A 72,089-nucleotide genomic window follows, 5' to 3' on the forward strand; every position below is an offset into this window, starting at 1 on the left:
ACTGCCTTAAGAGGCCAGCGTCTGTGCATTGCTTTCTCTCCAGAGGTTATGAGTAATATAATGGCCCACAATTATAATTTACCCTCACAGCCAAATAAGCAAGCACATTTATACTTAAGTTGAATGCATTACAGAGAACACATATTAAAAACAATAAAAAAAACCTACAGGCATGCTGAAAAGCTTATCAAAGGTCACTCTCAGGCTCTGATCTAAACCCACAACTGTTTTTCCCCATGGTTACAAGTTCATAACTATCTCAGATTCAGAACCAGAACAATCATGAATAGTTCAGTCTTTCCTTTATACAGCTTGGGCCTGTGATCTTGGCCTCATGTAATAGGTAATCAGCAGACAATGGCTCAGTCCTCAGGGGGTAGCTACTAAAGGCGGGGTTTTTGCATAACTGGAGGTGGGGAATTTGCATTCACTTCCCTCTAGATATATCCAAGGAAATCCTCCTCATACGCATTGTCCCAAAAGTCCATTCTTGTGTAGCACATTGTTGTTCAATATAGTGCTTTGATCATCCAGGCTTTACACCACATCTCTCCCTAGTGCGGTTGCATACAGTCCTGGTCCACAATAATACATAAAATTTGCATTTACTACAATAAACCCCAAAGATACTAACACTCAATTCAATAAGGATTTCCAGGCAAATGGCAGGAAATTACTATATCTGTGACAATGACCCTATATGGTTTTGATGGGTGGAGTACCTAGTACTGTGTAGCAGCAATGCTCACTTGAAAAGAAGCCAGTCAGTGGCAAAATAGCTTAAAATCTCCATATATGGAGAATGATTTTATTCTACCATTTGCTGTGTATGCCTGATACAAAGTATCTTATGGGTTGTGGTGGTTATACTCTAAAACTGTCTATCAGTTTTCATAGTTCCTTCCTTTAAAATCTACGGGTGAAATCCTAGGCGGGTACTTCTAACTTTATTAAAACTTTGCCCATTGCTGACCTCTAGCTATTGAGAGTGTCACCCAATATTCTACATACTGCTCTCCTCATATTGCATATTACTATCTTTCCTTTTAAGCCTTCATTCTCCCTAATTACATTTCTTTGACTCAGTCTTTAGCCTGTCCTCACTAGGGCTCAAACAGCTAACCTTCCACAAGTCATGTTTTCTTCAAAGGGAGCCAAATAGATATTTTCATTTGTTAATTTTCTATAGGAAGAATAAAAACTGTATTACTTTAAAGTCTTACATAGAATGAGTTCAAATTAAAATGGACCTCAAGTTCCCATTCACATTTGGCAGGTTGATCTCATCTAGGATCTTGATACATATCTTTACTTGCTGATCTATCTTTGTTCAGATCTCCTAGAATCAAGATCTTCAAACTTCACTTTGTTCAGACACCTTGGCAGCACACATAGACAGTACATCCCTCTTGTACTACCTCCACTGCACCAGCCTCTAGTTCTGAATTACAACTTCTAGCACATGTTGGCTCTGGTTTACTAGGCTTTAAAAGGTAGCTCTTGCTTATTGTACTTTATTAACTGTTTTCCCTTCTGTCATTGGGACTAGTTTTGAAGTTTACTGGTACCGACTTATAAAAATTCTTTCTTGGCACGTGAAACCCCTCTGTGAAACTGGCTACTGTGCAACTGAGACACAAGTGTATTGCACGGGTCAAGTTGCAGGTTGAACGTGCTCTCACCTGCTAATTCAGCTTGTGGAAACTTGTGCATCACACACTTTTATAAGTAGACACAACATGCATCCTTTGGTTAAGGCCTATTTTTAATTAATAATTTGGCACAGATTGGTGTATTGTTCATAGAAAAGACTGTGGACACCTGATATTTTTACTTTTTTAAAAGCTAAAGGATGTTCCATTCCTCTTCTCTATTTTACTAATAAAACTCAGATTTTTGAAACTGGATTTCACTTTATTTTGAACTTTTATTTTATAATAAAAAACTGTTTTTTCTTGTTGGTAACAATTGGTTTCAAAGTCACATTTGCATTCTCTTGTAGTATGCTCATGAAAACACCAAGATTCAATTCCACAGTGTCTGGATCTTGATTTAGTTATACGTTATCACAAACATCTGTAGCAGTGAAAATAGATGCCCTATTAAATTTATATCAAAAGAGATTACCTTTGATTTAAAGAATAGATAATTCTGTTCATTTTAAAGGAATGACAGTACAATAATTTTCACATATGGGCTTGCAACTTGCCCTTTAAATGGCAGCAAGTGGGCAGAACTAAGTTTCACACCTAAAAGAAAGTGGTGCAGTCACTGACCCTTATAAATAGACCTTACCTTCCCCTCCTATTTGATATTTAGACAGATACTAGGAAAGACAAGGACACTTGGAATATAGCAAATTGTTTTAATGTTCTTAACAGGGAATAGCTAAATACAGCATGTTAGATGCATATTAACATATCATGTGCTATAATCAGAAGAGACCTTATGTCTGTGTATATTCAATTATTGAGCCAAACGCCTTTTGCAAAATGCAACTCCTGTGTATCTTGGAGCCAGACAAAGTCCAGTAAATTATTTCCAAAACTGGAGTATCACCGCCAGCAATGGTCAGAAAGGAAAGCTCCTTTAGATTTTCCAGTAGAATATCCTAAAAGCAGATACCTCAGCAGAATTAGTAAGAGGAGACCTGTATCTTACTTTAGGTTCTGACTCAAAACCCAGGTCTTCTGAATGAGACTTTCTTTAAAAGGGAAGAGGAAGAAAACATAACTTTGGGCAATCAAGAGAAGAATTTTACTGCCATTGTCCTGTGTCAGAAGCAAATGGAGAGGGGTGCCGGGAAAGAAGTCTGCAGAAGTACAGGAGGTCTCAACCTCATTGAGGTCTTTTATAACTGGCCCTTTTCCTGAAGAGGTAGCTAGATGGGAAAGCCAAATACAAAGTGATATGTCCTGTGCAGAGAAAATCCACAAAGTACGTGGAACTGCAGGCTGCTTCTCTATCAGGCCAGTCTCAAGGTAGGATTCTTGTGAAAGCCAGTGAAGAAGGCAAGATATGCCCTATTTCGAGGGGTCTATGACTTCTTTTGGTTGCCAAAAATTAGCTCCGCTAAGCTGATGGGATGTAAAGGATTAATGTTTTATAATAGTATATTGATCGCCCGTTTGTAAACAAAACTGCAACTTCATTTCACAGTTTAGAACTATCAAAACATCTGCAATGAAAGGGTTACATTCAATCTTTTAGGGCTTAAGGGTAAGAGAGATGGTTGAAGGTAGTCAAGGTCATATGCATCAGACTAAAGTTTGCATACACTGACTCTAGAGGAACAGAACTGAGATCCCTTGTTACTGGGAAAATATGCTGCATTTTTATTTAGAAAAGATTCAGTGTGACTGCACTGGTGAAGCTGGAAGCTTTTCTGTGAGTTTTGCTTTCCCATGCAGCTCTCTGTAATAAGCGTGAGGGGGAGGGGATTGATATATTACCCCACTGTATCACAGTGTATATTATTACGTATTTGCTATAAATGGCAAAGTTGGAGAACAGAGATATCCCTGTAAAGTGCCATGCAAACTGTGAATAATATTAGGATAATTTGGAGACTTGTAAAGAATCAAAGGCTTTGAGTGGTTCACAAATATAATGGTACTTTCAGAATATTCACATGCTGACTCCAATCTTAATGATTCAGCAGTGCTGGGAAGGAAACAAAGTGAAGGGGAGCAGATAAAAGTGAACACCCTTTCCTCTCATTTTCTCTTCACTCTTATTATTTGTGTATTTTGCACTAATGCCTAGAGGTCCCAATAAGGGATCAAGTCCCCACTTGGCTAAAAATGGCCTCTGCCCCATAGATTGAGACACAACTGGTAGCTACAAAGTGGGAATCAGGAGTAGGGTGACCAGATGTCCCCATGTTACAAGGACAGTCCCAATATTTGGGGCTTTGTCTTACGTAGACTCCTATTACCCCTCACCCCCGTCCCAATTTTTCACACTTGCTGTGTGGTCACCCTAATCAGGAGGAGGGTATAAAGCAGGGATTGGCAACCTTTGGCATGCGGCCCGCCAGGGTACGCCTCCTGGCGGGCCGGGCTGGTTTGTTTACCTGCCACATCTGCAATTTTGGCAGATCGCAGCTCCCACTGGCCATGGTTCACCGCTCCAGGCTAATGGGGGCTGTGGGAAGAGGCGGCCAGCACATTCCTCGGCCCATGCTGCTTCCCGCAGCCCCCATTGGCCTGGAGCGGTGAACCACGGCCAGTGGGAGCTGCGATTGGCCAAACCTGGGCTTACTCTGGTGGGCCACAGGCCAACAGTTGCTGATCTCTGATATAAAGTATCAATGAGATGATTATGTAAGCACCCAGAGCACATCAATTACCTTGCCATTAGCCACCCTTCTTTTTAGAATACAGTACTTTTGATGGCCTTTCTGGAAATAGCCAGCTATATCTTCAGCTGTTACAAACTTGTGGGGTATCCAGAAACAACAATCTCCTCTAGAACTGGTTGGTTTTTGTTGGTTTGTTTTTTTTCTGCAGGAAAACAAAAGACTCACATTAATAAATTCATAGATTTTTATGGCCGGAAGGGACCAACAGGTCATCTAGTCCAAACTCCTGCATATCACAGGCCATTAAATTTCACTTAGTTACCCGTGTATTGAGACCATACCTCGTTTTTCACTAAAGCATGTCTTCAAGAAAGGTATATAGTCTTGACCTGAAGACACCAAGAGATGGAGAATCCACCACTCCCCGTTGTAGTTTGTTCCGATGATTCCTCACTCTCACTGTTAAAAGTCTGTGTCTTATTTCTAATTTTAATTTGTCTGGCTTCTGCTTCTGACCATCAGTTCTTGTTATTCCCTTCTCCATTAGCAAAAGACCTTTCGTACCTGGTATTTTTTTCCAGTGAAGATACTTACACACTGTAATCAAGTCACCTCTCAATCTCCTTTTTGATAAACTAAACAGATTGAGCTCTTTCAGTCTCTCACTGTGAGGCATTTCCGTCAGCTCTTGAATCATTTTTGTGGCTCTTTTCTGGACCACAGTTTTTCAACATCCTTTTAAAAATGTTGACACCAGAACTGAATACAGTATTCTAGCATCAGTCTCACCAGTTCTTCACACAGAGGCAAAATCATGTCCCTGCTCCTACTCACTACTCCCCTGTTTATACATCCAAGGATCACACTAGCCCTTTTCTGCCGCAGCTTCACACTGGCAGCTCATGTTCACTATATTCCCCAAAATCTCTTTCAGATTCACTGCTTTCCAGGATACTATCCCCCATTACACAGATATGGCCTGCATTTCCTAGATGTATAACCTTGCAATTGGCGGTATTAAAAAGCATCGTTTGAATGGGCCTAGTTTACCAAGCAATCCAGATCGCTCTGTATGACTGCCCTGTCCTCATCATTATTAATCCCTCGAGCAATCTTCTGATCATCAGCAAGTTTTATCACCAGTGATTTTATATTTACTTCAAGATCATTGATAAAAATGTTGAATTGCACGTTCTTAATCCATTTAACATGTTCTTTATTTTATAGTATAAAATAAATAGCATTGTACAGTGCTAATAATATAATCTATCATAATAAATAATAGCACTGCCTAGTGCTAATTTTTTAATCAGAGTGTTGTGTGGTACGAAGTCAAACAACTTACAAAATCTTAAGTATATTACATATATGAAGGTACCTTTATCAACCAAACCTGCAATCTCATCAAAATATAAAATCAGGTTTGTTTGACACTAACCATGGCTACTTTCACTCAACGTGACTCAATGAAGATTAAGAAAACATCAAAACAAAAAAAGAACAGAAGTAAGATATCCATGACTGTTCCCAGTGTGTGTCTCCTCTGACAACCTGAATTAAAGTGAACACAAAATGGCAGCCTGTCTTGCGGACAGCACAGCCCTTACATGTTTAAAGGTGCAATACCCAGAAAACAAAGGGATATTGGTTACACTGTTACATACACCACAGCTGGATGGAGAAATTCCACGAACCACCTGATGAAAGAAGAAACTAATGCCCCCAGCACTGGGTAATATTTTCGCTTCTTCAGAAAAATATGAGTGTTCTTTACTTTGTACAAACATGTCAGAGGGGTTGCTATAGGCCTCTATCTGATGTATGCATTTATTTATCTGCACATGTTGGGAAAGTAGAAAGGCCAAAGATAAGAGCTTCTACTAGATCACTAAGGATTGCCTGCTCCAAACTAGGGCCCCATTTCTGCCACTGCATGCACACAAATGAACTTTCATCAGGGATCCGTCATTATAGTATTGGGGCATAAGTTAAGACCTCCTGCAACCTAGACTATAGCTTGCTTCACAGTGAAGTAAGTTCTGCTCCACACTTCCGGTTGCAGATCAACAACAACAACAACAAAACCCACCAAACCAACCAACCAAAGTTTTTCTGGGAAATAAATGAACTTTTTCAGCCCCTTTTATGAATGAGTCTCTGGCATGTGCTGCATACTTTCCCTATTTTCCTCAGAACCAGGAGGAAAAGTCTTCTATTGAAATGCTAATGGAGGAGTAAACTGTATAATAAGACTGCATCCCCTCTGGGCCTACATATAATTTACACATAAAATGAAATTGCACATGGCCTTGTTTCATAGCATATTTATTTAATTATCATTCTTAAAAAGCTTTTTTCAATTAATTTTCAATATTTAAAAAAGGAATAAAAATGTCAATTTATCTGTGTACCTGATAATTAAATATAGTTTGGGGAATAATTACATTATCTAATAGCAGAAATTTGTCCGGCTCTAATAACTAACGGTTCACAATGATTTTGCTAATTTCTTTCTTCTCTGAGGACTCTAATTCACTAGAAGTTCAGACTCTGCAGGTGTCAGTCACTCTACTCTCATGGTACCATATCTCAAGTCAGAAATGGCTGTCTCTTCCCTGAAAAGGAAAGCTCTCCTTGTTATACCCATCTCCATCTTTGAAAGCAGATCCATGCCATCCTGCCTTCCTCTCAGCAGGTCACCTATGCAAGATGGGCAGTTCTGGCTCTCATGGTACACAGGGCACACAGATCTATTGCATGGGTAAAAAGGTGATACCTTATTGAGATTGCTGGATATAGCTCTCCCTGACATAGCTCGCAGACTAACTTGGCATAACCTGTGATACCTATTGTCACCACAAGGGGGCCCAAATGAAACTGTGTTGTCTCATCTCTTGCCCAGTGTCTCCATTTAAGTCGCAGCTTGGACCAAACCGTAGTGGAATGGACTTCTGACCTCAGTAGACTTCTCTAGCATCTCGAGTTTGGAGCAGAAGGAGTGGTCTGATGCTAACAGACCACTGCTAGAAACAGTAATACGTATTTCAAAAGTGCTATTATATCCTCCTAATGTGACACAGCTGCCCAGCTGTTTAGGCATTCAATCAAGCGTATGTGTGGTTAAATGGATTGTGGGCTCAACCCCATTTTGTAACGAAGGAAACATTCTGGGTAGATAAAACTAAACATGTTCCTGTTTGACTATCTAATGAGAGGCAGTTTGTGTTTATCACAACTAGCCTAGAGCACCCAATTTTTATGGATGAGGCTGTATGTAGTAAAGCAAACAGGGAAGAAGTAGTATAATGCATTTTCCCCTTCATGGAAAGACTGAGTACAGTATGCTTTGGGGCAATCAGAGAGCATAAGGGAAAAGGGATATTGACAGATCAATGGCAATGCTTCTCAGTAGGTTTTTCTTGAATCATAGTTATTGGTTTCAAGTTACAGGCCAGTCTCTTGCTGCCTCTTGCTAGGCACAAAATTGGGATAATAGGGTTTCAGGTCATGCACTTAAGTAAATGTGTTCCCTCAAGTATCTAGCAAGGTAAAGCTCAGACTTTCCTCAGCCCACCAAATTTCTCAAAGCAAAAGCTTAATTCCCAGCCAATGCTTCCCAACAGGAATGTGAGGTTTGTCTAAGACAAAGTTCTTAAAAAGAAATGCTAGTCTTTCCCTCAGCCACTTAGGGAGGAAGCCTACACTCGGCAAATCTTTTTCCCCTTGCTCCTTCCCTGCTTCTGGTTTATATCACTTCACCCTCTACTTAATTAGACCTGTGCTGACAATTAAGCTTGTTAATATTCTCCTCATAGAAGGCCTGCTGTCCAATTAGACTAGTTGTCCCATTACACACAGCCAGAAGATAAAGTGGCTGTTCCCCTCTTCAGTCTCAACAACCTCTACAGGGATGCCTAGTAGTAAAGGGTTTAGGGTTTTTAACTCCTAGGCTGCTAGGGATTACAGAACAAATCACTTCCAACACTCATACTGTCAGGCAAGATTGCAGGCCAACCAGGAAGACGAAGAAAGAGAGTCACTTACCTGGCCAGATAGACTGGTATCCAGAGGAGAGTGGAAATTTTACAACTCTGTTGCTACTGTGAAAGTTGGAAGGTGGTGACCAACAACCTCCACATCAGAGATGTCACAGGAAGAAGAAGAAGAGGCTGCCAGTGGTGGTGTGTGTGTCATGCACCCTGTCATAAAACCATAGATCAGCCCAATCAGGAGTTAGGGCCCAGCTCCTCAAAAGTATTTAGGCTCAGAAATTCCATTGAAATTACTGGAAGTTAGGAGTTTAAATACCTTTGAGAATCTAGGCCTAGGCTTCTAATCAGTTAAGGGACTCTTGAAAATCCCAGCAGGAACCTATCTATAACTTTAGGTGCCCAAATACCTTTGAAAATCTGGCCCTAACTACTTTGTGTGACAGTGAGCCATGTTAAGTCTTTGTTGCTCATGTGAGCAGTATTTAGCATGGGTGTGGAAGCCATAGGCACCCAGTGTGGAACAAATGACAGGCAATATAGCTAGGTACTTAATTTACCAGGAACACTGTCCAATGGTAAGTAAAAGCTGCAATAATGTCTCAGAAATAAATGTAGCTCCGGCATTTGTAAGACAAACTGCATTTAATTGTTAAGAGATTAGATGTGCAGTGCAGTATAAAGTACCATCTTAATTATGGGTGAACCTCAAAAGTTTCTAATGCACCAAAATGCAGAGGGGTTTTGTTTCTCTGTTCACCTCACACCTCCAAAGAATGGTGCCCAATGGTTAACCCTTTATATTGTTTTAAAATGAGTTATATTTTAGATTTAGGGAAGCAACAAGGTAAGACAGAGCAAAAATAAAGCCTCCATGGGACAGCACAGTTTGTCTCTATAACATGATGCATCCACTTTGCATCATAAAATGGTAGCTTCCCTCTGTATACTGCAGATCTCTGGACGTTTAAAGGTCCATTACAAACATAAGGTAATAGTTACATACTGAAGCTACATACATCACCTGCCCTAATCCCAGTTCAGCTCATCTAATTGCCTCAGCTATAGCAGAGTTATATACCCAAGGTCTTAATTCCAGCAGCAAAGCCAATTCCATCTCAAAGCCAATTGCTGCATCCAACCATCCACTGGGTGAGCCTGCATACGTCAATTCATTTCTCTGTATCCGTTTCACTTCATTCCCCTTGTCTGAGACTCTGCTTATATTTGGGTCACTAATTGTTGTTATTTTCAATACTGCTAAACTGGATGATCTGCTTATGGAATTCTATATGATAGTATTGATGGTATTTCATTTCTTAACAGCACAGACCTGAATCTAGAGGAAAAAGTCATGGTTGAATAAACCATGGAGAAGGAAGGCGGCCTGGGCTGGTTTGTCTCACTATGTGAGTGTCCCATAATTAGTTTAGGAATAAAATAGACACCAATGCGTGGGAAATGTATTAGGATGTGTTACTAGAGGCAAAAACTTGTCTGCTCTGTGTCTCAGTTTCCCCATCTGTAACATAGTTCTAAATGTTGAGCTGATTAAAAAATGTTGCGAATAAAAAAAATCAAATACTTTCAGCTAGCTCTTGTTATAGTGATTCTTACTCATCTGAGTACAGTGTTGTGAGCAGTACAGTTGAAAAGTACTGAACTGATGCTCAATATTACCATCTGTCATCAGTTACCCAAAGCAGGTTCTGCCAGATATTACTGAAAAGAACTCACATTGATTTTCAGACAGTATTTGGGGTATTTATTAATTTTATGCATTATTAATTGTGATTTAGGGCCTGAGTCTGCTCTCAGAGAAGTCAATGCCAAAATTCCCATTTACTTCAGTGGCATAAGATCAAATCCTTAGATTAAATGGGGCATGGAGAATGTCTCTGTCTGGATTTGTACAGTGCCAAGCACACTGTCAGTGCTTAGCAATTTAAAACATAAACCATCTCCTATTCTCATTGTGATTAGCACAGCACAACAATAGGTCCCAATCCTGTAAACATTTACATACATGCTTAACTTTACTCTCACATTAAAGCCAATGGCACTCTTCTGCTTAAAGTTAAACACATGCCTAAGTCTTTGCAGGATTGGGATCTTATTAAAAACATAATAAATTGTTATGGAGTCATCGATTCCAAGGCCAAAAGGAACCATGTGATCATATAGTCTGACCTCCTGTATGACACAGGCCATAGAACTTCCCCAAAATAATTCCTAGAGCAGATCTTTTAGAAAAAACACCCAGGCTTGATTTAAAAATGGTCAGTGATAGAGAATCCACCACGACCCCAGGTAAATTGTTCTAATGGTTAATTACTTTCACAGTTAAAAATGTATGCCTTATTTCCTGAATTTGCCTACCTTCAACTTCCAGCCATTGGATCGTGTTATACCTTTCTCCAATAGATTAAAGAGCCCATTATTAAATATTTGTTCCCCATCTAGATACTTATAGACTGTAACCAAGTCACCCCTTAACCTTCTCTTTGTTAAGCTAAATAGACTGAGCTCCTTCAATCTATCACTATCAGGCATGTTTTCGAATCCTTTAGTCATTCTTGTAGTTCTTCTCTGAACCCTCTCCAATTTATTAACATCCTTCTTGGACTGTGGATACCAGAACTGAACACAGTATTCCAGCAGCAGTCACACCAGTGCCAAATAGAGAGATAAAATAGCCTCTCCACTTGTACATGAGATTTGATTGTTTATGCATCCAAGGGTCACACTAGCACTTTCGGCCAGACCGATATACTGGGAGCTCATGTTCAGCTGATTATCCACTATGATCCCCCAAATCTTTTTCAGAGTCACTGTTTCCAAGATAGTTCCCCATTGTGTATGTCTGACCGCCGTTCTTTGTTTCTAGATGTATACATCTACATTTCTTATATTGTTTGCTTGCATCCAGTTTGATCATACCGTATTCTGTATTTTAATAAGAAAATGACCATAAATACCCTCCTTAAAATTCAAAGAGAATATAACTAACGTAGGTGTATATGTTTATTTCTGTGAACTACTGAAAATATCTAAGCATGTCTATTATATAATGTTCTTCACACATTGAGGGTATGTCTACACTGCAATTGGAAGTGTGATGCAGCATGTGTAGATGTACCTGAATTAGCTTTGATCTGGCTAGCATGAGTACTAATAGCAGGGAAGCTGGTATTCCCTCAGGTGGCTAGCCCATGATGAAATCCATGCTGTGGTATCTTCATTGATGTTGGTACTCGCACTAGCTAGATTAAAGCTAGCTTGGATATGTCTACATACACTGAAATCACACCTCTGACTGCAGTGTAGACATATGCAGATAAACTGGTGTAATTTATCAGGGATCTGTTCACAGAAATGATTGATTATTGAATTATACACAAACATAAGGACATGAATTATCTTCCATGCTGTCTGAGACTGATTGTGTGTCACTTTCACAGAAAGGCATTGGAAGAGTGTTCATAAAGAAGCCAAAGTAGACACTCTTTAGCTTTGTTTGACTAACTTGAACCTCAGCAATTCTCTGTCCTTTGTGGAGTAGTAGCAATAGTTACAATACTGCCTTGAACGAATTAAAATGTAAGGACAGCTATTCTACTACGTCTTCCCAGAGGGCTAGCTCCTAATAATGTTTCATCGAAACTATGTTTTAATCTTGACTCTTGTTAAAAATAAAATATTGAGTACTGTTTTGGCTCTTAAAACTATGCTACATTAAAAGTCCATCTAAATGCAATCAGTTTGATTAGCTCCTATAAAAATTAAATTTACTCCAACTAGCATAACACAATTCTGTAGTCTAGCTTTATCTTTAGGAACTACAACACCACTGACCGGTGTCAATTGACATTATTGATGGAAGACTTGAGGTTGATTCTGCATGGTTAATACAGAAGAGATAAAAATAAACAATCACCTAGCATCAGGCAAGAATAGATGACCCTTCCTTTCCCCTTGTCCCCATCCCTACCCCGACTCCACTGCAGATTGGCAGAAGATAGAAAAATGACGCACGTGGGAGAGTTGAGATGCGGAAGGAGGAGGATATGCCGAAAAGCAGAGAATGATGGTGTTGAGGAGGTTTAGGGTTAGGAAATGGCCTAAGGTGGGAAAAACCGGAAAGGGTGTCTAGGACAGCAGATCAGAAATGTGTTGATGAAACCTTTTTTTTCATGTAAAATGGCTTTTGATAGAACAGCAATTTTTGTGACAAAATTCCTATTTTTTGAAGATTTGAGACTTTTCACTGACAAAAAGAAAAAACAAAACTCTTTGGTGCTGAAAACTTGAAAAAAAAAATTGCAGTTGCAGAATGTTCAATTTTTTTTTTTTTGAAAAAATAAATAATTTGTCAAAATTTTTCATGCATGGAAAAATAAAACAATTTCCTGACCATCTCTAGTATTGAGATGTGAGAAGAAAGGGGAAGGGTGATGAGGGAGGGAAGGAGAGAAAAAAGAATTGGGGGCACAAAAGGAAGGAGAGAAAGAGAAGCTAAAAGGAAGGGATACAAGAGAACTGTGAAAGAGAAGAAAGCAAGGGATAAGAAGTAAAGGACTGAGAGAAGAAACAGGATGAATAAACAATATGGGGAAGCAAAAATAGAAAATGGAAGAAGGGAGAGGATGGGACAAAGGAACATTTTAGGGGAAAAGAAGGCTTCTTTGGCCTGGCCTAATGGCAAAAGTCACAGGAATTTCCATGTTTATTGGCTCGTCAAGAAATTTTAGATCCTCTGCTCCTCTGGCTTTGGGAGTCAATTCACTTGAGTTATGCTCATCCTCCTGGTGGTGTAATTGCATAGCTTTGGGGTTTTCTTTGGAGCCAATAAAAAGCATTAACAATGATATGTAAAGTGGGGAGAGGGAAAAGAAGGCCATTGTGCCCCTTCAGCTTGCTGCACCAGTTGGGTTCAATATACGTCCATAAATAGAGGGCCATGTCCTTCACAATGGCCCTGGGAGTTCAAGTCAGAAATTCATCATGCCTCCCCACCCGCACAGAATGGTGAGGAGAGGGGAGATGCAAGAGGGGTCTTTTATTTGGACTCCAAAGTAATGGACAACAAAGAGGAGGCTCCAGCTATGAGCTGCTTTCTGTCCCCTCAGCCCCTTGTGCTTGTCTCCCCACAGCTCCTCTGCTCTGCCCCATCCCCAGCAAAGCTCCCCTGTGTTCCCCCAGCTCTGTCCTCCCTGTGCTATCCTCTATCCTCTTCCCCCCAGCTCTCCTGTGCTCTCCCAGCTCTGCCCCGCCCCCAGCTCCCCTGTGCTCTCTCAGCTCTGCCCCCACTTGTGCTCCCCTGTGCTCTCCCAGGGCTTTCCCCGCCACTACCAAGGGCTCTCCCAGTTCCAGCCTTCCCACAGCTTCTCTGTGCACACCCAACTCTTCCCCCCCGCCACTCCCATGTACTCTCCCAGCTTTGGCTTTCCCTGCTCCCAGGGGTGCCATTTCAGATTTTGGTTGGGGTGGGGGCAACTTTAACCATGACTCCTGGGGCTATTAGGCACTTGAAAACTCTAGTTTTTCGGCAGAGAACTTAGCAATTAGCTGACAGGAGCCCTGTGTCTAATTCTTTTATAAATGAAAGAAAATTAAATAAATATTAGACCCACTCAGCTCTAATAACAACATGTTCTGACATCATTTGGCAAGTCACTTAATGGACACTGGCTAGGTTTAAAATTTCAATGTATATTCTTACCTTATTACTAACTCTGTGGAAAGAGAGACCCCGTTAGGACTCCTGGGTTCTATCCCAGCTCTGGGAGGAAAGCGGGGTCTAGGGGGTTACAGCGGGGAGCAGATACAGCTGGGTTCTAAATAAGAACATCAGAATGGCCCTACTGGGTCAGACCAATGGTCCATCTAGTCCTGTATCCTGTCTTCCAACAGTGGCCAATGCCAGGTGCCCCAGGGGAAATGAACAGAACAGCTAATCATCAAGTTGTCCTGTTGCCCACTCCCAGCTTCTGGCAAACAGAGGCGAGGGACAGGCAGAACATTGTGTTGGATCCCTGCCTACCCTGGCTAATAGCTATTGCTGGACCTATCCTACATGAACTTATCTAGTTCCTATTGGAACCCTGTTATAGTTTTGAGCTTCACCCTGGCAAAGAGTTTCACATATTGACTGTGAAGAAATACTTTTTTTGGTTTGTTTTAAATCTGGTGCCTATTAATTTCATTTGGTGACCCCTAGTTCTTGTGTTATGTGAAGGAATAAATAAATACTTCCTGATTCAATTTTTCCACACCATTCATGATTTTATAGATCTCTATCATATCCCCCCTTAGTCATCTCTTTGCCAAGCTGAAAAGTGCCAGTCTTTTTAATCTCTCCTCATACAGAAGCTGTTCCATACCCCTAATCATTTCTCTTGCCCTTCTCTGTACCTTTTCCAAATCCAATATATCTTTTAGAGATGGAGTGACCAAATCTACACGCACTATTCAATATGTTGGCGTACCATGGATTTATATTGAGGAAATACGATATTTTCCTCTTATTATTATCCCTTTCCTAATGATTTACAATATTCTGTTAGCTTTGTAAATTGCCATTGCACATTGAGCAGATGTTTTCGGAGAACTATCCACAATGACTCCAAGATCTCTTTATGGATGGTTTCAGAGTAGCAGCCATGTTAGTCTGTAGTCGCAAAAAGAAAAGGAGGACTTGTGGCACCTTAGAGACTAACCAATTCATGTGAGCATAAGCTTTCGTGAGCTACAACTCACTTCATTGGATGGTTTCAGCTAATTTTGACTCCATCATTTTGTATGTATAGTTGGGATTATATTTTGCCAAGTGCATTACTTTGCTTTTATCAACATTGAATTTCTTCTGCTATCACCTGGTTTTGTGAGATCCCTTTGTAACTCTTCACAGTCTGCTTTGGACTGAACTATCTTGAGTAATTTTGTATCATCTGCAAATTTTACCACCTCACTGTGTACCCCTTTCTCCAGATCATTTATGAATATGGTGAATAGGATTGGGCCCAGTACAGGCCCCTGAGGCCAGGACACCACTATTTACCTCTCTCCATTCTCACCTTTTTTTCCTACCCTTTGTTTCCTATCTTTTAACTGAAGTTCCTGTCAGTTCCTGTCAGTGCTTTCAGGATCATCTAATGATACTTAATTTACTTTAATGACAAACCTTTTGTTATCTTAATCACCCTGCCTCTGTTTACAAACAAACTCCCTGCCACAAAGGCTGTGCTTCTCCCAGCTTAGGAACTCACCACACATCACCCTCAAGCTCAGGGGTGGGCAAACGTTTTGGCCAGAGGGACACATCTGAGTATGCAAACTGTATGGCGGGCCATGAATGTTCATGAAATCGGGGTTGGGGTGCAGGAGGGGGCTCTGGGATCGGGCAGGAAGTTAGGGTGAGGGGGGTGGGATGTGGGAGGGGGAGGGCTCCAGATGGAGCTGCGGGCTCTGGTGTGGGGCTGGGGATGAGGGGTTGGGGGTGCAGGAGGGTGCTCCGGGCTGGGATTGAGGGGTTCAGATGGGGCAGGGGGTTGCGGTACAGGAGCTGCTCAGGGGTGCAGGCTCTGGTTGGCGCTTACCTCAAGCAGCTACCGGAAGCAACAGCCTATCCCCCCTCCGGCTCCTATGCAGAGCTGTGGCCTGGCGGGTCTGCAGGCACTGCCACGTCTGCAGGCGCTGCCCCTGCAGCTCCCATTGGCCACAGTTCCTGGCCAATGGGAGCTACGGGGGTGGCTCTTGGGGTGGGGGGCAGCGTGCAGAGCCCCCTGGTTGCCCCTACATGTAGGAGCCAGAGGGAGTACATGCTGCTGCTTCCGGGAGCCACGCAGAACAGTGGCACACGTGCACAGAGCTGCAGAAGACCCCGCTCCCCAGCTGGAGCGCGGGAGCAGGGCAAGCCGCAGACCCCGCTCCTCAGTGGGAGCTTGAGGGACAGATTAAATCAGCTGGTGGGCTGGATGTGGTCTGCGGGCTGTAGTTTGCCCACCTCTTGTCAAGCTGTTGCAGCTAAGAGCTCCGTCTGGGGCTAGGATGAGTAGATCTCCACTACGAAACTTGAGGCGGGGGCAGGGTAGAGCCCGCCCCGTCCTCCCTAAATGGCACCCCTGTCTGCTTCCTGGTACTCTCCCAGCTCTGTCGCTCCGGCACCGCCCCACAGCTCCCCTGTGCGCTCTCAGCTCTACCTTATCCATTCTGCTGGCCCTCTACCACTTGGAGAGCCCCTCTGAGCTGAAGGAAGCAATGTAACAGGGTTGGAATGCTGTCCAGAATTGGGACTACTCCTGGAAGAAAGGCATTCATCCAGTAGTAAGAGTTTGCAGGATCAGGTCCTGGCCAGTACTGATTTCACTATCAGCCTGTTACAACACAGACCTGTTTTGTGTCTCCTGCATAAAGCGGACTGGCCTATTTTTAAAAACACAAGCCTTTGTACTGTATTTATTTGCACAGTATGCTTTTAGTTGCCTACACTCTGAAAAAGAGGAAATAATGTTTGTAGCAAATATAACTTAGCAACTAAAATGAGACATATGAGGCTAAGCATTTCTCTTAGCTGGAAACTTTAGATGTACACGACAGCAAAATACAGGCTACTAACACAAGGGAGGAGCCACTGTAATTGCCTTTTGCTGTGATCTCTAGGTTTTCAATTGAAGGGATCATGTCTAGGGTTCTATGGTAGTTCTTTTCTCATAAACTCTCAGTACTTAGAAGTCTTTTCTTCCATTCTTAATTTGCCTGGAGCAAGGCTTTTATCTAGACTTTTAGCCAAGAGGCACCTGCTGAAATATTCATTGTCAGAAATCGTGCCATGGGTGTTTTTCCCCATTTGTCCAGTTCTATGTCATTAAAATAAGGTTGAGTGGGATGAAAATAGGATTTGACACAGAAGACTGGCATTCTTTCAAAACTTTATGTAATAGGCAATTAACCCTTTTCAGTGCAAGAATTTCAATACTGAAGACTGTTGAATAGTAGCCCTTTGTCAATGGTCAGATCCCTTCTACATCACTTCAAAAATGGATTTTAGTATTATAACTCCACTTTGTGGGGGACTCAAATATCCATTTTGATGGGTTTAAAAAGAAGAGACTAATTGATCTTTGCCTAAAGGTGAGAGGCATCAGAGACCAGAAAATGGAGTCTTTAGAATTTCATCATGTACACCCCAAGTGTGTGTGGTTTTTTAAATAGAGAAGATATAATGTTCCGATGATGGTTTAGATGATTCAAATGAAATTTATGGTTTGGATTTTGGCCTAGAAGTAAATACTGAAGCTTTTTAAAATCTCAGGAGATTACAATAAGATTGAATCAAACAGAACCACAGAAAAATAAAATTTAATCTGTGTTTTTGTGTTATACCATCATAATAATATACCTAGATACCCAATTTGCAACAGAGGGAACAGTATTTCTTTGCAGCAGGGAGGCGGGGGGAATAGTAAATCTCTAATTCAAATCAGTTTTGCATGGTAGCAGGTGAAATCCTGATCTTATTGAAGTCAATGGAAGTTTTGGGGTCAGGATTTCATCCAATATATTTAGAGGACTAATTTTAGGCCTAATCTTGTAGCGTTTACATACATGTAAATCCAAATGAGTAATGGAGTTTTCCTTGCAGGATTCTATTATCTGGGAAAGAGTAAAATAGTAACAATTATACTTAGTAATTTTTTGAAAACTTCCCTCCAAGGATCTGAAAGTAGCGTGGCCAGGTGCCTGGTTTTCACCTGGAAAGTCTGGTTGAAAAGGGAACCTGACAGTGTCCAGTCAGATCTACTGACCGGACACCTAAAGTCCAGTTACCGTGCGCGGGGGGGAGAAGGGGGCGCTGGGTCATCACCCACCCCAGCCTCCTACATGTGTCAGGCAGCTGCAGCTCCCAGCCCCGGCAAAGCGGGCGAGTCCTTCCTGACCCAGGAGGAGAGAGTGAGAGGGGAAAAGCAGTGAGTGAGGGGGGGAAGAGGGAAGAGGAGTGTATGGGGTGGAGCCTTGGGGGAAGTGGCAGGGCAGGGATGGGTTCTTGGGGGGAAGAGGTGGAGCAGGGGAGGTCCTGGCACTCCTGCTGGAGTGTCCGGTCTTTAGATATTACCAAGTTGGCAACTCTATTTCAAAGTGCTTTACAAACATTAATGAATGAAGCTTTATAACACTCTCATAATAAAGTACCACTGTCCCTAATTCACAGATGGGGAAACTGAAGTACAAAGAGATGAAGGAATTTGACCAAGGTTATTAGTCTGTGAAAAGCTTAAGAGTAAAAGCTCGGAGTGATATTCTGTGCTGTAACTCTAAAAGGCACACAATAAAACCTGCAGTCCACAATTAGCAGGGGTTACAGTGGCTTTAAATTGCCTTTGCACCCTCCCGATTCTGTGGTGCTTGGGGAGCTAGATTGGCAGCTGGCATAATTTAGATAGCCTTAGGCGCCTCTCTAAGGGTATGTCTACACAGCAATCAGGTTTCAGAGTAGCAGCCGTGTTAGTCTGTATCCGCAAAAAGAAAAGGAGGACTTGTGGCACCTTAGAGACTAACAAATTTATTTGAGCATAAGCTTTCGTGAGCACACTTGCAGCACATGTAAACATCCTTGAGCTAGCACACTAAAAATAGTAGTGCATGGCTACATTATTTTTAGTGGACCAGCTTGACCAAAGCTAGCTTGGGTATGCCTACAAAGCTTCATTGTAGACATTGCAATCGCAGTATTGACATATCCTTAAGTTATGGCAGCGGGCTGCACTGTGGGTCACAGGACTGCCTGGACTCTTCACAGAGCTGCATACAGCAGACCCACCTCTGATACACCTCTCCTCTCCCCAACCCTGCCCCTGGTCTGCCCCCTATGCAGATCATGCAAGGAGGTGCTTGGAGGACAACTTTACGGCTGTCTTCCGCTATGCCTGAAATGGAAGAATCTTCCCTCAGCCAAATATGTGACTTTGTTTGCTCATGTTCACCAATCCAGTCTTTTACTTGGTGTAAAGGGTCTGGAGAAGGGGAGAGGAACTCACCCCAGACTTTCCAATTCCCAGTCCTGTGTTTTAGACATCATTCTCCTTAATAATACCATTGTATCTGGTGAACTTTTTAATAATCCTTAGATTATGAGGGAAAGTAAAAACAAAAAAAACCCACCCAAACTATATCACTTTTGAGAAGCTAAGGTTGGAAAATAAGGCAATCCAATATCCGAGGCAATGATAATGTAAAGTGCTATAGGAGCAAATGAGGGAGGTTTCTGCCAGAGGAAATACTGGTCAAGATTCTGTTTTCAGTTACATCAGTGTAAATACCAAAAGTAACTCCATAGATTTAAATGGAGTTATGCTGGATATACATTGGTGTAAACTGAGAATAGAATCTGGCCTTAAAAAAATCACTCATTATAATACAGTGAGACACTATGGCCTGGCATGTTATTTTGCATAACATTTCCCGCTGACCCTAGGTTAATTGGAAGCCACTTTTTCCTGCATAGCTAAAACAAGATATTTTTTAAAAAATCCTTAAATGCTTTAAAATGTAAGTTCTGAATACAAATATTATTTTTATATGAGGGCTCCTGAGATAGCTGTGCCCATGTGTAAATGTATCAAAATAGTCTAGCACGCCAAACAGCAATGTTGCCATCACACTGATGTACAGACAGTATTCTCTTCTAAGGCATGCATGAGGAATTCAGATTTTGATAGTCTGGTCACTCCCACATGAATGGAAGAATGTAAGTTTCAAACAGCTAGTGAGAATAGAATACATCTGAGAGCCATTGAGTGGCGGAGAATTTTGCTCTGTTACAAATTACTCATTTATATAGGCCCCAGTTCATCAAAGCATTTAAATATATCCTTATTAAGCAAAGCATGTGCTTAAGGCTCATTGAAGTCAAGTTAAGCCTCAAGTGCCTTTCTAAACAGGGAGGGAGCGCTGAATCAGGGCCCTAAGGCTTTGGGTTGTAGCTGCCATACTCAGAGATCTGCCATGGAACTAAATGGGGGCTCTGCATGTGAAGCAGCTGTACCACTGAGTTTAATACTATAATGCTTCAGCCAGATTTGTTCCAGAATGAGGAAAAATGCAGTGAAAGAGGCCAGGGCAGGATGCTATTTTGACTCATTCTGGACCTTTACCAAGCTGAGAATGATATTTTTCCTATGATGTTTGAAACAAGACTTGATAATACATCTTTGCCTTTTGGGCCAAATTCTGCCCTCAGTTACAAAGATGAAAATCCAGTGAAATCAGTAAAATTACTCCAGATTTACACTAGTATAACTCAGAGTTGCTCCCTGTGAGTAAGTAAGCCAGATGGGTTTATCTTTCTTTGGTAACACAATGAGATATTCCTGTCTTTCTACAGTAAAAATTATGACAAGAGGACCTGTCAGGAAGACATTATGATGTCCTGTCACACAGCGTTGTACATATAACCCCACATTCTGCTCTGAGTTACATCAGCATGAATTTGGAGTAACTCGGTTGAAGTTAATAGAGTTAACTCCAGATTTACAGCCACATCATTGGCAGATTTTTGCTCCTGGCTGCTTTTTTCAGGATTTTCAGCACCTGTAATGCTGTAGAAACAGTAGTGTGTATATTATTTCAAAAGTGAAAAAGCAGAATGTTACTATGATAGAAACACAAGTGCAGCCAAGGGTGTTACAACGTAGTTCTTGATTACATCCAAATTGCTTAAGACAAGATGGACTGCTTCATTGACTTAATGCAGCTGTGGGATCTGAAAGACACTGATGGAAACAATGCTGGTACTTTCAACAATGTATTTTAAAACTAAAGCAAAAGCAGCCGTCTGTGTTTAAAAATGAAAAAAAGATGTTTATGCAGAGTGAGAAATTGCAATAAATGGCAAGCAAGATTTTAATGGATAAGCATCAAAAGATTTTTTTTTCTAAAGCAAAACAAATAACTTGGTAATTGTTTAACACCACTACACAGCAGTCAGAAAATAACAACTATCTCAAGAAAACGAAGTTGACATCCCTGATTAAACACAAACATGCCAATGAACTTTCCTCACAGAGCTATTCATTGATCTTCTATGCATCTTTACACACTGCCTTTGGAAAGGAGCTCCATTTAACCACTTAGGGCTACTCACTCAAAATGGAAGCATAAGGAGTTGTGTATAGTAACTATGATTATGATAAATAAAAAGAGGATACTATTATCAAACTAGTGATATGGCATAATTAGAGTTTTAAAGATTTGGCATGTGAGAGAATGATCTTGATTACAGGTGGATTGCATGTGATATTCAAAATGTAATCTGTTTTGATTGGACATACAGGTCACATGATTGTTTCCAGTTCCCTGATTGGAAGAGCAGAATACATACAACCAAGTTTCTGGTGCAAATCCTTATGTTAACAAATTCAGACAATATTTTTCCAAATATTCTCCCATATTTGCTATTCACTGTTTTTGTAAACATCCCTGCCTGTATGTGTTCGTGAAGTATTCTCAGACAACACAAAAATGGAACAAGCACACCATCAGAATGAATCCATTTAAAGTTCCCAGAGAATATTTTCATAAATATTTTTGCAATAATCTCCCAGAGCAACTCACGATTTAAGATGTATTTCCAGGTTAGTCAGTTACCTAGGGATCCCTCCTGTCCCTTGATATAGGATGTTCTTGGAAGAAAGGAGGAATGGCTCAGGGATCTCTAGACCTGACAAATCTCATCTTCTGGAATGACCTCTTGAAGCCTCAAGACTGCTCTAAGTTGTGCTTTATGCCACCTTTGACTTCTCTTTTCCAGTCCAATGTCAAGTAGAGTTTGGCCAGACCACAAAACAAGGCCTAATGAACTGATCATGAAATTAAGTCTGATAAAATGCCTCTAATTATTAATGGTACCTGTTATCATTTATGTTGAATTTGTTGCCTGTTAAATAAATGTTGCCTGACATCATCTCTGTTTAATTTCACCCTTAACAATGGAAAACAATTAATGATAGTAGGCCACAAACCTGCTTCCATATTATTATTATTTATTTATTACTTGTGCTATGAGGAACCCTAAAGATCAATTAGATACAACATACATTATTGCTTTTGGAGAAGCGCCTTGCCCGAAAAGCTGAAAAGAGAGAGAGAGAAGGAAGAAAAAAGAAAGAATTTTCTCCCAGCAGGCAGCTGACCCCCAGGAAATGTCTGTACCTCCTGTGGGTGAATTTGTGGTTCCAGGATCGGACTCCTGAGCCATCTCAGGACCCATATGTAATCTGTGGTAGAGATCATCCTTGAATCGAGGGAACACTGATGGCATTATTGCTTTTAATGCTGAATGCTGAAACCTGAAAATTGTGGCATGTTTTTGTTTTTGTTTGTTCTTCTTCTTTTTTTGCGGTGGCGGGATTTGCTTTGATAAGCTCTCCAAAGTAGGAGAATAGGTGTCAGTATCTCCTGTAATTATCCAAACATCTTGGTTTTGCAAAAATGAACTGGAAATCTCATGGTACTAAGCTTTTTCAGGAAATTTCCAGGACTTCTCATTTGGGTTGGAAATGATCCGAGTAGAGTATTTGATCACCTCCACATCTGGTCCCAACCAGATCCTGGCTGTGGAAAGGTAATTGTAGTCATATTTTTCAAACTTCAACAACACTTCCTGTTAGATTTGAATTTATCAGATTCTTCCATTCATAGTTGCTAGCTGGTCTGTTTATTCCAAGTGGAGGACTGATCCACTAGAATCTAAAACACAGAGTTTCCCCTGTGCTTACAAACAGAATATACGGGTAGATAACTGCCTTAACAGCACAGCACAGTATTTCACCCCAGCATCTAGGAATGGCCCACTCTGGCTTCAAGTGGCTTCCCCTGGGGAGAAGCAAGTGAGACAGAGGGGTGATGAGACAGATGCACCACCCCCTTGCCCACAGGAAGCAGGGGTGAATTTACTGAAATGAATAATAAGATCTAATCCCTCTATGGACAACAGTGGGTGGAGTCATCCCATTAAAAGCCAATGAGAAGGAGCAGGGAAACCTGAGGCTATTTCAGAGTGCAGGACATCAACAGATAGGCCCTGGCTTCTGGTAACTCTTCAGAGATCTGCATCTTCTGGGGTCTGAACCCTCTTTTTGTTCCACAAAAAGTGAGGGCAAACCCGTCATACTACAGAACTATCTGGGGAAAACTAGGGTCTTGATGCCATGTTGTGCTGAATACCTCCAGAAAGAGCCCTTAATTTCACTGAGAGCTGAGGACACTTGGCACCATGAGAGTTAGCCCCTGCAGAACCCCTGCAGAGAGTTAGCCTCTCCTTATAATCATGTTCTCCAGAATTCTCCCACAGAAGGTGGAAATCTAGCCAACTGAATATATTGTATATAAATATCTATGAATATTGAATGGTTCCCCCTTTCCTCTTGATTTGAATTTCTGTAGAATTTCCTTTTTTCATCTGAATTCATGAGATGGTACTTCTCTAAAGTAGCAAAGATTTATCCAACTATTTTGTGTTTAAATATGGAGCTTGAAACTCTAATCACAATTTAATATGACTAAATACGTACATACTTTATGGTCAATCATCCAGATCTTTTACAAGGTCCCTTGGCTTTGGAATTACTAAATCTCAAATGGTACTATATATGAGCCTTGTCTGACATGACATATATTGAAACAGACTGTGGAACGATCACTTAGAGATGAGAACCTTGTTACAGTTTTAGTGAACCAAAGCTAAGAGGCAAATTATTCAATTATAGTAAATTTACAGTAGCTTAATATTTGATAGAAGTGGTTCTTCCATCATCAGAGCATCATATTGAAAACCCTTGAGCAGCAACATAGCCCCGGAAACTCAGAGGATGTTTTAGCTACTTATTAAGAAAATTCATCTATCTTGATCTTTTATGAACACTTGGGCTCTTATACCTTGTACTATAATGATTGTGACATATTTTGCGTGTGCGTTGACTTTCTAAAGTCGCTTGTATAGTGATCCACCAGAGGGAGTGAGAGGACAACATTTTGCCAGATAGTGGCATGGGTTCAAGCCGCACAATTAATTAAAGAGAAATAACAGTGGATGATATCTGTGAGGCTGCAAATTCAGCACTCCCCTTGAACTTTCTCTGTATACTGTAAGTTTCAAAGGCATATAAACCTGTTTTAAGTTAAATAGTGTGACATAGTGTAACCTATTTAAGTTAAATAGGTTTGGTTGGCCTGAAGAACTGTCTAATACAGGGACCCCATGAGACTGTACCTCAAGTCTTCGTAATCAGTCCAGTGTGTGTTACGTCTCCCTCTCATGTATGGTCCATATGAGGAGATATGGCCCTACTACTGCTATCAACAAATGGAATTGTTCCTTTAGTTCAAGTGGTAAAGACCCATACGTTGAAGACCTGATCCAGAGTTCATTATATCAAAGATGTCAAAGACCAGTGGACTGGGCCATTAATGGTCTCAGACTCAGTCTCACTGAAGGGTTGTTCTTATTAAAGCATGGAAAACTTGTCTAACAATTGCATTATTTTTATTTAATCATTACAAAACACAGCAATAAGAGCCTGAAGTGAATATCAATCTGCCACATTCTGTTCTGAGCCTAGCAATCCAGAACTTCACCTTCCAAAATGGAGGATAACTTCTGATCTCTGCAGTCACATCCCAAATCTTTCTATAACTATAACATGGCAATGATACACACCACCAATAGCACATGTTTGAACTGTAATTTACACTTGCACCTGATGTCAATCTGGAACATTAACCTTCTCTTCTAATATGGAGACCAGCTTGCACTTCATACAGACAAAGTCGCTTCTGTCCTCTGGGAGAAAGACAAACATGGCACATCCTGGGCAGGTCACAACAGCTGATTGCTCACTATCACTATAATATGTTGTCAGATGGGGATTTCTTTTCACACCTTTCTCTCCAGCAGGTATCAGTGTGCTTACTTTAAAGTTTAAAAAACTAGAGACCCAAATATCAAACCCGGGGTTGCATCCAAGACAATGAAGACTTTCTGGATAGAAGTAAGCATTTGGTACTGCGGGCACAGCATGCTGAAAAATCAGAGAGGGCAGTGCAGAATGGGGAAGAAAATTGGCAGCATGTGATCTCCACAAGAAGTAAGAGGAGAACTCATGTACCCCCAATGCAGATAGAGGTAAGAAACTGTAATACCTGTGCAGAGAGCCTGAAAACAATGGAGAATGGTTTGGAAGAGTCATCGGAGGGAAGGGATTAGAAGGAGACCCCATCGACCGGAAGGCATGGGATGCATTGTCCTAAGGATGGGGGTTCCACTACTTCCACTCCCAAGAGGAGGAGACGACGGGTGGTGATGGTTGGGGACTCCCTCCTAAGGGGGATAGAGTTATCCATCTGCCATCCAGACTGGGAAACTCGAGAAGCGTGCTGCTTGCCTGGAGCTAGAATTTAGGATGTGACAGAGTGTCTGCTGAGACCGATCAAGCCCTCGGACTGCTACCCCTTCCTTCTTCTCCATGTGGGCACCAATGATACTGCCAAGAATGACCTTGAGTGGGTTACTGCAGACTATGTGGCTCTGGGAAGAAGGATAAAGGAGTTTGAGGTGCAAGTAGTGTTCTCATCCATCCTCCCTGTTGAAGGAAGAGGAGGAGGTAGGGACCATCAAATTGTGGAAGTAAATGTGTGGTTATTCAGGCGGTGTCGGAGAGAGGGCTTTGGATTCTTCGAGCATGGGATGTTGTTCCAGGAAGAAGGAGTCATAAGAAGAGAGGGAAGAGCATCTTTGCAGGCAGGCTTCAGCCCCACTCCTGCTTTAGCCCTAGTGAGGGCTTTAAACTAGGCTCGCTGGGGGATGGACACCTAAGCCCTGAGGTAAATGGAGTGGGATACTGGGAGGAAACACAAGGAGGAGGGTGCCACAGGGGAGGCCTCCTGATTCACACTGAGAAAGTAGCACAGTCGTCTAGTTATCTTAGGTGCCTGTACACAAACGCAAGAAGCCTGGGAAATTCGCAGGAAGAATTGGCACAGTCAAGGAGCTACGATGTGATTGGAATAACAGAGACTTGGTTGGGTAACTCACATGACTGGAGCACTGTCGTGGATGGGTATAAACTGTTCAGGAAGGACAGGCATGGGAGAAAAGGTGGAGGAGTTGCACTGTATGTAAGAGAGCAGTATGATTGCTCTGAGCTCCGGTATGAAACTGGAGAAAAGCCTGTTGAGAGTCTTTGGGTTAAGTTTAGAGGCGAGAGCAACAGGGATGATGTCGTGGTGGGCATCTGCTATAGACCACCAGACCAGGAGGATGAGGTAGATGAGGCTTTCCTGGGACAAATAACAGAAGTTTCCAGATTGCAGACCCTGGTTCTCATGTGGGTCTTCAATGATCCTGACATCTGCTGGGAGAGCAATACAGCAGTGCACAGACAATCCAGGAAGTTTTTGGAGAGTGTTGGGGACAACTTCCTGGTGCAAGTGCTGGAGGAACCAGCTAGGGGCCGTGCTCCTCTTGACCTGCTGCTCACAAACAGGGAAGAATTGGTAGGGGAAGTAGAAGTGAATGGCAACCTGGGCAGCCATGTCCATGAGATGGTCTAGTTCAGGATCCTGACAAAAGGAAGAAAGGAGAGCAGCAGGAATACAGACCCTGGATTTCAGAAAAGCAGACTTTGACTCCCTTAGGGAACTGATGGACAAGATCCCCTAGGAGTCTAATATGAGGGGGAAAGGAGTCCAGGAGTCCTGATGTGCAGAAAGAATAGTAAATATGGCAGGCGACCAGCTTGGCTTAACAGATAAATCTTCAGTGAGCTTAAACACAAAAAGGAAACTTACAGGAAGTGGAAACTTGGACAAATGACTAAGGAGGAGTATAAAAATATTTCTTGAGCATGCAGAGGTGTAACCAGGAAGGCCAAAGTACAATTGGAGTTGCTGCTAGCAGGGGATGTTAAGGGCTACGAGAAGGGTTACTACAGGTATGTTAGCAACAAGAAGAAGGTCAGTGAAAGTGTGGGACCCTTACTGAATGGGGGAGGCAACCTAGTGACAGATGATGTGAGAAAAGCTGAAGTACTTAATGTTTTTTTTTGCCTTGGCTTTCACAGACAAGGTCAGCTCCCAGACTGCTATCCTGGGGAGGAGTCGAGCAGCCCTCAATGGTGAAAGAACAGGTTAAGGACTATTTAGAAAAGCTGGATATGCACAAGTCCATGGGGCCTGATGCAGTGCATCCAAGGGTGCTGAGCGAATTGGCTGATGTGATTGCAGAGCCATTGGTCATTGTCTGAAAACTCGTGGCTATTGGGGGAGGTCCCAAATGGTTGGGAAAAGGCAAATATAGTGCCCATATTTTGAAAAGAGAAGAAGGAGAATCCAGAGAACTACAGACCAGTCAGCCTCACCTCAGTCCCTGGAAAAATCATGGAGCAGGTCCTCAAGGAATCCATTTTGAAGCACTTGGAGGAGAGGAAGGTAATCAGGAACAGTCAACATGGATTCACCAAGGGCAAGTCATGCCTGACCAACCTGATTGCCTTCTATGATGAGATAACTGCCTCTGTGGATATGGGGAAAGCAGTGGATGTATACCTTGACTTTAGCAAAGCTTTTGATACAGTCTCCTACAGAATTCTTGCCAGCTAGTTAAAAAAGTATGGATTGGATGAATGGACTATAAAGTGGATAGAAAGCTGGCTAGATTGTCGGGTAGTGATCAAGGGCTCAATGTCTAGTTGGCAATTGATATCAAGCAGAGTGCCCCGGGGTCAGTCCTTGGGCCGGTTTTGTTCAACATCTTCATTAATGATCTGGATGATGGGATGGATTGCACCCTCAGCAAGTTTGCAGATGACACTAAGCTGAGGGGAGAGGTAGATATGCAGAAGGGTAGGGATAGAGTCCAGAGTGACCTAGACAAATTGGAGGATTGGGCCAAAAGAAATCTGACAAGGTTCAACAAGGACAAGTGCAGAGGCTGAGCACCAACTGGCTAAGTGACAGTTCTGCAGAAAAAGACCTGAGGATTACAGTGGACAACAATCTGGATATGAGTCAACAGTGTGCTCTTGTTGCCAGAAAGGCTAACGGCATATTGGGCTGCACTAGTAGGAGCATTGCCAGCAGATCGAGGGAAGTGATTATTCCCCTCTATTCGGCAGTGGTGAGGCCACATCTGGAGCATTGAGTCCAATTTTGGGCTCCCCACTATAAAAAGGATGTGGACAAATTGGGGAGAGTCCAGCGGAGGGCAACAAAAATGACTAGGGGGCTGGGGCACATAATTTATGAGGATAGGCTGAGGGAACTGGCTGCAGAAGAGAAAAGTGAGGGGGATTTGATAGCAGCCTTCAACTACATGAAGGGGGATTCCAAAGTGGATGGAACTAGGCTGTTCTCAATGGTGGCAGATGACAGAACGAGGAACAATGGTCTCAAGTTGCAGTGGGAGAGGTCTAGGTAGGATGTTAGGAAAAAATATTTCACTAGGAGGGTGGAGAAGCACTGGAATGGGTTACTTAGGGAGATGGTGGAATCTCCATCCTTAGAGGTTTTTAAGGCCAGGCTTGACAAAGCCCTGGCTGGGATGATTTAGTTGGGGTTGGTCCTGCTTTGAGCAGGGGATTGGACTAGATGACCTCCTGAGGTCTCTTCCAACCCTAATGTTCTATGATTATTCTTCTTTTATGTTTGTGCAAGTTCAACAAAAAAATCCCCAAAGGATTTTTTGTTTTCACTTTGAAGTTCTCTAAAACCTGAATGGCTCTATCACAGTCAGGCAAATGTAATTTTTCTGTGGATAAATCTTGCTAATGTAGCAAGATTTCTCTACAATCCAGCAGCTTCATTCATGAGGTTTGTCTGAGGACACGCTGCCATTTGTGATGTGCACAAATGGAACCAAAATTGAGGCCACCATTGATGTGTTTGAATTACTATTGTAAATGCTGCAGGTTGAGTGGTTACAGGAACTTAGGTTCCATTTCCTTAGTTGAAAGGCTACTTCTTGTAGGAAGAATGCAGGAGTGATCAGAGTAAAAGCTGCTCTCTTCAAAACATGTGTGCCAGCCTGTTTCTTTTGGGAATGTATCTGTATTTAGTAGGGTACAACAAAGGCTAAAAGGGAAGAACACAATTCCTGACTGTGCTTATTGCTCTTTGACCTCTGGGTATAATTTTGGGCCATCTAGTCAAATGATTACTTTGGATTATCTAAATTACTCTTGATTCAAATGAATGGTAGCCTATCAGATCCAATGATAATACAAGTTAGAAAGCACCCTATTTATTTTAGAAATTAACCATGTTTTATATTTGCTGCTGTGACATTTACACTGAATTGCAGGGCAGGTTCAGGTTTTTTTTTAAAACCTACTAATCTCTTTTTTACTGTAATATAGCAGCAATGCCGTAGAGCAGAGTGTGTATTATTAATAAAAAAAACACTCCAGCTCCTCACCTTTCTATTGTCTTTTTTATTAATGTGTGCACCTTAGGCTGGACTGAGCAAAAAGACACAGTACTGTGGAGAAGAAAGGGGAGAGCCTCCTTTACCTTTTAACCCTGGGATTGTCAATTTCTATCAGCGGTAGCACGGTCTGACACTCTTAGGGTAGCTTTAACCTGATTTGCATACTGTGAATTCTTACAACAGGAGCATGAATTGTGACAGGGGCTAATTAGCATTTCCTCCCCCTCTATTTGACTCTTTTATTTTTGAAGACAAGTGCCAGAAGCAGTAGAGGAAGTTTAACTAAACCCGGATTAAAAAATCAGGTTCTGATTTTGGAAGTTAAAAAAAAGAAGAAAAAAGATCAACAATCCCAGAAGGTATTTCCACGAATGAAGAAGGGGAGGAATAATATATTTATGTCTCTCTCTCTCTCTCTCTCTCTCTATATATATATATATAAATGTTCGTGTCATTTTTTACTGTAAACAGAGCTGCAGTGAGGACACACAAGCCCTTAGTACCAGGAAAAATTCATGACTTTGAGCCATATGCTTCACTTAATTTCCTAGCAAAGGGGAGCATAAGCCAGCAGATTTGGAGGAGGGGTTCCAAACTAGAACTGGATCAGAAGCCATAGGTGTGGAACATGGCACCTCCTCGACCATTCTTTCCTCCACTCTATAGACACCTCTCTGAAAGCATACGGCAGAGCTGGGATCCACGCGTGTTATGGGAGATGGTGACGCTAGATGCAGCTCTTCTACACAGCATACAGCCATGGGGATCCAGGAGATTTCCTATAGGAATTATGAATACAAGATCTATCTTTATATTACTACTACTATTCATTATTTATATTATAATTGCATCAGAAGCCCCAGCCAAGCTCAGGGCCCTCATTGTTCCAGCACTGTACAAAAGCAAGAGCCAGTTCTTCTAGACCGCTTACATTCTAATCAGACAATGGAGTGGAGGGAAAACAGAAGTACACAGAGGTGAAATGACTTTCCCAAGGTCATACATTAGGTCAGTGACACAGACAGGAATTAAACCTAAGTCTCTTAGTCCCCTGCCAAGGTCCTATCCACAGTGGCAGCTGATGACTTTTTTGACAAGTGAGGCACAAATCACAAAATAGTTATTTCCACACCCCACCCAATGTATAATTTAATAGCTATTCAAAGTTTACCTGATTGATACTGAAGCAGCAGCAGGCAGACCTGGGAGCTGGAGTTGCCACTGCTGCTGCTAACTGACACATATGCTGTGGGACTGTACAACAGTCAGGAAACTGCGGAAGGAAGTAGACAGAAGAGTGAAAAGTGCTTGGCTTCAGTAACCAAACCTCAGCTGAAAATGTTATCCTAGGTTATGTGCCTACTATGCTGTGTTTGACGCCACCACAAAGACTTTGGTTCTTGAGGGCTGCGATGATTACCAAGAGCATGGTTTTATAAAAATGGAGGAATAGGTTTATGCCCAGAATAGAGCAGTGGTATTCAGACGTGTCTGAGTTAGCAGCAAAAGAAAGAATAGCTTATTGATGTAGAGAGTAATTATTTGATTTCAAAGAAATTTGCACCCCGTTTCTTGATACGTTTGGATAAAGAATGCTGAGATAGCTCAAACAATGAGACTTCCATTCCCTTTGACTGCTCTGCTTCTGCCCGCCCGCTCCATGGTTCCCTCCTTCCCGTTTTTGCCTATTTGTGTTTGGTGTTCTTTTTTATTATTACTATTACTCCAACAGTAACATTTTATGTTTGTGTAATATTGTCTGATCTTGTGTTGTGTGGGTCTTGCAGATTTGACAAGTTGTAAAGTTGCATGATTGCATAATGTTATTGGATATCCTGTGAAATGTGCGGTATTTGGTAACATATACAAGCTGTAGGTCATTTATTTTTTGTATTTTTATTGTGTCTTCATGAAAATTAATAAAAAAAAACACAAAAAGAAATGAGGAAAGAAAGTCCTTGAGCAAAACTCCAAGGTAGTCCCATCAAGGTTGGGATGGGAGAAACTGCTGAAAGTAGTAGCCTGTGATGAAATCCATCACCAGCCAAACTTGTGAAGGACCCATCAAAAAAGACAGCTCCTGTATTATTAGTTTCATATCAATATATCAGGACAATAGGGATTCCCTTTGGAATGGTTCTTGGGTGCTTATTTAAGAGGGATGTTATGAAGATGACTTGCTTGTAGAATCTTCTGAGGCTTGTAGGATGTTGGAAGAGGTCACTTAAGGACTTGCAAAGATATTCCCTTTACAACTCGCCTTTGCATATCTAATTTATCGTCTGGCTCAGCAAATTCTAAGTACGAATGAGGGAGCCATTTGATTCAGGTTCTTGATGGAAAATCTGAACATTCACTGCAAACCTGAAAAGTTAAACTCGTAGTCTGAAGTCCCACAAATCACTGTGGGTGGAGAACATGAGGTGTCCTTAGCTGTCTCAACACAGAGCTTCCTTCGTGGGTAACAATGGAGAGTTTTCAGGCTTTTGTTCTCTCTTTTCTTGTTTGATGTTGGGCAGTTACACCTTCCTCCCCACCATCATCACCCTCTACCCCAATATACCTTAATATAAGATTGGCTGAAGGCAGGTTCCTATGCTTTTTGTGAGCAACACCACAAATGCAACTTTGGTTTCTGTCTGGATTGTTCTTTAATTATAGAAAATTAAATAAAAGTGCTTTCCCCCACACTCAAACTGTGCTTGGGAAATGTTCAGGCACTCTTTCAGAAGCACAGAACTTCAGTGCCTTTAGGATATAACAATGCTTTATTTGGATTCAAGTGATTAAAGAGCTAATTTTCTTAGTGGGAGGTTGGTGCATTTATACAGAGAAACTGCATTACAAGGATATGGATACATTTCAGTTCCATGGGAGCCCAGGGAATTCCAAGTTACCCAAACTCTATGCATGTAGCTGCCAAGACTTTGAACTACAAAGACAGCAACCCACCAATTTGTATCTACTGATTCTAAGTGACTGCAGTGTAGTTGGGGACAGTTGTCCTCAGTTTTTATAAACTTGCCTATTTGGACCATTTTCACCTTATTATTTTCAGCTGCAGTGATGGATCCAAGTTTTACAAGAGGGAGAAATGGTTGAGCCAGCACTGACCACTCAGCAGCATCCTACACCCTGGCACCACAATCTTAATCCAAATTTGAATGAATGGTGTAGTGACATGGCACATGGGCTTGCACTGCCATGTGACCCTGTGCGCCATGTTGCAACACCTTTAGTGGGGAGCTGGGCCCAACCATGCGGGACAGGAGCTGCCACTGCTGGGGTAGGCTTTTTCTCCAGCCCAGTCTGAAAAGTCATGACACATACACTGAAAGGCTGCTAGGGAGGAGCAGTTGCCTATTAGCTCACCACCGTTTCCCCATATTATCTTCCTAGAGTGCAGTGTTTGAAGTTTGTTTCAGCTAACGCTATTTTGTTTTTCAGTTGTTTGGGAAAAGCTTTAATTTTTCTGGGTTAAAAATTCTTCGTAGAAAAGATTCCTACCGTAGCACAACAATAAAAGAATAATTTGGGCAACACTAGCAGTGCTAATATTGTAATGTACAATAGGTTCAATTGAAAACCAATTGAGTGTGGTACCATAGCATCTTCTATTCTAAATTTAAGAATATACTAGGATTACTGCTGGTATCTGGAATGTGAATGGTGAGTTTTATGCATTGAATAGTACATTCTCTGGTTGAAACTAAAGGAAAAAATGTACACAAGCCAGAATGTAATTAATCAACTGGGATGACACCTTCAACAGTATTGTGGCTCCAACTTCAGGCTGGTTTGGTATTGACTTAGAGTGAAAAATGGAGTGACTCCATTTACTGAGTCAGCACCCCATCCGGCAGAACTCTGGTTTTTCTGGTGGTCCCTCCTTCAAGGAGTGACCAAGCCCAGCCCTACTTATTCTATATACTTTGACAACATCTTAACCCAAGTAGATGAGGATGTGACATTGAAAACTTTCTCATGAACTGAGATTACTCTAACACACTTCACATACTACTTCATCTTCCCAGCTGATAAATTCCTGCAGGATATCTGTAACACCACAAATGTATTATAGGAGGCAGGGTCTTCCCGGTAGATGCAAAGAGATGACTGCAAAGGACGCCCCAGAATCAAGGAGTTGATGTCCTCGTCAGTTATGCCCTCTTTTTTGTTGTTTACTTTTTCTTCAGCTGCCTTTATAAAAAAAAACAAAACAAAACAAAAAAAACATGTTTTTCTTCTTAGTACTCCCCTTTAGCCTTCCTGAGATGTTAGTGTTTTCTCCTTCATGCATTGGGTATTGGTACAGAATAATAATTGGTAGTTTTTATAATAAATTACTCATGCAACAGGATGTTGGGTAGTCAAACCTTGACTACTTACTGACTGGTGTTTAAGGGTATGTTTCCACTGCCCAGTTAACCTGTGCTCTTATTTGGGCTTTAGCCCAAACTGTCCTGCCATCCACACAGAAAAAAACCTCTGACCTGGGTTTACTTGGAACGTGCTTTAAACTCAGGCTAGCTTATCTGATAGGGATATAGATTAGAGCCCAGGTCTGGTTTCAGAGCTGGAACTCACCCACTTTGCAGTGAGGACCACAGGCAAAATCACTGGAGTGCTGATAGTCCTCCAGTGCCCTTCCCCTGAATGACAAATGAGGTCTCCCACAGTTGACTAGGAGAAAATCCTAGCACATCTCGTCACAATGAACCGCGGATACACATGGGCAAGTGAGGACACAGTAACGAGGATAGGGCTTTGCAGTGGGGATGCTCACACCCAGGCGAGGCTAACCTGACTCAGACTCAAGTGCCAATCACATAGTTTAACTGTGCAGGGAAGACATACCTTGAGAGATATCTGTGGGTGGGTATAGTACCCAAGCAAGTCAATTCTTTCAGACCCAGGCTGAGCTCTGCTGCATTTTCATAAGAGTCAGGATGTGAAATGGCCTCCATTATTTTGGGAGAAGAGTAGTAAGTACAGCAGATATTTTTTATTGTTGGTTAAAAGCTGAGTGATATTAGTGGTGCACCCTTTTGCAGTGACACAGCACAATAATCTGGGTTCAGACAAGTTGGTTTTATGGAAGGAAAACCCTTTTTTGTCTGCATTCCAGGATTCAAAAGAGAAAAGAGAGACTGGGATTAGAGCCAGACTCAGGAGAACTGAAGCAGTCTGTCAGCAAGCCCTCAGGTAACAATATCATAATTTATAAATTCTACCAACAATAGGATAGTAATTAAAGATGTACGTTTCCTTTTTGCTGTCCCTGTTTTCAGCAAAACAGATTTCAGAATGCTCAAATGTGTGCGTGTGTGTGTCTCTCAGAGCAAGGATTTTTTTTTTAAAAAAACCAAGGAATTGTACCTTGGACGGGAAAAGGGCATCATTTTTGCTTCTGTTGTGACTTGTAGTTCTTGTTCTTTGTATTTTAATGGGCCGATGGCTGGCTGGACTCCCTGACATGCATCCACACATGACCCTGAATTACCTTCTTGCAGAACCCAGTTTACAACTCTTTCTGATTTAAAAGTGAGGGTTAACATCCTGGGGCAGATCCTCAACTGGGGTAAATTGGCAAAGTTCCATTTAAGTTAATGTGGCTATGCCAATTTACCCCAGTTGAGGATCTGCCCATATCATTTCCATCACCTGGCCCATTGCACAGCACTGGATCCTTGCTCTCACTGCAAAATCTACATACAGATGCGGCAAAGTTGTTTTCACCACATAGGATTACAGCAACCCCAGTTAATTCTTATTCTAAGTACAGAGTCGTCATCATTGGCAATCCCTCAACGTCGAGGATGATCTCTTTCACAGGTTTTGTTTTTCATGGGTCCTTTGGTGACGGAGGAGTCCAATCCTTGAGCCACGGGATTGTTGGCAGACATTGCAGGTGGTGTTGGAAGACAAGGTTGGGCCACAATTGCTGCATGACTGTTGTCTTTCCTTTCTTTTCTGGCATTTTTCTGTGACCAAGGCAAGGAGATTTTCCTCAAAAGTGGACGTTCCCTCTCTAACAAGTCTTCACCAGTTATCCCTATCCTGGGCTGCTGTCTTCCAGTGTGTGGTGTCAATGCCACATCTTTTGATGTTTATGAATTCTTATTCTAAGTACAGGGTAATACTCTGTTGGATAATACAATGTGTTATTGTCGGTAAATGTTGGCTTTTTAATGGCAAATACTGCCGCAGATAACAATTACTGTATGAAGTTCTTTTTGTTGACCTCAACTTGAGTATTTTCAACACCCATCTTATTTATGTTTAATTATTTTGACTGTAAACTCTTAAGGACCAGGACTGTATTTATGCTATATTTGTACAGTGCCCAGCCCAATGGGGTTTTAATCTTAATTGATGCTAGTGTAATAAATAATAATAATAATTAGTAATATCACTTTGTATTATGATCTTGTCTGTTCTCACAAGCTAAGCAATGTTGGACTACATCAGTACTTAAGTGGAAAGCTTTCAGGAAAAACTCCTGTATAACAGATGACACTGAATCAATACTCAAACATGGGGTTGGCTACTGTGTTGTACAAGGTGCAGCTAGATATAAAATTGAGGTCTTTCCCACTTAACACAATAAAAAACTAACTTGGCACTTTTCATAAAAGTGGGGGTATTAATGAAGGGGCCTGATCTGTCATCCACTGAAGTCAATAGAAGGAATGCTATCTGTTTCAATTGGAGTTGGATCAGAGCAATGGTGTACATACCAAATTTCATCTTGAGTAATTACATTCTGCCTGCATGGATTCCCCAAATAGCTTCACCAGGTTAAAGGTTTTGGGGGTTTTTTTCTTCATTTTTCTGCAATAAATCATCATGTAGTGGCTGCTGTCCATCATTAAACAGTTCCTGCAATTCACCCTAGAAGTGGCGGTGTTTCAGTAGAAGAGAGCATGGTACTCATCTAGAGTTTTGACAGCAGACTAGACAGTGTAACAATCATTGCTGGGCTTGCTTTAAATGTATGAGTTTGTGTCTTTGCTTTCTTCAGAGGAAAATTTAATAAAAGAAATGTAATTGTTTTAATAGGATTTGTATTTCTAAAAAGTTTATCTTAACATGGAAAAGGTGGCTGGCTTGTTTTTTTTTTCTTTTTTTTTAATTTTAATTCCTCTCAGAGGCTATGTAGCACAGTTGACTAGTAGTGAAGCCCAGCATAATGCAAGAGCCCTTTATCTGCTCTGTTCCTCTTCAGTTGTACCAAGTAATGGATGAAGAGAAGTTGAGCTAGTGTAACAGGGAGGATTGTCTTGCAGAACTTCTTTCCTTCTCTCAGGAGATCCACCTTTTGGTTCAACAGTCTTGGACATCATGACAGAAGATGGGGATAATATTTTGATTTACTTTTTTCCTTTGGTCTTGGTGAATAGTTCAGGAAAAATGCAAATGAAGCCAAATTCAAACGCAGTTCATGCAGCCTGAGCTGAACCTAAGCACTGTTTCTTCTGCAGCTCCCTCCATGGGAGAACCAGAAGCATGATTGAAAAGTCATCACTTTGGAAGCAATGGGGAGCTGTCAACAGCAGCTGACAAAATTTCCACACCACAGAGGCCACAATCACTCACACATGACACAGGCACTGAAGATATCATTGCTTCTAATATTTTTCTGGTCTATGTGGCTGCCTGGTCTGCTTTGATAGCCTCTAGCCAATATCCTTCAGAACTCTTTAAAAATGTAGGACTATCCCTGAGCTTAAAAAAAGAAATATTAATGATTACACTGGATAGTCCCTGTCGTCATTAATGCCCTGATGCTACAAAGGAATCTGTGCCAACCTTGATACCCATATAGATCCCTTTGCCTTTCTAATTACACTTCAGAGCCTTGCTGCTTTGCTAACATGCAATACAGAGACCAGTTGGTATCTGATTATATAGAACAGAGACAGTCATAAAGAGAGAGCTGAAAGTTCTATTGACAAAACAAATAATACCACTGGCTGTAATTATTTAGCAGCTCAGAGTGATTTCTGAGAGGGGAATTCATTTAAAAATATAGTCGTCAAATTCATGAAGGCTTCTATAGCAATGAATACTATTGTAACCGCATTAGTCCTCTGTCCAAACAATGCTACCTATTCATTTCAGAATCCCGTTCACAATTGCTCTCCTGGCCTTTCATGGAAGCAAGTGACTTTGGCATATAAAGAGGGCATGAATATACTACTGTAATGAACTAGCTCATGTACGTGTATTCCCCATATCTTATATTGGCTGGAATTAGACTGACTTCAACTGTATGTCATAGATTGTTAGCAGTAAATCCCAGATATGTGAGGATGAGCTTAGTCTTACTATGGGAGCATGTAATGAACTGGCTACTTTGCATGTGTACAACTACCCTTTACTGAGTGAATCAATATAGGTTCAATCTTACTAATCATTAAAGGTGATTTCCCTATAGATCGAATGGTAAGGGCCTAGTACTTATAGACTACAGCACTGGAGGTCATAGCTAGATAAATCTAAGTTCTATGCCTCATCGTTATAATGAAGTTCTGAGAGGTGTTTCAGCCCAATGGTGAACTCTGAGATGGGGTCACTAATTTACTGAAGTACTTTCCTTTCTACAGGGTGTTTATCTGATGTGCTTAAGATGTGTCACAAATATTAATGAATCAAACCTCCTGTAAGGTAGGCGGTATCATTATCTAAATGGCATAATTGAGGAAACCGAGGCACAGAAAAGTATGGATTTGTCCAAGATCACACATGAAGCCTATAACAAAGCCAGGAATATCACCCCAAATCCTCTGACTGGTAGCTCCTTGCTCTAACCACTGCACAACAGTCACTCTATTTGCCATGTAAGAATCACAAATGACAAGAAAAAGTTAAATGTTTAGATTGGTTATGGGTGAATCAGAAAAAGTTACGTGCAGCTCATCCCTCTAAAGGTCAGGTGCTCATCAAAATAAAGTCAGACTGCTTGGTTCTTGAAATCAAGCTCGGCAATGTCATGAAAACAGGCTTTCTTGCAAGATTCCCTGTACTCCCTGGTTTCTTTCAGGCACACACCCATTCCTAGAAATGTGTTCCCTCATGTTAGGCACTCCAGTGTAATCATCCCAGTATACAAGGTTATGAAAGTATTTGCTTCAGGCATTGTTGTTTTTATCCAAGCTACCACTCAGGAGAGGGAGGTTGCGGGAGAGGGGGAGGAACAAAAAGGAATTACTGTAGATGAGAAATGTGAAAATGCATAACTCTCAACTGCTTGTGCTTTGGGAAGCATTACTGATTTAATGTAAGAAAGAAAAAGAAAGAGACAAGTCATGGGCAGTTTCTGTTTAGAGTGAATTAGTGTAAGAAGGAAGGATGGTATAAGGGATTTGACAAAAAGTTTGATAGTAATCCTAACACTGGTGGACTGGGCAACATATAAGCAAAGATGGCATGTGTTCCACTTTTCTATATAAAAAAGAATGAAAACAGAGTGACATAAATAGAAGAAATAAATGTATTTTTTCTAGGGATTATTTTCCCTGAAATATTGGGCCAGCAAAATTTGTTCTTGCAAGTGCTCACAAAGGAGAATAATACAAGGTCAAGGAATTTTTCTAGCTTTTATTCGAGTTTAGCTGGATAGACAGTGTGACATGTTAAAAACCTTTATTTTCATTCAGTGTTAATTGAATGTGCAGATAGAGATGCACCAAAATGATGATATTAAAACAAAAATGTCCCTTGGGAGTATGCCTCCATACTCTCCCCCCACCCCCCCAGCATAGTTAGAACTTCTGGCCAACAAAGCCAATCTATAGTTATTATATCTCTTTGTCTCTTTTCATATCTCCTAATGGAAGCATTGCTGTAGCTGCTGGCTAGAAAATTAGCCAAGTGAACTCTCTCTGTCTGTCTCTCTCTTCTCATCAGATTAGTGGGAAAATTTAACAGTGACTCTCTCCCTCTCTCTCTCTCTTTCTTTGCAAGCTGTAGGGGCTAAGAGTGAACCAATTTAACTCTCTCTCACACAGTCTTTGCTAAGCTGGTGGCACATCCTTATTCTCCATCCTTTTGTAGAAAGGCAGTAGAATGGTATCGTTACATACCCTCCTAACAAATCTTATTCCCAAGACACCATCTGGAAGTAAAATCTAAAATGGCAAAGCTGGGAAGAAACAGAGAGACAGAGCTCCAGGCTGGTCTTTTTACTTGGGTGTCTATAATGGGTCTGCAGCACATGTATCTCCTTCAAGTTTTGGGAGGGTTAGATATAATGTCTCAGTTCAGGACCATCACTATTGAGGAATATACAAGAATTCCTGTTAGAATGGATATAAAACTCCCTCACCTATACTTAAACCTTTGACTTGAATCAAGACCCTTTTGTGATTCTGAAACATTTGGATAAATGCTTTTCTGGTAGGGACAGAATCATTAAGTATAAAAGATGGCTTGGGAAAGGCCTTAGAAGGTGAGCTGGGGGTAAACATATCTATCAGCTTGCCCATACAGGTGCTGGATGAGGGAGCCACCCTGAAGACACGACCAGATCCTTGAGAAAGATGTAAGACCAGAGAGCCTGACCTTCAAGAAAAATTTGTGGTGGGTGGGTGGAGGAGTGAAAAGAGGTTTCAAAGCACATGGATTGTGTGGGGTCTAGGTTAGAAGGGTCACAGGCTCTTTTGGATAATGGGGTTTTACAGCAGTTGGGAGGGATGTTAGCAGAACAGCTTGGGGACAACCTAAAAAGTCCCATCGAATCTGGATAAGCAACCAAACCTTGGGGTGCATATCTAAGCTAGACACTGCTCAGAAACCTTTTGCATTCAGATTCAGTTGGCACCTTCATATCAAACATTTCTACGCTGGACACTTTCAGTTGGCATCTGAAATTCACATGCATTCCCCAAAGTAGAAAGTGAACCCGTATGACTATACATACCGGATCACAAAAAAACCCCTCTGCTGCCATCCCCTCTTTCCAAAGATCTAACAGGAAAGAGGGAAATAGGGTCTCCTTGACTTGCTCCTGTGGAATTCTTGACCTCATTCTTTAATTGTGTCATGCAGTTAGTAAACAAGGTTTCCATTGTGAAAACCGATCAAGTAAAGCATAGCAGATGGCAATATTTTCATGGTGTAAACACTTCACCTCTACATGAATAATTATAATAGACATTCTGAAGCTAGAACTATTCGTTTTGGAGAGGCCTGGGGAGTGAGCAAGTTTTAGTGTTTAGGGGTTAGGAATTAAGAGAGGTGGGTTCTTAGTTCTGCCACGCTTACTGACCTGTGGTTTGAGCTTGGATTGGTGAGCCTCAGTCTACTTATCAGTAAGGTGAGAATAATAATGCTACCTCCTTTGGGGGGGGGGGGAGGGTAATCAGGAGACTTGTTTAAAGAACTTTGAGGTCTTTTTAAAAAAAAATTAAAATCTTAAATGTAATTCTTAAGAGAGAGGCAGGCAGACATACTGTATCTATAATTACATATAAATGGTGAAAATAATATTAATTCTTACTATGCATTGGAGACCGTGTTTTAAAAATATTTCTAGTATAAACAAATCCTCTTTCTGTCTCCCCCTTTGCTCTCTGTCACAAATTACATTTGTGTCAGGTTGACTAATGAATGAAAAGGGTTGATATTTCTAATGACAAAGGGCAACATTGAGATGATGAGTACCCTTGTGGCATAGCTCCGTTTTGAAGCATCGCTCACACAAGAACAATGGCAAAATGATTTACATTGAACTAAGGATACGGATGAAAGCTCATGAACCTGCTGAAATGCAGGGCAGGAGGTCTTATAACTTAAGAGAAAGAATCACTTAGGAAAATCAACTTAATTTTGTATGTGTCCATCAGTTATTCCAAACTGGATCTTTGGTTTTGAATAAGTCTCAGGAAGAAAAAGCCAAGATCAGGGATATACAACAGGTTTGACTAGGCTGGGTTTAGAGTTCTACTCTGACCTTGTATATTAACCCTTGTCTGCAAGAAGTTGGGCCTGTTGGCATGACTCCTTCACCCCCACTACATTCGTTCCCCATCTGTTTCTACAGTTTCCTGGGACCTTGTGCTTCCATTCCTAGTCTTCAAGGGGCATTCTGTGGCTGTCAATTTTCAATGCTCACTGTCCCTCCAATCAAAAAGGTCTTTAGGGGACTACTACCCTTCCATCGCCCTGTCACTGCCCACATAAGGCATCAGAAGATGTGAAACACTCTCCAGCTACAACTCACTATCTGTTAGCGGTTGTCCATATATTACATAACACATTTTCAAGATGCACCCACCCCACTTGTAACACTTTGTAACACTGAATCAAACACACAAACATAAGGAGCCACCCACCCCCTAGTGCATTACATAATGTATGGACAGTTTCTTGTGCTCGCTGCAGATAACATAACTCATAGCGTGGAATCAATGGAAACCCCATAAACCTTAGTGTGTAGTTTCTTGGATGTACCTGAGGTTTCGCTAGCTGCTTTGCTGTGGTACTCAGTAGAACCAATGGCTGTAATGTGAAACCGGAAGGGTGCAGAGAGATGTTTTCCTCTCCTCCTGCCCCCTTGGTGGGCTGTTTTTTGTTTCTTTCAATAGCCTTTGGATTGGATGGGGTATAACCTTCACCTGTTGCCCCTGCCCCTTCCTCCCAGACACCCAGTGCCCTTGAAATCTGATACTAAAGATATTGAGGAGAGGGCAGGTTACCTCATGAGATGAGGGATCCTCGGGAACTTGATCAAGGAGGGTGCACCTTGGGTAGCTCCTTAGTGACAGGAACATAAAGGACCAGCCTATTAGGGTCTGGTGTAAGTAGTCCACACAAACCAAATCTTATCATATTAATTCACCAGAGCTTTCCCTGCAGATTCCATCACTGCATTTGGGTGGGAGTTAGTTGAGAACGCATTGATTTATCCCCATCGCAGTTGCTGGGATGTTTATGTTTCTTGGAGGCATATTTCTAACAAATATCCATTACCATGAAAACCCAGGATGTTACAAAGATGTGCCTAGCAGGGAGAGGTATGTTCCATGCATGCTAGTTAGGCTGGTTCTCTCCCCCTTGACAGACACACTGCCATCCGTATAGACCATTACTTGACATCGTGCAGCTCTTTAGATTTTTGCTGCCTTTGAGTGACTGCCTGTTGTGCATGATGGAAATTACCTGGGTTTCTCTGAGATACCTAGGATATTTTTCTATATTGAAAGGCTAAGGATGTCAGATCTGAACAAGGTTAAAGGAATGTTGCCATTGTAAAGCAATAAGTCGTAAGCTCTTTGAGGCAGGGATCATGTTTTTGTTCCGTTTGTGCTGTACACAGCACAGCGTGTCTGGTCCCAGGATTGGGGCTCCAATGCATTACAACAATACAAACAATAATGAATAGTATTAATTCATTAATAACAAGGAAACCACAGCCAATCAACGAGTGATTAGTGGAACATTCCTAAACCCCTATCTTTGGGACATCATAAGTAAGTATTATCTTATTGTCATGTTTGTTATGAGTGTCAATGGCTCACTTGGTGCTTTTCAGGCAAACATGTTCCCTGACACGTGGAATGGACATTTTCAGGGCCAAATGCTACTTGCCATAGCAAGGTAAATAGCCCAATTAACTTCAATTTGAATTGATGTGGTTAATTAATTTAGTGATGTTTTTTCTGGTTCATGTTTACTTTAAAAAGTCATAAAAACCCCAGAACACAAAACTAATTTAATAAATTCTACAAATTACTTTAATTATGGAGCAGCATTAAAAGGCAGCTAAAATACATTAAATACTTCCCTAATGGTATTTTTACATGTAAGCAATTACTGCGGTTGCCACAGGGCAGTTATATGATCGCAGATGGGAGGGCATGAGGTGATCCACGTGCTAAGAATGGCAGGACAGGTGTCCGCGAGAAAGCCTCTATTAAGTTGTGCTCTGTGCTATAAAAAGGTTTAAGAACACCCAATATAGCGTAGATATATGACTAAGATTTTTAAAGTGGACTAGGAGATTTAGTTATACAACTCCCATTATATAAGCATACTTTATTGTGTATTCTTTGTATTCCCCTAGTGATCAGAGGCCTTGATGAGGATCACGACCTTATTTTGCCAGGTGCTTTACATACATATGGTAATGGGCAATCCCTGTCATAGGAGCTAACAAGAATAATATATACCCAAATATCTATCGACCTATAAAACCTCCCACTTATTTCCAAGGATCTCAAAGCACTTTGGAAACATTCAAGAATTTATACGCAGTGCTGTATGGCACAGAAATATCATCATCTACATTTTACATACAAAGGAATTGAAATACACACACAGTTAAGCAACTTGCTCATGCTTCCTGTGGCAGAGACAGGAATAGAACTTAAGTTTCCCAAGTCCTCCTCCTAATGCTGAAAGTACCCTGAATACCACAGTGCTTAGATACCCCAGTGACAGGTACATAAGAAATACCTACAACAGAAAGATAACACCTGGGAGTTCTCCTATCCATGCACCAAGAAGGCCTGGCCCTGCTTAATCTCTGAAGTTAGATGAGACTGGACATATGCAGGCTGGTATAGCCCCAGATATCACATCCAATGTACAAAACAGAGTATAATATGCAAAACAAAATATCATACCAAATAAATAAGAGAGAAAGTAAAGAGAGAAAACACTAAGATGCTGTACTTATTCTGTCTATAGAAGTTTAAGAAAACCAGAAAGTAAAATTAACCCCTCCAAAAAGGAAAACAACACAGCATTGTCCTCAAAATGACACATAAATCCTGGAAACAATTATCACAAATCCAATGAGCCTTAGGACTAAAGTCAATATACAGTAAACAACATAGGCTATCAAAAGATAAAAATCACATTGAAACGGAGTAAGTATCAAAACCTGATAATATCTTCACCCTGCCTCTTGAATTATACAAAATCTGCAAAATCAGAATCCTAATAGGATCATCTGTCAAGAAGCATCAAGCTCCTCTTCTAGGTTTTATATAGAAATCTGCCTAGTATCCTATAATTTTCTAGTAGAATCATATATAAAAGTAAAGACACTTGATCCCATCTAAAATTACCAAGGGAAATAAAACCTGCTACTTGATCCAGCCAGATGACTTCCTGAATGGCAAGTATCCTAAAGTACACCCTGGAGCGGAAACATTTAAGGAGGTCTTTTGGAACTGGCCAGAATGGCAAGAAAGATGCAGGGAGGCTGGTTGGACAGGCTTGCTTTCCAGGCTAGCTGGTAGACTGCTGGGAACCATATCGTCTAAACCTACTGATAAAGGAAATTTGATGTGCTTTACATGTTTAAAGTTTAAAATGGTAGTCGGGTCCTATACGTTCTTGCAGAAATCTTTAGGATCTTGAAACAAACTCAAACTTAAGAGAGAAAAAATACTTTACTTAGGAAAAAAAAAGTATGTTTAGTGAAAGAGACCAATCTGGAAAATTTTAGTCTGAAAAGTGAAAGATTCAGAGAGTTGCGATCAGTGGAAAATGGGAGATAATAAAGGAAAGCATGAGGTAACCTTAACTATACTTCTTGAAACTAGATACTTGTAGGATAATAAGAGAACAAGCAACTCTTATTTCAGGGAGAGGGATAGCTCAGTGGTTTGAGCATTGGCCTGCTAAACTCAGGATTGTGAGTTCAATTCTTGAGGGGGCCATTTAGGGATCTGGGGCAAAAATTGGGGATTGGTCCTGCTTTGAGCAGGGGATTGGACTAGATGACCTCCTGAGGTCCCTTCCAACCCTGATATTCTATGAACTCTCCCCTTCCACCACAATATCAGTATTCTCTACTCTTTCCTCAGAAGCAAATGAAAACTAGATCAAAAGTAAGAATTTGAGACTATCTTTAAATAAGAACCACATTTTCTTTTTTGTGAACACATTTTGTTATAGATATTTGTTATAACATTTCCTAATTCTTTATTTAAAATGGTAAGATTTTCAATTCCTCCTAAGAGATTAAATATTATCCTCCTGGTTACAAATGAGCGGCGTATATGCCTCAAATGTAAGATTAATCCTTTCCTCAGGTAATGCGTGAAGGAAAATTTCCTATGCTTTCTCACTTGGTTGCAGTTCTATGGATCAAATCCTGAGATATGCTCATCTCCCATTGAAATCATCACAAATTTCACCACCATATACCTAGCTGTTGTTTTTTTAAAAGGCAAAGCACTTCCTCGAAAGGACACCATTTATAACATAGATTTTAATAAAAGTGTTAGTAAAAATTAAGCAGCAGAGCTCCACTAACAAAATAATGTTGAGACTGGCACAAGCTCCTGAATTCCTCACCTGCCTTAAGTAAAGGGGTTATCTCCTGCCTTAGGAACTTCACTTTCCCTCCTGCACAAAAGATATCAGTGGGAGCAGGTCTGCAAATGAGCTAGCAGCAGCAGGAGCAACAGAGGAGAATGATAATACCAGACCTAGCTGAAGGAGCTGGTCCTATTGGCTATTCTTCACACTGGAAACAACATCAGCAAGGAGAATTCATAGAATCACAAAGTTAGAGCTGGAAAAGGCCCATTAGCTAATCAACTCATTTCACTGCCAGTCCTCATAGGCAGGGCAAGCCTTTACCTTAAGCATCTTTTTAGGGGGAATGTTTCTGGCTGCCCAGCATGGGCACATTAGAGGGGGAAGAGGATGTGGAGAATCCCTTCATGCAGTAGAGTGCATGAGCAGGGTAGCTACAGTTTGTTTGCTTTTGCTCCTAGAGTGCATAAGGGAAAGAGCGGGGACGAATACCCCAAGGGGAGTGTATCTGGGAAGTGTTGGGGTGTGTGGCCATAGACCCATCCAACCCTGTGTAACAGCTAGTACCAAAAGGAAGTGCTGAGGGCATTTTAAGCTACATCTCTTGTATAGGTTTATATAATGCCAACACAAGTGTAATCTCTCTCATGATAAAGAAGATGCATGACTCATTTATACTAAATACTGTGTAATGGGGATTTTTCATGGAAGCCTCACAAAGAGGACTTTTAGTTCTCTCAGATTATCGTGACATGGGCCTGTAGTGCCTAATGTTTTCTCCACACAGAGTAACTGGCATGGCCAGCTTTCCCATCCTGATTTTATCATGTCTCAAGATATTTGATATTTTTAAAGCCTTGGCTCCTGGAGTCATGTGATTCCAGGAGATTACTCCTGACTAATAATGTTTGAATGTTTGGGGCAGGCAATACTCCAGCCTTTCTAAATCCTATCATGGAATGGCTGCTGCCTGCACTACCCTAAATGGGATCCCCCTTTCCTCCGCTCTCACCACACCAGTTGCACAGCTAGTGTGCTCCAATTCCACCCCTCTCCCTTTTCATCCCCGGCACAGCTTCTGTCCTGGGATCCATGGTGACATTCTCAAACTGCAAATACTATTATAATATTTAACACTTACCCAAGAAATTTAAATTTACAAAGCACTAAGCCATTCTACCATGGGGATACTGAGACATAGACTCACCCAGCGATTTGTCCGAGCCCAAACAGTGAGTCAGTGATGGAGATGAAGGTAGAGCCTAGGAGCGACTAACCCCTAGCCCTGTGGTCGTGACTAACTGAACTAGACTGTGCTGCCTCAGGTTGAACAGGCTTTTTAGTTTGGAAGTTGCAGTCTCTCCAAGTCTGATACAATTGCTGCTTTTGGGAGAGGAATTTCAAGGGCTGTATTCTCTAGTGTTTTCTAGAGGTAGAGATTTCTGATGTATTCCAGCCCTCAATAAGTGAAAACATCTCAGGGCTCCCATTTACCTGTACAGTGACATTTTTTTTCCCTCTATCCCAACAGGTAGAAATAGCAACAGAGCCAAGAAAAAGCTGTTCCTTGTTGAAGTAATTGAGGGCAGCAGGTACAAGAGCCCAAGAGTGTTCAAATGCTAACAAGAAGGTATTAGGAATACACAGAATACACAGCAATTCACAGAACTGCAAGGGTGGTGGGTACTTCCTGTGAGTATCGAAACATTAGGGATGACATCATGACCTAAATTAAACATTTCTTTCTCTGCATTTATTAGCTGTGATGAATCATCCTTTTCCAAGTTCCAAGACAATTTTGGTTTGCAATAGAGATTCATAGCATAGGTGATGCACACTATAATTCTGCTGCAAGCAGTAGGTGACCAGAGTTCAGTTCCTATCTCTTTCCTTTCAGTAGTGCTGGGCCCACGAGATGATAGGACTCAGATCCAGGGCAGGAAGTTTAGTTCCTGGGACAGGTTCAAGGCCAAATCAGGCCTAGAAACTGGGTGCAGAGTCAATGGTGCCAAAATCTCACAAGCTTTTCATGTGTGATTTTGGGCCACAGTTGTGGCAATCTAATGAGATCATTTGTTCTTGCAAGATTTCTGCCACTTGGAATGGCAGAAATCTCCCAACAGCAGTTGTTATCTTGAAATTTCATCCATCTTGGGACAAAATCTCACAAAAGCGTCTTGGTTTCATGAGATTCTGGCCACAAGTGAAAATTTGATCCTGGCTGACAGTTAGGGGCAGGAACTATGCCCACTTATATATGTTTATGGATCTGGTACAGGGTATCTACTCATAAATGTTTTCTTATGGTTGCAGCACAGGACTGAAAAACAGGATTGCTGGATTCTGTTCATAATCCTACTAGTGGCTTTCTGTGTAGCCTTAGGCAAGTTGCTTTACCTCGCTGTGCCTCAGTTTTCTCTCCTGTAAAATGGAAATATTATGACTTACGGTGACCTACAGGGTACAATCCAAACTAATGAGCTTCTGTGTCACCCCTGTCCTGCACCCTTGGATGCCTTACATTGCCTTGCTGAAGTTGCTTCTACCAGGGCTGCTCACAAACAGTCTTCCAGCATGCAAGCTACACCGTGAGTATCTGTGTGTAACTGCAGCCACACTTGGGTTACATGCTGGCTCTCACCAGCTTTGGTTATACTGCAGGGTGACCCCAACACACTCCCAGTCCTAGATTCCCCCCAGCAATGTATATACTGCCTAGCCCTCTCTTGGACAGTATGAAACATTTTAAGTCAGTTATTCCTTAAAGGAAATAATATGCAAGTTTATTATCTCAAATAGTTATTCAGACACTTCAGTTTAAATACACTGGATTAGATGAAACAGTAAAAGTTTATTAACTACAAGGAGATAGATTTTAAGTGAGTGCTAGTAATGAGGCATACAAATCAGAAACGGTTACACGAAAAATAAAGATAAAATGTTTACTAATGCCTAATTTAACAAACGACATCAGATTCAAGCAACGTTTCTCACCACCTGCTTTCAGCAGTCTTACTGACCAAATTCTGTAGGTCAGGACCCCCTACCCCCCAGAGTCCAGCGACTGCTTCCTAATGTCCTTTTAGGTGTGGTGAATGTGATGGGCCGGGGGCGGGGGGGGGGGGGGGGGGGCTTGGGGTGTTTGTCCCCTTTTTTATAGTTTCAGGGTCCTCTCTTGAAAAATGTGTGCAGCTGGGCACTAGGAGACAAAGGGTCTCTGTGGAAGAATGTTTCCTTCTGGCTTTTTCTCTCCTATTTGAGCTTCCTTTGTTTTCCTTCCTGCTTGATGACTCTGCTTACTGCTTAAATGCAAATTAGGCAGAGCACACTTTCCTTTGTTTGGGACAGACCTGTTTGCCGACTTCTGTTTGGGCAGGGCTATGAGGTTTGGAACATGTGTTAGTAACACCATACAGGGGAAATTTTATAATTTCACATACAACGTTGCCACACATATTTCACCAGGACAATACTGACCAGCAAATTACGAGTTTTCAAATGCTACCTTACTAGGTGTACTTTGTACAAGGATTATTACAATGGTGTGTGGGTGTGAATACAGGGGTACATTCTGTTACATTTACTTACCTCAGTGGGGTGTTTGTGCACTAAAATTAATTACTGTTTATCAATCTCTTTGAAGTCCTCGGTGAAATTTGCCATGCAAATGCTTATTATTATTACTATGGCATCCCTGAACCAGGCTTTTATCATAGCAGACTGAGCAAGTTCCTAACCTTTTCCCTATCTCTTCCAAAGCTTCGCACACATCTCGCTGTCCTTGTCATTACTACTTCACGCTGCCTTGTTACCTTCTCCCTGTTTATGTTGCTTTATAGATAGTAAAGTGGAATCCCAAGTGCTGCCATTACAGACCGAAACAACTCAAACTGCTAATGTGAAATATTTTGGGCAACAAGAGAAAGAAAAATGAATGGCTGAATTTTGTAAGAGCAACCACTCTGAATGTGCGTCAAGGACAGCAATCTCAGTTTCTCTGTGTCAGTCTCTGTACTGTTCCTTCTTATTACAATCTCACATCTTCAAAGGGAGGCACATCTTCTCTTGGCTTCCCTGCTAACTGCATTTAATCACTAGGCAGAGACATAATAATTTAGCTCACACATTTACCAAGTGTAACCCGATCCATTAGCTGTTGTTGGCCAATAGACAGGCACTATGCTGATGAGGAAGCAGACAGCAGCATACTTAAAAAGATAAGATCACTTTTAGCATTATAGGGTCATATCCTTCCCTAGCTCCTCTTATTCAGACCCTGCTCAGGCAAGGCTCCCACTGAAGACACCAAGGAAGGATTTCAGGATGTGGACTATTAGCCGTTCTCAATAATGGAAGTTGAGAAAACCTCATCCTCTAAGTATCTTGATCAAACTGCGTTCCTGTCTGCTTTCCCATCACCATAACACCAATGCATTTGCGAACCAGCCTTAAAGAGCAAGCAGCAGCCAGCAGCTTCAATTGCTGCCTGAACACCCCCTATGACAAGAGGTGTCTTGCACAGTTCCTGCTGCCAGGAGATACCGACAAGTAAAGAGATGAAAATCACAGGAGGAAACAACATTAACAGCCAATTCTATTCTATTTGCTTTAATAAGACACCCAGGCAATATTAATGTTTTGAAGAGCACTTTTTATTTAGAAAAAAAAGGAGGACTTGTGGCATCTTAGAGACTAACCAATTTATTTGAGCATAAGCTTTCATGAGCTACAGCTCACTTCATCGGATGCTTCCGATGAAGTGAGCTGTAGCTCACGAAAGTTTATGCTCAAATAAATTGGTTAGTCTCTAAGGTGCCACAAGTCCTCCTTTTCTTTTTGCGAATACAGACTAACACGACTGCTACTCTGAAACCTTCTTATTTAGAGTTGGTCAGAGAACTTTTGACTGAACTATATTCAGTCAGAATATGTGGCTCTGTTGAAATTGAAACACTTTGCAAAATCATGACAGTTTCACTGGAATTCTGTTTTGGGAAAAACTGTGTGTGGGGGGGGAAAGGGTCCAATGATGTCAAGATGTCCCATTTTGTCATTTTCAGAATAAAATGTTTCAAAAATGACTTTTCATTTTGAATTTTTTATCATGCTATATATTGCAATATAATGCACAATTTAAAAAGTCAAAATGGAAAGGAAACATAATCTGAACTGAACATTTTGTTGGAGTTTTCCTTTGCAGAGAACTCCAAATTTTTCGGTTTTTATTCCAAGTCAGAACAAAGCCAGATCTCCAAATCTTGAAATCCTTCATGAAACCAAAGTCCTGTGCTCCACACATCTCTTCATTTTATTACACAGGGGTAAAATATTGTTTTAAAAAATAAAAGCACAGAGTAGCTCTGACTTTTGAGATAGATTGTATGGTGAAACTTTCAACATCTGAAGTAATTTATTACAGTTATTCCTATAGTTCTGGGGACATTTAGGGTCAAGTTATGTTTCTCCTGTATGTGTGTGAAAGTGCATGCACCAAAAGAGAAGAGTAGCTAGTGCTGTCAGCAGAACTAGTGAGAGGGGTGTCTAAGCATGGCTTATCTTTCTCCATGTAGGCATTTCTACTGTGCCCATTGCCAGAGTATCTAGGTGTTAGCTCTAGGTTTATGCTCCTGTTAGTGGGGAGGCTGTGAGAAATGGAGCACAGAGGAAAAAATACAGTGAAAACGTGCGGTGAAAAGTAGAGCAGAGATTGGGGTAGAGCAAAAAACAAATACAGGGAGACAATAAAAATAGGAGACTAGTGAGAAAGAAATACTAATATAAAGATAAATACATGCCTTGTATATACCTTATATAGGACATCCCCCTTGTCACAGCGCAATCTGGAGGAGTCCTCTATTCGTAACTCATAGCTAAGGCTTCCATCTGACAACCATGTTTATTATTGTCTAATTTGGGAGGAGATAGGTGCAAGTACATGGTTGTTCCTACAATTCAGGAGTTTCTTGTGAGTGAGGCATCCTGCCCTGCTTCCCATTCAACAGCAGCAGAATCCCAAAAGCTCCAACAGCCCTTGCAGCTGGTGCTCTGGGACCTCACTGCTAGAGAATGTACTGCATGGTCCAAACTTCAGTGAGGCTACCTGCTAGTTTTCAACCACTAAATGTGCAAGATGGTGGAGAAGGCCAGTCAGCCTTCAGGGTCAGACTGAGTGTGTAGATCGCTGCCCGCCCTCCACCGCAAGAAGACTGTTTAAATGAAGAAGTAGCCCAGGTGCTTGTTGGGGGTAATGAGCTGGCTTGCTTCATTGAAAAACATATGAATTTGAAACAAATTTTATGTTTTGGGTTCCTGATGAAAGCTGTTTTGGGATTTATTATGAAAGTGTTGCACGGCACTCCATATCATACCAAATGTCCTAGTTGCATAACCCAGTTGTTGAAGTCATGGATCATGAGCCAACCTCATCATCTCTGTTCCATACAGAAGCGTTGTCTCAGGAATGAATTTGCCCATGTCTCTGTACACATCCCCTCTCTAGTCATCTAGCACTGGCTTTCTCCTGGATCTTTCAGGTGATCTCACTATTACTGGTGGGGGAAAGAGCCTTCTCCTCTGCAGTCCCTGCCATCTGGAACAAGTGCCTTCTCTTTCCCTACCTGACTTGCCATCTCTTTCCAAATTTCATCTAAGAATGAATATTTGCCCTTCTCTGTCCTATAACTCTTAACTCTCCTCTCCTTCTGCCATTATTTATTATTTAGTGATGTAATTGTAATGCAGTGAAGCATTTTGGGATACCTGTCTTATGAAAGGTATTATAAAAAACAAGTTACCTATTATTGTGAATGATGATACTGGACAAAAACTCATTTGTCTACATTCTTCATCTCATCATCTGCTCCCTGACCATAGACTACGGAACATGCTTAAAGAAAACAAAATTCAGCTCCTAAAAGACCCATGAATCAATAAATAGTGATGCTTGACCCTGTTGTTTCCATGATAGGGAAGGGCAGCTGATAATAATGCCAGCTGTCCTAAAGCAAAACATTTCCACAAAGAAATTAAAGGCCACATCATGGGAAGTGCCCAGCACCTGCTATTCCTATTATTATTATTTGCATCCCTCCTCCCCCAAAGCACGCTAGACACTTCAGAACAATAAAAAGGCAAAGTCCTTGGCCCAGAAGCGCTGTATGTGGTGGAGCTCCACGCGGGCTCAGAGGGAATGCACATGGTGGACCATCCCCTAGAAGAGTGTGACATGCTTTACTCTGCATGACAATCCAGCTCAGGTCACACTCCTCCATGACCTCTTTGTGTTGGCTAGTGCCCAAGGAAAGTTAGGAAGGAGCAACACAGTGGTTGCCACTGTGACTGTCCTTTGCACAGGACCTCCAAATGAGGATAAGCCTCACAGAACAAGGGCCCACAATATGGACCATCATAGGTGTATACAGAGACACAGCTACTGTACCTAGGGCCCCCCCCCGTGTGTCAGCATGCCGTCTCTATGCTCAGCACCTCTCAGGATCAGGCTATGTTTCAGGCAACAAAGACAAATTCTAATTCACAAATGTGCCACATAACGAAAGAAGAAGAAGAAGAGAAAAAAATCTTATTTGAGAGATTCTTTTAATAAGTTTTAAAAAAAAGAAATGAAGCTTCTTCCTTTAAAAAATATGGTCACTGATGTGTATTAACTAAATCAGTCTCCAGATCTTGTCACTATCTAGACTAATAATCCAGTATCCTTTCGACAGCCTTCACAATAATGGACATATTTTCAGCTTCCTCAGGTCGGGCAACTTATCAAAGAGAACTATATGGCTCCACGCAGAGCTGCAAGTGATTCTTAGCAGCTTACCCTGCAGTACATCATGCAGGGACTTGTGCTACATTCTCTTGGATTATGGACTTCATCAGAGCCTTTCAAATGAAGTAACTATCCAATATATGCAGGGATCTTATATATGCAGGGATCTAACAGGCAGCTAAAACTTTTTGATCTCTGAAAATTTCCCATTTGTTTATTTATTTTTAAAATAAAAATGCTTTATATGTACACACACACACACACACACACACACGTGACATCAGAGTACATGGGGATAAAGAAATCTGCAACATTTTCACCTGAGAGGGAAGAGGCGAGGAAAAGAGAATTCTATGCACTACTCTTATTTTACCCATTTTTCATTACGTGGATAACCTTAGAGAATTTTTTGTTAGCATTTAGAAAAAAGGGGAAAATCTAGCTTCCTGCAGGGGAGCTATTATTGTTAGAATGTACTAGCATTATCTTGCTTACAGGGGGGCATATTGTTTATGCAGTCTATTTATCAGTGTAGGAATATATCTACCAATATAGCAATATCTCTGCAGTAATAGCATACAAGAATAAAAGAGTTTTCATGAATAGAGAGTTCCTGCCTGTAGCATGTACATCTGAAATACTAAAGGATTATTTACCTATCATTAAGATATGGATTTTTTATCTGGTCCAGTTTTTCTTGCAGGAGAAATCATATTAAACTCTCTAGCTATTATATCTAACATCCATTGGGCAGCTTTTCATTCTATGTAACCTAATATAAATGAAGAAAATAAATCCACAACAATTTGTTGAGCTGTCTCTCCCCCACCCTGCTTTCTGTATTAAATTCACATAATAAAATCCAAGGGTTGCATTTCACTTGCATCCGCTTCAATTAACATGCCTGACTTATGGAATTTTTAATGGGAAGAAAAGCTAAAACAGTATTTTTTAAACCATTGTGTGTATATATTATATATGAATATATATTTTAAAATGCTGCATGCAACGCAATGCAGTTACATGTCACACAACAGTCAGTTTGGCTATAAAATTCAATGTGTAAGTTCCCAACATTACCTCTTCCTTCCCTCTCTTTACCATACCAAGCTATTGTCTTGCATGGATTTTCACAGGGGTAATTTTTATTGTTTTCCTCTCTCTTACCATTTTAGGCCATGTTGATTTGTTTAAAACTATCAGGGCTGATTATTAATTATTGCTTAACACATAATGGATGAGGACTAGAGCTAGGTAAAAATTTTCCACTGAAACAGTTTTCTGACACACAATGGCTTTTGAAGAGAATGGAAATTGTAATGATGAAATGTCCATTTTTGAAGTGTTTGGGTTTCTGTTGAAAGACCAAAACATTTTTGGTTTAGGGGGTTTATTTGATGAAGAATTTCAAAGAAAAAAAATAACCAAAAATGAAACAAAGTATTTTTGCCAACATTTTTATAGGGGGGGAAATATTTCCCAATTATCCATGGTGAGATCTGTGCGCAAAAATTGCATGTATGAATCCTTCATGTGTAAAGCATCTTATTTACATAGTTGCTTTCATATCACTAACTTGATAAATTCCCTTCCTATCCAAGGAAGCATATGTATCCTTATTTACCCTTACTCTGGTGGGTCAAAGAGGTCATGATGGAATCCTCAGGTGGCTCAAAGCCATCTTAGCTAGCCCTATAACACTCCCCTTTACAGTCCCCTAGTATCTGGGGCACATCAGGGCAGTGGCTGGGGACAAAAGGAGGTAGTATGTCTGGAGTGCTGTTGCAAACCCAGCTGGCATAACTCTCAGTTGCACCTGCTTGCCACAGCCCATGAATTTGACTGCACTGGCTGGAGAACTGTCCTATGACGTGGATATTCTGCAGGGAGTAGTCTATACCTCTTTATGTCACTGGAGCAAGAAAAAAGTGGAAGACTGTAGGGAATGAGGGCACACAGTGTGAACACAGGGGAGAAGGAAACAAAGAACCTGTTTGTCCAGGGAGGTGGAGGGAGATGCTTTGCAGGCAGTCCCACTCACAGAATTCTTCCCCTCAGCCCTGGTCTTCCCCCAACTCACCCGGTTAAGCTAGAATTAATTGAGGGAGCTGTTGGTGTAAAACACTGTGGCAGTTATATCATTCTTGAATATAGGTTCAGTGAGCCACCCACTTCGAGCTAGCTGAGCATGCGGGGATATAAGCCATGGCCCCTCAACACCCTGCCCTCTTTGCCTCTTCTCATGAATATATGCTAGCGCCCTCAACAGCACTATGAAGGAACACGGCTGGAGCTCTCCAGCCACACTACAGCTGGGACTTGCACTGGGGCACAAGGAGTACAAGAGCCTGGCCCATGCAGGACTAGCCACAATGTAGCCCAGAGTCTTAAATGCCTTTTCCCCTCTGATACTGGAGAGATTTGTTTGTTCTTTATTGACCCTTCCTGGTCCCAATTTCTTTTTTTCCCTTTAAAAATATGTGTAAGTGAATGAAGTGCTCCTACAAGGAGCTGGATTGACAACTTTAGAGACTTAAGTGACTTTAAGGGCATGTGTTAACCTAAAGTTTATCTTATCCCAGAGCTTTCCTGGAATAAAGTCATATCTCTCTCATAATAAACTAAACCCAGATGACATAGTACAGAACGAGGAGAGTCTTGTGTTCTATTTTTATAGCTACATAACACACATACAATGATACTATGTTTATTCATTCTGTTTATTGGTTTGAACATGATTTTTAATGTGTACATAAAAAAAGGTTTTCAAGTTTAATTGCAGTGTCAACCCCATCATGCTCATCTTTATCTTTGACCGCTTTTACTTCCAAGCTGCACTCTAGCATTTTTTATAGGATAGCCTCATATAATAAAGCATCCAAACAACTTTTTCACGTCATCTTCAATGAATTCAGGGGATGCAACAGTTTGCACACTCTTCTGCACACGTTTTATTACTCCCACTTTCATTCTACAAGGCTGAAGCGAATCATGTCATAAATATCTGTCTTGCACTCATGAGCTTGATATACTATTTTCTTCTAAGATCCTCTTTTTGCTCATAACTTAAAGATCTGGCAAAAAGTATTCCATGCGGTATTTTCTCACTTTAGCAAAATTTCAAAATGTTACCAAAAAGTCTGTTCCAGAACTGACATTTCTCAATCACAATGTGTTGTTTTCAGATAATTTGAGAATGTGCTTGTGTACAATAGAAAACATAAGGGCCAGATCCAGAGCTGGTGTAAATCAGCATTGAAGTCAATGGAGCTATGCCGACTTACACCCACTGTAATTCTGGCCCACAGAACATGGTTTGAAAGCTAGGCAGCCGTTCTTCTTGCACTTGTAACTTTCAGGGACTCATAATCTCAGGTATAACTGATGCCACTTGCCTTATTTGTGGTGCAATTAGATATTTAAAGGGACAGATTACATAAAATGTGTCATTACATAATTGCAGGCATACCATGAAGCCTGATCCAAAGTCCATTGAAACCTATATAATCCATTAACTAAAATGGTCTTTGGTGCACTCAAAACTGAAGGTAGGTAAATGGAGGTTGGGCCAAGACCCAACTCAATATCAGGCACTCAACTTGCTGTAGCTGTACAATCCAAAATCATCTTCTTCTATATAAGCCCTGACATTTCCAGGTTTCTCACCACAATGCAGTGACTGGGACCCTACTCAAACACCTGTAATCTGATGGCAAATATGGTGGAGAGAGAAAAATATATTAGCAGATTTGCAACCAGACTGTTCTTTTGTCATATTCTTTCTCTGAATGTTTGTCAGTCATTTTATTGTATTATTATGGATAGATCCTAGACTTGGTCTGAGCGAAGGATGATCTCATCCAGATTCAGTTTAGGCTGGGATTTAAAGTTTAAGTCTGAGATGAAAGCATCGCTAGGATATTGGTTCAGTTGCATAGCATCAACATTTGCAGGCTGGTCTCCTGAGATTTTGACCCCAAATGGCAGAATGTGAGACTAATTGATTTGTAAGATTTCCGCCATATTGAATGTCAGAAGGCTTGCTAGACTGCTGTTTTTTCTAAGAATTCTGCCGTCTTGGGCCAAAACCTCACAACAACAGCTGTTCTTCTGAGATCTCATCTGTATAATATCAAAATCAGAGCCAGAAAAATAGGCCCCTTTTGAGTTTGGATCTGGACCACTAGGGAATTATTTAAATTCAGATATTCAGATCTGAAGTTCCCCCAGCCCTTGAAATTCGAAGGGGGAGTTGATTAGAAGTTAAGATTAGAGGCTCTTTTTCCAACAGATATTCAATAATATTTTGTTCTTGTAATTGGTACTTGGCTGGCACAAGTTATTCCTTTTGACTGATATGATTTGTAGTAGAATAGTATAGTGCTTAACACCGCACACTAGGTAAAAGCAAACGAAATGTATTTATTATTAGCTATTATTTGTTCTTATGTGGTAGTGTCTAGAAGCTCCAGCCAGGTTGAGACCCCATTGTGCTAGACACTGTAAAAACATATGTTAGAAAGGAGGAGAATAAAAGGGAGCACAATAAAAAATATATATATATATATTTTTAAAAGAACGGTATAGGGAAGATAGAGCTCAGTAACTTCTGTTCTCCCGGTCTCATAACACCAGAACAAGGAGTGTAGTTGTAGCCCTGTCAGGTCCAGGATATTAGAGAGACCAGGTGGGTGAGGTAATCTCTTTTATTATTGGACCAACTTCTGAGGTGAGAGAGACAAGCTTTCAAGCCAACAGAGCTCTTCTTCACGTCTCTGTGTGGCTCAGAAGCTTGCCTCTCTCACCAACAGAAACTGGACCAATAAAAAATATTACCTCACAAGAAGGAGACATTCAAGGAAATGAAAGGTAACAAATTCAAAATTCATAAAAGGAAATAGTTTTTCACACAAATCATAATTAGACAAGGGAACTCGTTGCCACAAGATATCATTGGCCAAGTGCATAGCTGGATTTTAAAAAGGATTATATATTCATATCCAGAGTTACTATTACCCTAAATAAGAGCTTTGGAAGAGATATAAATCATCAAGCTTTGGGGAATAAGCCATTCTCTAAATATTTGGGGCGCAGTCAGGAGGAAACTTTTCCATGAGGCAGGTTATCCCATAACTGCTAACTACTTACTGCACAGTTTGTTTCTTTGAATCAGCTGTTGGAGACTAGATAGACCACTGGTCTGATCCATTATGCTATTTCCTATGTTCCTGTATAGTAAAAGACAGCCCCAGAAAGCTTACAATCTAAAGATAACAGTTCTTCTTCTTACCTAATTGGCAGGCATAGATGACCACAAAGCTTCCATATCATAGTTACAGACTATCTTAGCCATTGATTTATGATGAGGTTTAACATTTTAAGCTATTAACACATATTTATAATATTGAGCAGAATATGTTTTTCATTCCGGAATTTATATTTTTGGTATGATAAAACAAAATGCTTTTTTTGCCTCTGTCTTCACTAACAAGGTCAGCTCCCAGACTACTTCACTGGGCAGCACAGCATGGGGAGGAGGTGACCAGCCCTCTGTGGAGAAAGAAGTGGTTCGGGACTATTTAGAAAAGCTGGACGTGCACAAGTCCATGGGGCCAGATTTGTTGCACCCGAGAGTGCTAAAGGAGTTGGCAGATGTGATTGCAGAGCCATTGGCCATTATCTTTGAAAACTCATGGCGATCGGGGGAAGTCCCGGATGACTGGAAAAAGGCTAATGCAGTGCCCATCTTTAAAAAAGGGAAGAAGGAGGATCCTGGGAACTACAGGCCAGTCAGCCTCACCTCAGTCCCTGGAAAAATCATGGAGCAAGTCCTCAAGGAATCAATTCTGAAGCACTTAGAGGAGAGGAAAGTGATCAGGAACAGTCAGCATGGATTCACCAAGGGCAAGTCATGCCTGACTAATCTAATTGCCTTCTATGATGGGATAACTGGTTCTATGGATGAAGGGAAAGCAGTGGACGTGTTGTTCCTTGACTTTAGCAAAGCTTTTGACACTGTCTCCCACAGTATTCTTGTCAGCAAGTTAAAGAAGTATGGGCTGGATGAATGGACTATAAGGTGGATAGAAAGCTGGCTAGATTGTCGGGCTCAACGGGTAGTGATCAATGGCTCCATGTCTAGTTGGCAGCCGGTATCAAGTGGAGTGCCCCAAGGGTCAGTCCTGGGGCCGGTTTTGTTCAATATCTTCATAAATGATCTGGAGGATGGTGTGGATTGCACCCTCAGCAAGTTTGCAGATGACACTAAACTGGGAGGAGAGGTAGATATGCTGGAGGGTAGGGATAGGATACAGAGGGACCTAGACAAATTAGAGGATTGGGCCAAAATAAATCTGATGAGGTTCAACAAGGACAAGCGCAGAGTCCTGCACTTAGGACGGAAGAATCCCATGCACCGCTACAGACTAGGGACCGAATGGCTCAGCAGCAGTTCTGCAGAAAAGGACATAGGGGTTACAGTGGACAAGGAGCTGGATATGAGTCAACAGTGTGCCCTTGTTGCCAAGAAGGCCAATGGCATTTTGGGCTGTATAAGTAGGGGCATTGCCAGCAGATCAAGGGACGTGATTGTTCCCCTCTATTCAACACTGGTGAGGCCTCATCTGGAGTACTGTGTACAGTTTTGGGCCCCACACTACAAGAAGGATGTGGAAAAATTGGAAAGAGTCCAGCGGAGGGCAACAAAAATGATTAGGGGACTGGAACACATGACTTATGAGGAGAGGCTGAGGGAACTGGGGATGTTTAGTCCATGGAAGAGAAGAATGAGGGGGGATTTGATAGCTGCTTTCAACTACCTGAAAGCGGGTTCCAAAGAGGATGGCTCTAGACTGTTCTCAGTGGTTGCAGATGACAGAACAAGGAGTAATGGTCTCAAGTTGCAGTGGGGGAGATTTAGGTTGGATATTAGGAAAAACTTTTTCACTTGGAGGGTGGTGAAACACTGGAATGCGTTACCTAGGGAGGTGGTGGAATCTCCTTCCTTAGAAGTTTTTAAGGTCAGGCTTGACAAAGCCCTGGCTGGGATGATTTAATTGGGGATCGGTCCTGCTTTGAGCAGGGGATTGGACTAGATGACCTCCTGAGGTCCCTTCCAACCCTGATATTCTATGATTCTGTGATCCTATGAAAAGGGCAAAAATACTTTGTACACACACAGGATCACTATATAGACATATCAAAAGGAATTAATCTATACAGGTATAGATATTAGAGGCAAGAATAATTTTATATAAGTTATGTATAAGAAAGCTAGAAGACAAAAGACATAAAAGAGGAAGAAGTCAAATATTGGGAAGAAAAGAGAATATGAATAGAAAATTGTCATATTATATGAAAGTAAAGTAATTCAAGATTCTCAGATGCAAAGTACTACATAAGTGCAAAGCATTATTAATTATTATTATTATTATTTTGTAAAATTTCAATTGAGTCAATGAAGTCTGAAAGCGGCTCCTAAATGTGATTATATGAGACTACCGATTCAACTTCTGCTAGGTAGCATGAATTTCAGTGTATGGCTGTGTTATTAAAAGCAACCAGCAGTGTGAACCTGCTATATTATTAACATGTTACATTAGCCTTAATAGTTAATTGAGTATTCATATTCATATTGTGGTCTCTTTTCCTAAAAGAGAGTAACAGCTTTCTAAATGCTTTTAAGACTTCCAGGAATAAAATGAAGGTATGTTTAAGTACTCGATGGAAACTGTGTTTAAAATTATGAATACAGTGAATTCTTGTGTTGTATCAGGACCCTTACCAGAATCAGTTGAGAAAGAAATTATGTAAACAATGGTGAGGGGGGCCATATAGATCGTCTATATCTATGTATACAAATACATGTATCCTTATCTGTCAGTCTGGAATGTGTTATACTAGAGACAGTGAATCTCTCAAAAGAGACTCAACATGTTTTTAATGTCATTCCAGAATTCAATCCATTATCCAAAAATGGATAAATACCTCATGACATTTTTTAGACAATTTCCTTTCAACTAGATAAGTCCCCAACTAATTAGTATGGAGTATCATTTTAATTTGCTTTGATTTTCTTTAATCATACTATGTTTAGGGTGAAAGTCATCTGGGCTGAGCAGGGCCAGTCCAAGATCATCTGACCCACTTAAGCCCTATGTAAGAACTCTGTGTGTGTGTGGCGGGGGAATCAGCCCTGCAGGGCTGTCAGGACCCTCTGTGGAAAGGGTCTCTGCACTGGTTTAAGGTATTCTACCATGGAAGTGGGGTAGACCAGGGATGGGCCTGCTGATCCATCTTATATAGCTTCATTGGTCCCAGTACCCCACACAACTGGCAATCAGGGGCTGTGGCTACTGTTTTGCCCCACGGTAACAGGAGTTGCATGGAAGCTATGCAAACTGCCCCACACTCTGGCCCAGGGTTCTGTCTGAATTTCCTTTGTCCAGCTTCTCCACACTACATTTGCAATGTGTCCAGACACCCAGGTTTAATGCAAATGAATAGATTTCATCCTTAATTCATTTCTAATCTCTCCAAAATCCTGTAGTCCTTTCCTAAATCAGTCATTAATTTTGCATCCCTAGGACTTATTACTGTATGATCTGCATGCTTAGTATAGATGACCGTGTCCTTTCATATTTCTGCTTTGCCTTCAAAATAGACTATTAATTGTGTTTATCCAGAAAATATAGATCAAGGACTTGCTTAAAATATTAATAACTGTCAATGATTTTTTTTTAAAAAAAATCCATTTTATTGTAGATTTAACATTTGAGGTACAGAAAACCAGCTGGAAACCCCCATATTTGAATAAAAAGTATAAGTTGAAGAAATCATTGATGGAATGAAAAAAACCTCCTCTTTTCACATACTGTCTTTTGGCAGTTTTTACACCTTCCCTTACATTTCTGATGTCTTATGTTTTATGTTGAGTAGGCATGATTTTAAAACTTCGTGTGTGAGGAAAAATCAAAGGATAGATATTTGGCCAGCTTATAATGCCTCCCAGTTTGATTATGTTCGTTTCAGGACACCACAGGTGGAGGATTCTAAATTATAGCAAATAAAAGAATAAATCATGATGAAGCTACCTAAGGGTTTGGCTGAATTTCCTGTGCAAACTGTGATTATCCGAATACCTGCTCTGGAATGTTGGTTTGGCAAGAGGTTAAATGCACATGAATGAATCTGTCTGCATACTTACACGCTGCAGTTACACTTATTTCTCATGATGATGTGTGCTATTTTCTAAGTTGTTGAATATAATTTTACTATGTTTGTATGTTACTCTTTGTAGGCCCCTCCACGTGGGAAAGTAAGCATGAGAACAGTTTGATTAGACCCTGGCCAGTCCAAGATCAGGGAAGATATAAGGATGTCTTAGAGACACTTTTGCCTCCTCCTCAACTCAGTTGTGCTGTGCATAAACTTGTAGCAGTGAGGGATAGAGTCCTTAATGTGAACCAAACTGTGAGCTCATCTACTCTTTTGAAGGGTTTATGGGCCAAATCTTGTTGATTTCAGCAAGCAAACTCCTAGAGAGATCAATGCAGGATTCATCTGCAAATGACAAACTGTTCTCTCCCCTCTTTATTGATTCTTCCTTTTCTGATCCTTCACTGCCCTGAAACCTTTCTTTTCTTCCTCTTTCTGTGTGCAGATGTGGCCACCCCATCTCAAAAAGAAATATATTGGAATTGGAAAAGGTTCAGAAAAGGGCAACAAAAATGACTAGGGCTATTGTATAGGCTTCCGTATGAGGAGAGATTAATAAGACTGGGACTTTTCAGGTTGGAAAAGAGATGAGCAAGGCGGGATATGATAGAGGTCTATAAAATCATGACTGGTGTGGAGAAAGTAAATAAGGAAGTGTTATTTACTCCTTCTTATAACACAAGAACTAGGGGTCACCAAATGAAATTAATAGGCGGTAGGTTTAAAACAAATACAAGGAAGTATTTTTTCACACAACGCATGGTCAAACTGTGGAACTCCTTGCCAAGGGATGTTGTGAAGGCCAAGACTATAACAGGGTTCAAAAAAGAACTAGATAAGTTCATGGAGGATAAATCCATCAATGGCTATTAGCCTGGATGGGCAAGGGATGGTGTCCCTAGCCTCTGTTTGCCAGAAGCTGGGAATGGGCAACAGGGGATGGATCACTTGATGATTACCTGTCTGTTCATTCCCTCTGGGGCACCTGGCATTGGCCACTGTCGGAAGACAGGATACTGGGCTAGATGGACCTTTGGTCTGACCCAGTATGGCCGTTCTTATGTTCTTATGTTTCCCATCTTCCACTAATCAAGGAACTAGAGAAATTTGAGAGAGAAGAGCCCAATCAGGTCACCTAGTTCATCAGGCAGCCAGTGGAGGATTGTTCCATGCTGTATATCATATACAGCAGAAATGACACCTCCAGATTTTATTGCAATTTCTTTTATTTTTAATGGTAAAGATTTCTTTATTTAAACTGTTAGTTATTCTGGACTCCTCAATTGAAGGCCCATTTTGTGACTCGCCCTTAGAAATTTCCATATAGATACACAACAGTAAAACCAAAATCTAGCACCTGCATAAGACATGAGGGTGGAAATGGCCACTTTGTTTTGCTTCTTCTTGTTATGTGAAAAGACTTTTCCCCCCTCTCCTCTTCATCTGAATAGGCAAGATTGACATAAGAGAGTACTTCAAGAGCTGAACTCTCCTACTGAACACAAATACAGTGAATTTCTGTATATCTTTAAATGTTTTATATGTCCTAGTCATATATAATTTATTATGTTGTGAAGCTGAGCCCTCTTTTGAATGAAAATTTTACTGTCAGAGCCTGGGGTACTTTAGTTTGATGATTTAAAACTCCCAATACATTCATAGCAAATAGCACTTTTTATTACAGCATGTTTGTCCAAGAGGTCAAACAGTGGGATTTTTTTCCCATAGTAGAATTATTTCTGATAGCAAGACATCCCACATCTTAATTCATCTGACGCCGAATGCAGTAGCCAACACAGTCTTAGCCAACTTGTTACAAATTGGACCTAGCATGCACAAGGAAAGTGTGGAAGCTTTACCTTTTCTTATGCAAACATCTTTGCATGCAGATTACACAGTTAAATGGTGCACACTCACTTATATCTCTTTGGTTTCAAGTTTTCCATTTTTAGTTTTGCTCCAGTATTTCATTTCCTCAGAGATGATGTTGAATTTAAGCTGCCTTGTGATGATGCTAAATTCATTTCTGAGATGAGTAAAAGTGACTAAAATTATGTGCCTGTTTCCTGTGAAATATTGTATACTGAGCAGATCCTAGATTAAAAGACAAGCTTGACTTTAAAAGTAATGTGATTAATTTCCTCAACCAAAAGCAGTTAGATGGTTTTCATGCTTATGCTGATACTGTATGGGTGCCCTATTACATCCATGTACATTCTCCATCCCCTTGTGGTTAGCCCCTGCTGAGCCTATTAAGTTGGTATCAAGTCAACTTGTCCCTTAGTGATAGTACACAAACTCTTAGAGAGCTGCAGAATTCTGCATCTGTCCTCTTACCTGTCACTTCAGCCTCCTTTTACTCATGTTAAAAGAAATCTTTACTGTCAGTCACATAACCAATTCACTTTGTTCACAGGTAGTGACAACCTTGTTGTGTTTCTCCCACCACAGAACTGACTTCTGTGAATTAGCATTTTCAAAATTTAGACTAGCTCATTAGTGTGAATAAATTTGAAAGCTGCTGTTCGGGTTTTTAAAAATGTAGCCTGGCTTTCCTTGGATATAATTTAGGCATCTTTAGAAAAATAAATTAAAATCTGTTTCCCAAGTATCACTTTGTGATTTTAGAGCCAAAGTGTCTTTTTGTGGCTTTATTTGAGCTATTAAAAAAACCAACAACAGCACACACACAAATAAAAAAACAAAACAAAAAACCACCTCAAAATCCTCCAAAGTCTTCTCCAGCCTCATATCTCTGTTTATCATTTTTTTAGTTTGGAATAATTAAAAGACCGGCAACCACTCTTGAAAAGCAAATGGAAGTTCAGGCTTCAATAAACCCAACCTCAATAATCTTTCTGGCTGGCTATGTCCAACACACCACCTTGCTGCTTAACGGCCACTGAAAATTTGGTCTATCCTCCCCTGAGCCCTATAGTCATTTACACCCACCCCCATTCTATGCATGTAATTATCATATGGTCATTTGGATGTAATAAAGAATAAAAATGTGCTTGGAAATGGGCAAATGAACCCATATATAATGATTTCTTCCTACCTCTTATGACCCCAAACCAGCCAGTATAGCCTCTTAATGCTCTGGTTTTAGGGTGTAATCTAAACCCTTGATAAAGACACAAAGATATCTTCCTCTCATTACGTCATATTGTTCAATTAGTCAGGTCCAATGTGTATTATTGTTTTTTATCTTGTTGTAAAAATTAGGTATTGGCCACTATTGGAGATAGGATGTGTAACAAGATGAATCTAGTTCATCTAGGCATGGCAACTCCTGTAGTCCTAAGCCGTCAACAATAATATGCAAACATACAGTGCTGAAGAATTCAATGCAACGCAAAAGAATTTCTGTTTCATGCACTGTTATTATCCTTTCTCCTTACAGTAACTCCACATTCTCTTCAAGGGCAATTCTATGGAACAGAAGGAGGGTATCAATATATCTGAATGAATTGTGTAATATTACCGAGGAGACACTCTACAAACAATAATAATACATTAAACAATTTGTATTATTATAGCATCTCCTATATGAGAATGTCAGTATTTTACAGATATCATTGAACAAAGTCTCAGAGGTGATGATATGGTGAATAAATAGAGGCACAGAGGGCTTCAATCTGATCTTAACTAGTTTTACCCTGATGCAACTCCAGTGATTCCTATAGAATTTCTCCTGATTTACCCTGGTGTAAGTGAGATCAGATTTCTAATTCAGAGAAGTTACGTAACTTGCTCAAGGTCACAAAAGAGTAAGTGGCAGAGTGGGGAACAGAGGCTCGCAGGGGTTTCACTAAATAGAGCTAATAATAATGTCTGTACTATTGCCACTAAAATGAAAATGTGCAGTGCAGTATATCTGATTAAAATCCCCTGGTAATGGAAATATTAATATAACTGTAGGAGACAGAGAAAGATTAGAAGTGGTAAAAGTAATGTGGTAGTACTCTAGGTTAAGTCATATTAGCCACATTTATAATCCCGACATTCCCCTTTTACCTTCTCTGTTCCTTTCAGATTTCATATATATGGAATGTTATGATAGTGTAGCCCCTTCTTCCAACACGAATGTTTCATTCTGACACCAGCATCTCACTGTCAAGCAGTCCAGATGTGTAGGGCTTGCAGGTTGGCTTCTTGGTGAGGAGAAATTGGTGACGGGGAGACCAAGAATATTCTAAGTATAATTTGTTTTATTTACACATATACACCAGTCCTGGAACAGAGGTGGTCACAAACAGAACAGAGGGCAATGCCGTCTTTCAGGAATGCCAGTCCAACACCAATGCCTGACTCTAATCAAGGACAAAGGCAGAGGGCAAACTCTCCCGCTGCTCAGACAGTTTCCTCTACATGCATAACAAAGCTAACAATAACACACACAGCATGTCTTCCCCAAGTCTCAACATTCGCTCACATGATAAGAAAATAACTTGGAAGTTTATGGGTAAGAGTTCCACCAGGCAATACCTACCATAACAATATTTATGAAGATCAGAAGTATTTCCATCTAAAGTATTCCATGGGAAAAGTTACTCATAGATAAGATTTTATACCATTTGACATATGCATGAACCATTTAAATCCTAGGTATTTCATTTACCCACTATCTGATTAGTTGTAAATGTGCAACTTTAAAAGTGTTTATATTCAAGTTTGTCTCCTACAAAAAAATAATCCTGCAGCTTGTGCCCCCCTATGCTATGCCCTGCCCACTGTTCCCTACCCCATCTGCTCCTTTCTACACATAAACTGCTCCCACAGACTCATACACATCTGTCTTCCTGCTGTTGCCACCTCTCAAACACACTATCATTTTCCTTCCACTCTCTGGCCCTTATCCTTGTATTGAGCCAGGAAGTGCTTGGCATAGAACTTAATGGGGACAAAGGGGCTGTGGTAGCAGCTGGGCATCACTGGACCACAGTTTTCTCTAGACACACCTCTCCCCTCTCCAGAAAACCCACAGCACATGCTATGACATGTGCTGGGGATCTGTGTATGTGGGGGGAGATGGTATTGAACTGACAAGGACAGCTCTATGCTACCAATGGCTGCCCCAGTGTTACCGAATCTCACAATATACAATGTTTTACTTAAAGCTCCAGCAACTGGATTCAAGTGATTACATTACAATCTGATCTTTCTTTTCTTATCTTTTCTAAAAAAGTATGTCTCTAGCCCTTGTGGTTGCAGAGACAAACTTGAAAGTGTGACCCAAGTGCATGCTTAAGCCTCATAAACCAGAAAGCAAATCAAAAGAACCCAAAACGTATTTCATTTTTAAAATCAATTTCAGGATTTTGAAGGCCCTAACTCATGCTTTTGGCATGTTTGGATTTGGTCGTACTGATTCCCCAGTGGCAGGGGAATCCCCAGCTGGCCTCTTGGGGTGGAGAATCTGACCCTCCTATGCATACCATCTGCTTTCCCCTGCCTCATACGTTCTCCACACATCTTTCCTTTTGGCTTTCTCCTATCGTTCTTTCCTTGGTCTCTCTTGCTTTCTCTCTCTCTTTCTCTCCTTTTTTAAAATTTTCCCATATTTTCCTTATCTCTCTTTTGTGCCTGTTTCCTCTGTTTTCTGCTCCCCCTCCCCAACCAATTCATGTGAAGAACTTTCTGAAGGGACTGAAGCAGGATTAACGAATTTCCCCTCTATAACTCTTGTGATAGCTACAAAGGGATGACAAGTGTCATTGACTTCAATGAATTCACACTGGTTTACACCAGCTGAGGATCTGGCCAAGCACTTCCACAAGCCTTTTCTCCAGGGAGGCTAAAGCACAGGAAGACTGATCCTGTCAATATTTCTAAAGACTTAAGCTATGCTCCCTTACGTCACTTTCCCCATCAATCTGCAGCTCAGCTCAGTCTTCTATGCAATGAAAAAGTGTTGAGAAGGTCTTTATTGTCTGACCCAGTCATGTGACATGAGCTAAGGGTACAAGAGGTTAAACCCCATCACATGACACTGTCAATGATCCACTTATTCCTGCTAAACTCTGCTTGGCTTGATCTCCTACTCTTGCCTCAGATCGCCAGAGTCTGCTATTGAGCTTGATCCTTATCTGTCAGGCAACTTTCCAGATTGCCCCACCTTCTCCTCACTCCCCACCTCCCATTGCTAATTACAGGTAGCAGATGAACAGCAAAGCAGAATTTACATGATGTGTTCTGTTAATCCTGAGTCTGATCCTGAAACCATTACTTATAGGGGTGGTTATTACGCATACATACACATACACGCACACACAAATTCCCATCCACTTTTATGGGGCACCTTGTGTGAGTCAGAGTTGCAAGACAGAGCTCCTGGTTAAGTTTACTTTGCTACTCAGTTCAGTCCTGGAGCTAAGCAGTGTGGTAATTAAAAGCATCAGCAGGTATCAAACCACCTCTTCCCACACTGGGGGTGGGACTGTAGCACTCTAACAAAAATTAGGAAGAAGTTATAAAATGTGCTGGTTCAGATAATAAGAATGGGTGATTTTAATTACTCCATTATTAACTAGCTCATGGCACATCAGAGCATAATTTACAGAAGCAATTTACTTATACCATAAAAGTCTGTATTTTGGGGCAGTTTGTACTGATACCTACAAGTGAGTAGGAAACTCTTTATCATGTGCAGGTACTTATATGGCTCCCATAACCACAGTATCCGAGTGTAGCCCCCTCTCCTGTTCACTCGCCCAGCATGAGGTTGTTCAAGATAGGGGAATCCTGCCTTGCGACTTTTTACACAACTTTGGGAAACTGGGCCTGAGACTCCTTTGTGTGCTTCGTGTTGTATGTCAGTGTGTATTCACCTCAGACCAGACCCACTCAGCTAAACTACCAGGAGCAAGGCTTTATTCTGTAAAGATCATAGAACAGGATTACAGTCCAGCATCCTCCTCTCGGCTTGCCTCCTCCTCAGTCAGTGCTGAGACCTCCTGCTGGGGGGCAGAGAGGGTACATCCTGGCAGGAACCAGGAAGTTCTCCCAAGATGCCGCAGTTTGTAGCCTACAACTTGTAGTTCCCAGGGCTGCCATTGAAGCACACTGCATCTCACAATCTTTAATGTATTTATCTTCACAACACCCTGTAAGGTATAGAAGTGCTATTATCCCCATTTTTGTGATGTGGAACTGAGGCATAAAGAGACTAAGCCCCATTTCCTCAAAGGTATTTAGGTTCCTAAATAGGGTTGCCAGGTATCTGGTTTTTGACCAGAACTCCTGTTCAAAAAGGGACCCTGGTGGCTGCAGTCAGCACTGCCAACTGGGCTGTTAAAATTCCGATCTGCGGTGCAGCAGGGCTGTGGGACCACAGCCAATGGGAGCTGCGGGGGCTGCACCAGTGGACGGGGCAGCCTGCAGAGCTGCCTGGCTATGCCTCCTTGTAGGAGCCTGAGGGGGGACATGCTGCTGCTTCCAGGAGCCACCTGAGATAAGTGCGTCCTGGAGCCTGCACCCCTGAGCCCTTCCCCTGGGGCCCCAACAGCCTGCCCCAGTCCTGATCCCCCTCCTGCCCTCTGAAACCCTCATCCCGAGCCCCACTGCAGAGCGCACACCCCCAGCTGGAGCCCTCCCCACAGTGCCCCAACCCCATTCACCAGCTCTGATCCCTCTCCCACCATCCGAACCCCTCAGCTCCTGCCCAGAGCCCATACCCCTGCACCCCAAATACCTCATTCCGAGCCCCACACCAGAGCCCGCACCCCCAGCCCAGAGCCCATACCCCCTCTCACACCTGACACTGTGAAGGCTAGAGCCAAAAAGGTATTTAGGCACCTAACTCCAATGTAGTCATTGGGATTAAAAAAAAAAAGATTAGGACTAACTGTATAGACCAGTGGTTCCGGCCCTCAGTAGGATGTGGGAGACTGTAGTTCAAGCCACTGTTCCAATGACTTATTTTACAAAGTAGAACAGATTCAACAGGAGAGATTGAGTGAAGCCCTCTCCCTTCATCTAGACCCCAGTCATTAGGGTACTCTCCTAGGCAGTAGGTTTAAATCCCTGATCCATATCAGGCAGAGTGGGGATTCAAACCTGGTCTCCCACATCCCAGCTGACTGTGCTAAGCACTGGAGAAAAGTTTATAAAGGGGCACCAGTACCACTTCCTCCTCCTCTTTTTTTGTGAGAAAAGTGTTAGGCACCTAACTCTAGGAGAAGGTTCATGGCTGGGATTCTGAAGCAGAGGGAGGCACTTCCCTCTAATCTGGAGTTAGGTGACCAGCTCCCTTTGAGCGGCAAGACTTTGGCCTCTGCATCTCCTATTGGCTAGTTTAGAAGGCTCAGCATGCTGGGTTTTGTCTAACTCTCCCCATGCCCTGTATAGGGAGACAGGTGACCTAACTCAAGGTGTGGATTCCACTAGATGGCAGGGTGCCTAAATGTTAGGCGTCGCAGCACTGGGAGTCAGCTCCTTTTGCGGAGCTAGTCCTGAGCATCTCCTCAAGTGCTGCCACAGCCAGTGGAAAATGAGGGGTGCTCTGCATCTTACAGGATCAGGCCCTAATTGAGGCCTAAGTATGGCTCTAATTTATTTAGGTACCTCAAGCTCAAGAGCTCCCCAGCTCTACAAACCTGAGCTCCATTGGGTAACAGCAATCACCGCACAATTAGATTTTATGTCACAATAGAGGGCAACCTGGGGTGACAAAGTGACAAACGTTAAAAGGATAGATTTTAAAATTATGTGGAACATGGTTAACAGCAGGCTGAAGTGCAAAGTAAAAAACTTTAAAACCACAGACTCAGGCTGGAGGCTATTCAAGAACATTGTGTTAGAGGCGCAGATGGTTTGTGTATCAACAAGCACAAAAACAAAGTAAAATGGTGAGAACAAAACTATGGTGAAGCAGGCTTCATTAAGGCTAAATAGGCATCCTTTAAAGACAGAAATACAGCCTGAACACCACAGATCAAATTATAACCTATGCCAGGTAAAGCTCAAGTTGGTCGTGCAAAAGGTTAGGAAAGAGGTGGTCAGATACTAAGGTAATGAAGGTCTGTAAGTATCTATTTTAAGTGGTAT

This window comes from Chelonia mydas, chromosome 6 (assembly GCF_015237465.2).
Source record: "Chelonia mydas isolate rCheMyd1 chromosome 6, rCheMyd1.pri.v2, whole genome shotgun sequence".
In the NCBI taxonomy this organism is placed as follows: Eukaryota; Metazoa; Chordata; order Testudines; family Cheloniidae; genus Chelonia; species Chelonia mydas.